This window comes from Pelobates fuscus, chromosome 8, assembly GCF_036172605.1.
Source record: "Pelobates fuscus isolate aPelFus1 chromosome 8, aPelFus1.pri, whole genome shotgun sequence".
In the NCBI taxonomy this organism is placed as follows: domain Eukaryota; kingdom Metazoa; phylum Chordata; class Amphibia; order Anura; family Pelobatidae; genus Pelobates; species Pelobates fuscus.
In genome coordinates, this window is record NC_086324.1 from 40,209,355 (window position 1) to 40,281,443 (window position 72,089).

Here is a 72,089-nt window from a genome sequence, read left to right on the forward strand (position 1 = left end):
CTTCATTGAGCGGAAGTGGTCTGGGTGACTATAGTGTCCCTTTATGGTTTGCTGGGAGGAGAGCAAGGCTAGATTCACCCCAACACTGCCATATACCCTGTAACGAATGCTGTGTGTGGTTGTTTGCACCATATGTCATATTAGATTATAAGAAGTATTACAATATTTTTTTTCATTACATATTTCTTTCACAGAGCTGACTCTGTAACCTGGAATCCTCACAAGATGATGGGAGTTTTGCTGCAATGTTCTGCGATCCTCTTAAGGGAAAAGGTAATTCCAGAGAATGTGTTCATTTAGAACAGTATTATCCTGGTATATATACCATACCAATGTACCCTGCTGTGGCAACAATTGATGATCTACATTGGTTGGAATCAAGAGAAATCAAGTCACGTCATTTCATGTTCGGCTATACCAGCTCATGTACAAAGTTAATATGTCTTCAGCTGCCATTCGATAAATTGATTCAGAGTAGCCTTTAATAAAATCAGGTGTTCGTGCTTTAGCACAAAATAGCATCAAATAAGGGAACTTACATTGGAAATATACAGATCAGGATCTGAATATAAAATACATCTGAAGGCATAATGTGTATCAAGGAACACTGCAAAGAATTAGGAAGTGGAAGAACGATGATTCAATAAGGACATTGCAAATACGGGGGCATTCCTCCAAAAATGGATGACTAGTCAAGGGAAAAGGTCATCGGTAATATATGGTCATCGGAAATAGGACAGTCCCAAAATACGGCTAATTTTCTACATCTGAGTTCACACATTGAGGTGGCGACAAAATGCTGGGGGCTACATTGGTTCTGTGGGGACAATTGCTAAAATAACATAATCAGATATGCCACTTATGGATCAAAACAATTCATTGGACAGATTTTGGGCTGAAACAAATCCTTAAAATATGCAGATTTATATATATTTAGCAATAATGGCATATGAGCATTGGGTGACCTAAGTAACACAGTGATGTATTTCTGACATATTAATTGCAGTCTGAAATAGGCCTTATAAAGGTCATTTAAGGCTCACAGCCACATTGCCATGGCCCTACTATGTAACAAAGAAATGCCAACACCAAACAGAAACTATCTGACAATTATTCATAGTGCTTCTGTGCTTTACTGCCTTATTTTCTTTGCAAGCAGTTCAGCTTCAGTTATCTGATAAGGTCAAACCTTATCAGTTGGAATTAACCTACATCATCTAAATGGCCCCTTACAGTCCAAGCAGTTTAGAACAACCACGTGTATATCCCAAAGTGACTTGTTTCTAAATCAGTTTTATTAAATGTTGAATGTAAAATGTGCCCAACTCCTACCTTTCAATAGATTTACTGTCAGGCTGATGCCTATTCATGTTATACAGCATGCAGAGAGGCACTCAGTATTATCCCGGTAAAAAGATCCACCTTAGATACCAAACATTTTTGACTCACTAAATTCTGGGACATAATTCTGGGAAGTGTTGGCAAAATTAGACCTGGAAAAAAGTGAATAAGACTAATTGCTTTTCAGATTATATTGACTCAATATGCCAATTCTCCTGACCACTTGGTGCCTCTATTTAATATTAGAGTATGCAATAGCTCAAAGACTCAAAATATATGTGACTATGGGAGAATAAAGAATTGGAAATGTCAATTCTCTGCCAATATTTTTGATCAGCTGTGCAGAAACTAGCAGAAAGTTACTAGTTATTGTTACTAGTTAACTTATAATATTTAAAACAAGGCGATGTACTTCCTGGTGTGATCTGAGTGGGGGAGTAACACACAGCTACAGATACTTTATTTTCAAATTGTAGAATCCGTCATCGTGCACAATGCTCAACACCAAGACAAAGAAAATAAACATTTATGAAATACTTGCACTTAAAGGACCACTCTAGGCACCCAGACCACTTCAGCTTAATGAAGTGGTCTGGGTGCCAGGTCCAGCTAGGGTTAACTAATTGTTTTATAAACATAGCAGTTTCAGAGAAACTGCTATGTTTATCAATTAGTTAAGCCTTCCCCTATTTCCTCTAGTGGCTGTCTCACTGACAGCCGCTAGAGGCGCTTGCGTGATTCTCACTGTGAAAATCACAGTGAGAGCACGCAAGCGTCCATAGGAAAGCATTATGAATGCTTTCCTATGTGACCGGTTGAATGCGCGCGCAGCTCTTGCCGCGCGTGCGCATTCAGCCGACGGGGAGGAACGGAGGCGGAGAGGAGGAGGAAAGCTCCCCGCCCAGCGCTGTAAAAAGGTAAGTTTTTACCCCTTTCCCCTTTCCAGAGCCGGGCGGGAGTGGGTCCCTGAGGGTGGGGGCACCCTCAGGGCACTCTAGTGCCAGGAAAACGAGTATGCTTTCCTGGCACTAGAGTGGTCCTTTAACCTAAACAAACTTACCGAGGACCTTTATTTCCATTAATATTATTATTATTTATAAAGCGCCAACAAGTTCCGTAGCGCTGTACAATGGGTGGACTAACGGACACGTATTTGTAACCAAACAAGTTGGATGCACAGGAAAAGAGGGCTTAAGGGCCCTGCTCAATAAGCTTACATGCTAGAGGGAGTGGGGTATAGTGACACAATAGGTAAGGGTAGGGTAGAAAGGTAGGTTGCTAGCATAGGATGATACCCAGATAGATGGAGTAACATCCATAGTTCATTTACTGTACTTGAATTCTTAAGTTATACTTCCGAGGTCTGACAAAGTTATTCACTAAAATGAGAATTAAAAGTTAAATCCAACTTTTAGTCCTAATTTGGAGTTTAGCTGACTTTTGTTCTCCAATTCAGCTATTTGTCCTTAAATTTGAAATCGGTTTGAGAGATTTCTCAATCACTTTGGTAAATATCCATGTAAAAGATCTTTATCAGTTTGCTATGGCTTTTATGTATTTTAAGAGCCTTACATGCATTTTATCTCTGTATAAATTTGTTTAGTATATTGTTTCTAATTAAAATGGTCAATAAACATTATTTGAATTAAAACCCAGCACATTTTATTACACATATTTATATATATATATATATTGATTTTTTTATATATATTTTTTGCCACCAGGGTATACTCCAAGGGTGTAACCAGATGTGTGCAGGGTACTTGTTTCAACCAGACAAGCAGTACGACATATCATATGACACGGGAGATAAGGCAATACAATGCGGACGGCATGTGGACATTTTCAAATTCTGGCTCATGTGGAAAGCTAAGGTAATAAAACTAACAAAAACTACAAACATTAAAGACGGTTTGCTTGTATCGTGAAATACACAGATCGTGGTGTGTAGTGTACTACAAAAATTTAACTTCTCATTATATACTAGATTAACTGTAATAACTGTTTAACTGTTGAAACCTCAGTGTTGCACGTTCTGTTATTGACAGCATCAAGTAGACGTTCACCCATCCAGATTGATAAAATGAGTAGCATGGGACTGGATAATGGTGACTTCTGCTAATCAGCTGTTTATATTGTTAGACTGTAAGAGCAATTTTTTTTAACTATATCTCAGGCCAGGCTTTAGATTGTCAAAGCAATATATAAATATATAACATTGAAGATAACTACATTTGATAAATTGTATTTTTGTACTGTTTGTGTTTTATATTGTCTTTGTGAATATTTGTGTAAAAACGAATAAAAGAATTGATATAAAAAAAAAAAGAAAGAATCTTCCCGGATTTTAAGGACAAAGATTATCTCTACCTTCCAACGATTACCATCTGCTTTTGAACAACCACCATAAAAAAAAAAAAAAGATTGTCAAAGCATCATGGAGACTGTAGAGACTGTAGTCCTAAAACATGTGGGCTCAACTGTTCTAAGTCCTTTGGACTAAACTATATACAAATATATATTGTTAACCCCATAAGGACACATGACATAAATTTTCCGTCATACTGGCTTTTTACTTCTGAAGTTGTGTCCTTAAGGGGGTTAATATTAGTGTAGCCAAATTCTAGGTGACATTAACACATTTTATGATCCATAATTTAATCGAACGTCTATTTCAATATACTTGTAATAGTCAAAACATATTTCTCGAACATTTTAGCTCTTCATAAATCTGAAATGTTTTCTTTATATTAAAACAATCTAACCAAGGTTTGTTTTAAAAAAAACAACAACTTAATTTTACACTAAGCAAAAGTGCTCATTTGTATTGTATGAAACAGGGCACAGAAGGATTTGAAATTCAGATCAACAAATGTTTGGAGCTTTCCGAGTATCTGTACTCCAAGATCTGCAACCGAGAGGAATTCGAAATGGTCTTCAAAGGAGAGGTGGGTTGAGCCAAACGTTCATGATATTCAATTGCACTAATTCTTCCAAACTGGAAACATTCGTATAATTGCCTGGCTCGTTCAAGCATACACATTATAACAGATGACACTAATGTAACATTAAATGCATTTTCCATTGTTATGTGATGTGTAATCATTTCATAATTCACAGTAGAGTTCATCTTAATCACTTGGCATAAAATGACCAGGTCTTTGTTAAAGTACACCAGTCACGTAGAAAACAAAGAAATACCGTACTTTGAAAAGCAATAATTTTAAACCAGTGTTCTTAAAGCCCATCCTCAGGAGCCATCAATTGGTCAGCAATATGACATTAACTCTCCCTCCTTGTTCTCATTGATAGAACTTGCTATCTGCCACTTACCTTATGTTGGCACACATTTATCCCTTGTCAGTTCCTATTTTCAAATTCTCATGCCAACATAACCGCCTCTCTTGATTGTTACGTTAGCATCTCTCTCCTGCTTCTCAGGCTGATAAACCGTCTACCCTTGGCTGTTGTATTGGTGCAACTGTGTTGCGCATGCACTGCACACTAGCCCCCAATGCTTCCCTATGTAATGTATTGGATAGACTGAGATGATCAGTATTTAAGATCTCAACCAAGGAATAGGTGACCTATGCAAGACCAGGACCAGAGGGTTTAATGTAAGTAAATCTTAATGTATTTGTTAAGGCAGTTTGATAATCTAAATTGCTAGGAAAACACTCTAGCATTAGACTGCTCTTTTAAAATTTTAAAGAGTTAGTTTACATGTTTTTATGCAGAATCTATAGTTTTAAGTTTCTACTTTGTTTAGGGTTGTATCATATTTTATACCTGTATACATTCCATCAGGCAGTAAAACACCATCTGCGAAAACTATCTTACAAAGTAGGAATTTATCAAATGTCATGGAAAAATAAATTTTTTTGATAAATGCTACTTTTCTTTTGGCTGAAATATATGAATTGAAAATTCTGAAATACATTCTTACCCACTTGTGCTACTAGAACATGCTTCAACTCCTTAATGCTAATATCCCAACAATCAATCATGTGGCTACACCTCAGTATGTAAATCAAGCCGACATGGTTAAGAGGTGTATGGTAAAATTTCATAATACAAGTGACTTTAGCTGTGGTATAATTGCTGGTGCCAGATGAGGTTAATTTCAGAACTTTTACAGTGATTATCATAAACATCAAACTACCAGTGAAAGATGGTTGTGTGGATGAGGACATTTTGTATCTGATGATGTCAGGGAAAGGTCAGACTCACACAAGATGGCGGAAATAATCCACCATCAGGGAAAGGTCAGACTCACACAAGATGGCAGAAATAATCCACCATCAGGGAAAGGTCAGACTCACACAAGATGGCGGAAATAATCCACCATCAGGGAAAGGTCAGACTCACACAAGATGGTGGAAATAATACAATTTAATAAGCCTTTGCAGCAGTGATGTAGTACACAGTTTGACTGCCAGTGTGCAGTGTGGGGTCACAAATTTTAGGACCGTGATGGCACATCCAGGTCTCAAATGCCCAGGAATAGGTCCCCAATGGTAACTGTACACAAATAATTTGGGTACCAAGCCAACTCGCACCCTGCCAAACGAAAACTCCTTGTAGGCTAGAAGTGATCATTTCTTTTATAAACATGTTACTGTGTCTTCCTTTTCAGCCCGAGCACACAAACGTTTGTTTCTGGTACATTCCCCCAAGTCTGCGAGGGATGCCAAACTCTGATGAGAGACAGCAAAAGCTCCATAGGGTGAGTCAATTTTTTTTCAAATAGATTTAATATAAAAGATAAAAACTGAAGAAATAAAGAGTTGTAAGAGACCAGGAAGAAAAAAACATTGATGATTATTATCAATATTACGGTTAATGCAGAATTATTACCTTTAGTGCTACTCTACTTGTCTCTGTATGAGCTTTGTTTGACGTATTTCAGTGTATTCCGTACTGCACATTTTGTTGGCGCTATATAAGTAAATTAGTGTAATAAAATAAAACTGCGTGAATAACAATAGTCAGGTCTATTAAGCAGCTTAGTTTATTGAGTTAAAGGCTGAAAACAGTACGTAAGTGGATCTTAATGAAAAGCACATTAAAAATCCCCAAGGATAATTTTGGGACCATTACTTGAAAGAAAAAAAGAGCCCTATGAAGATTAAGCAATACTGCCCTGCTGCCCCCCAGTGGATGAAATGTATTATGACATTAAAAAGAACATTACTTTCAGATTTTTGACAAAAAATATTATTTGGTTTCAAAACATAAAGATTGTGTAAACCTTTATTATGGTGATATTTAGAATAAATTATTTAGCCGCCGGGCATTTCATTCAAAGAAGGATAACTGTCAGGTATGTGTCCTTAATATTAAATGTGCTTACTTAGGACTCCTTAATGGGATGGTGAGTGCCCACAAGTGGTGACATGTGGGATGTTAAACCCAAGCAGAGTAGGAGATGAGCCCTTCTGAAAATGTAGGGTGGCTAGTGAGAGTGACTAAATGGGATCAAGTGCCTAAAGCACTAGACATGTGCAATTCGTTTCGGGACGTATTTAAATTCGGACGAATTTCGGCAATTCGGACATTCGGATGCTTCCAAATGTCTGAATTGCCGAATTTTTGAAGCGCCAAAGTGTTGAATTTCGAAAGTGCAAAACCAAACCAAATTGCCGAAGTGCCAAATTGCCGAAGTCCCAAAGTGCCGAATTTCGGAAGTGCCAAACCGAATTGACGAAGTGCCGAATTTCGGAAGTACCGAAGTGCTTCGGATTTCTGAAAAGTGGTAAAACAGGAGAGGGAGGGAAAATTAAGGGAATGATGACCAGAATCTAACCCTAACCCTACTCCTAACCCTACCTCTAACCCTAATCCTACCCCTAACCCTATCCTTAATAGGTAGTAGGGGTAGGGTTAGGCAATTGCCAAAGTCCTGAATTGCCAAAGTCCCGAATTGCCAAAGTCCCGTATTGCCAAAGTCCCGTATTGCCGAAGTTCCGTATTGCCGAAGTGCTTAACAGAACCTAATGTTTTGCTCATGCACATCCCTGTAAAGCACTTTTCTGCCAAAAGCAGTGTAAATGATTGCAGTAACAATAAAATGATCACATTCGGAAAAGTGGCTGCCTTGCAGATTTGGTCCACAGAAGGCTCATGGCAAAAGGCTCACAATGTACCCACACCAGGAGTGAGCAGTGACCCAGTCCAGGGGAGTCTTGTCAGCCAGGACATAAGCCTTGAGGATCATGGGTTTGGGCCAGTCGATGAGACGGAAGTAATACAAATTTGTCTTTCCTTCTGTAGGCACCCACAAGGCCTGGTCCATTATCATAAATACCAGTATTAGTAAAGGGGGCCAGGCACTCCAATATCAAGCTTGACAAAGATTCCATTGGGAGTCGAAACGTTGCAGTGTTCCACATGTTCTAATAAAGGTGCCTAAAGACATTAGAGTGCCTGGACCCTTTTTCTAATACTGGTATTTATTATCTTCTGGGCTTGTGCTGGCCCTTGGTTCAGTTGAGCACCTTGTCTCCAGTGAATTGAGTTCGGTTCCTTTTGTATTTTTATGCAATTGGTCCATTATCATAGGCCAGTGCCTTGCCTTGTGCTTAAAATGCCCTGCTCGCTTTGTCGTTTCTTCCTGCCTTCATTATTCCCCTGCTTGTCTGTACGTAGAGCTACATATTCTAGAGGAGGGGCTGAAAATCAAAAGAAAAAACTTGCATGAAAAGACAAAAACATATTTTTGTGTCCAACACCCATGTAATTCCTGAAGTGTGCCCAGAGTTCTCTAGAATGCAGCCACAAAGTTTGATCTGCAAAGGTAGCTGTAGACTGTGAAAGGAGACATAAATTGTAATTTGAATTGTTTTGTAATACAAAATGAAAGTCAATCCCTGCATATTTGTTGTTGTGTGGTAAGGTCCGGAACAAACGTACGATGGTTAAGACAAAGCTACGCAAGTTTTATCCATTCCAGTTCTCTTTCAGTGTTTTATTGTGTTTGTTTTTACATTTTAAAGGTTGCACCAAAAATCAAGGCTTTGATGATGGAATCAGGGACAACAATGGTGGGATACCAGCCCCAGGGAGATAAAGCTAACTTCTTCCGAATGATCATCTCAAACCCTGCAGCCACCAAGTCTGACATCGACTTCCTGATTGAAGAAATCGAGAGATTGGGACTGGAGTTGTAATAGTCGTGGCATGTTCTGTTAACCTCATCCTCACCCCCACCATGCTGATATGACATTTCCAGCACTTTAGGGGTTAACTGGCTTAAAACAAGGTTTTAGAACAATAGACATTCCCTCAATAAGTTATAAATGTGCAATTCTCTTCTGGCACCTCAACCAGCATAGGTTGCTGAAACATACACTAAATATTATAACAGAGATAAGCAATATTATCTAATAGGTGTACAGTAGAACCTTATTTTAGTGTGTTTGTTAAGGTAATCAGAAGCCTACATGGGACTTGAATGTTGTAATATATAGTACTCTTTAAGTGTGAGGTGGCATTTACTTAAAGCAGGAATTGTGGTGACCAAACAAGGGATGTTTTAGGTCAAAATCACTAAACTCAAAAGCTACTATTTTGACCTAAATGTGTAGTTCCCTTGTGACCTCTCCAGGACACCAAATTTACAGGTTATTTACTTACGTGACAAAACTTTGAAATTCAACTGAATTTTCACATTGGTAAATAATCCTGTTAGGAACAGGGTCAGCTCTGGGCATTGTTTGAGTCAGCAACTGCTTCATACAGGGTTATCCAATAAACTGTTAGCTGGCAGAAACATGACAAGTGAATCTCCAATTTTAGGACAAAAAAAAAGCTGAACTCTACAGTTCATCTATTTTAGCTTGAAATTTGTAATTTACTGGTCAATGCCTTACAAGGCACAGTATTCTGAGGAAACATGAAGTATTTGAGCGAACAAGGGACCTGGCCAGTGGCATTTCTTTTCCCTACAATTAAATGATTCTTTCATGGCCCTGTACTCTATAACTATACGTACAAACTTAGAAATACGCCACCCAAAAATCTCGTGAAAAACATGTAGGCTTCTGAAATATTAAATGTGCTCTAATGTGTTAATACAAATTGCTTCTATATATGCAAGCTAGAGTATTGAATCAATTTCTATTTTTTACCACGCGTTCTAATGTTCCACAGTACTAAAAACACCAATATTTTGCAAACTTATTCCAAATCTCCTGAATTGATGACAATTCAGTGTGTTAACTAGCAAGCTTTGGAAAATAAGCACATGATGTCATCAAGCTGTACTGCACCATTGTTATCTCTGTACAAAGAGATTAAGTGAATACAGCTGCAGATCATCATGCCTGTGAGGTTTAAACATGTTCAGACCTCTTTCGATACTGCAGTATCATTCAATACTCTGTGTATTGCAGTCTCCAAATCTTTCGTTCTGAATAACAGTGGCTTTAAAAAAACCTACATGAATGTCTCTTTAAAGGGACAATCCCACATGATAAAAAATTTATATAAGAACTAGGGTTTCTTTGCTAATGCGTAACAAAAGTCAGAACTAAGAATGTATAGAAAAGAGGATAATGTTTAAATATAATCGCAATAACTATTGAACTGTGAAGTATCGAAAGTGAGTTTACAAACCAGAAAAGAATTGCTTACAGCCCTTTGCATATATATATATATATATATATATATATTAACCTATTAGAGTCCATTTAAATAAATCCTGCCTAACAGTATTAAACCTTATTGTTGGTGCTTTAATACCTTTAGACAGCACCATCCAGTAAGTAGATTGCTCGTCCCCTTCGTAGTGTCTTGGGGGTAATAATAGCACAGTTGTCGTAACAGGTACTATATTGCTGTATTTTTAGGGATTAATTTATGTAGATTGTGTACATTATTGTTAAATGACTTTGTGCAATGGGAATAAATGTAATAGTTTTACAGTTATTTAACAGCTAAATGATAGTTATAAAAAAAAATAATAATTGCTTATTTATATGCAGAGATTTCCCATGTTAAAGAGGTGTCTTGTATTTTCTTCCATTTGTAATGTAATCTATTTATATTATATACATATAAATATATAAATATATATACAGTATATATTAATGAACTAAGTTCTAAATAACGTTTATTGTAATTCAGTGTCTTTGTGAGCCAAAGAAATCTGAGAAATATAGTGGAACCAGGAATTACGTTAAAATGCCCTCAAAAGGCATTTCAGAAAGAAAAATAAAATTAAATTTATACCCTTTGGGTGTGAGAGGTGCACCCTTGCAGTGTACAAAAAGTTAGGTAGGAACACAGGAGTCTAGTTTAGCACACTTATTGCTAACAACTAGCTGTCATCAGTCATTTGCATTGCATACCGATACATTTATCACGGCAAAATTGGAGCAATCTTGGGGCAAAACGCTAAATGTGGAGCAATCTCCAAACAAAGGATTTCTACTGATTCCTCTACTGTAGGAGAAGATAGAAGGTAGATATTCAACAGACAATCTAGCTTTTGGTCAACTTTGGTCAACTGATGATCTAGCTTTTTGGTCAACTTTGGTCAACTGATGATCTAGCTTTTAGTCAACTTTGGTCTAGACCAGATGTATGCAAGTTTTGGCAATCCTGATGTATTGGACTACATCTCCCATAATACTCTTACAGCCACAATGCTGGCAAAGAATCAGGGAAAAATGTAGTCCACAACATCTGGAGTGCCGAAGGTTGCCGACCGCTTGCTCTAGGACAAATGTTTAGCCTTCTGTGATCTACTGAAGGTCTAAAACCGCAGTAGAGCTACCCTATGGCGACCTCTAGTGCACTGATTTGGAATTAATTCAGAACATGTACACGATTGGCCATTGATTTCCAAAATAATTAGGTTCTATTTCATGTGTGAAAATTTTTAAGATAGAGATTAATTTGCCCGTTCTCTGCCCAGGATAAGTCTCGTGGAAAAATCGAAGCACCTTGTTTAAAAACTCACACAAAGACCAATTCTTGGGCAAGTTGCCAGCTGTGAAACAGTCAGTCTGAACATTCTGTAGTTTCCATGGTGATCAGAGCAGGATTAACCATACGGCGACTCTCAATGGCCGCCTAGCACCCAGGAATTAGACAGGTACCCCAGAACCATGAAATTGCTTGTCCATTAACCATCCCTGTGTAAAGAAGGCAGGGAGGGGGGGGAGGGGGGGCTAACTGGCAACCTGCCTAGGACCCCATGTTAAAAAAAATCTTTCTTTGATTGGTCATAGCTCCACTTCTAGAATTTATCCCCAGAATTTCTCTATAAGCACGTGGTCAATATAAGCCATTAGACATAATTGTTTTGCAGATCCTAGTACTATTAAACAGAGTATTTAAACTCAGTATTGATTTTGATAATCATGCGATTTTCAACGTGCTGAATCAGAACATGGTTAACTATTTATTTATTGTTGCTTGGTTTTGTGTGATTTTCACACTGCTTACACCATACCTCGTTCTCCCTAATGAAAACATTTTGCTGCAATGCCACTATTTCTCGAAGCATTACTGTATATAAGCAGTATGCACAGTATATGTGTAGTGTGTTTCTACATTATCGTATTAACCTTAACTAGTATAGAATCAACAGATATGCTGTAGTTATATTAGGAGTATCACCAGTACATTAAGTAACGTATATGCATTGACGTGCGTCACCTCCAATCTATTGCACCTTTCCCAAGGATGATATTATGTGAGCGCCAATGAGGTCGAGGTTTAACCTTTAACTTCCTGGCATAAAAAGAGTTAACAGGTACGATCCAGTATAAGGTTTTAAAACATGGTTGCTCACACACGATAGCATTGTTAGGTATAGCTAGTTGAGAATCATTAGAGGTTTAGTCCATGGGTCCTTGGGCTCCCATTTTATAGACAGAACAATTATAAGATATCTTAATAGAGATAAATGGATTAAAATGGCATTAATTGACTAACTACATAACATGTAATTGGTAAACATTAAATATTTCTCAAAAGAGAATTTGTTTGTACCCCGTCTCCATTCCATGTGTTAATTCATGTAATCTGTGTATGTATTATGTTTTAATAATATGCCTTAGCAAACCATTTAAACATGATCACCGCGGGTCACATATTGTCTCTGAAATGACTTTATGCCAGACATTCCACCAATTAAAATGGAAATAGTAGCATTTAAGTATTGGAAGCACAGCACTACAGCAAACAGATGGAAACGTTATAAAAAACACCGTCATTATACTTCAAACCTGGTAATCAGAAAGCTCAGTAATGATCTCTGACGGGACATGCCAGGTGCTATATTATTAACATGAACGCACATGTAACCTGTGATGTCACGAACTGACATAGTATCTTAATAAGCTTCTTTTCCCAGATTTTGTGGGACATCATTACGCCCGTGCCCCTCTCATTGCTCTTATCCACAATGAAACAAGAATATACCAGTCTCAGAATATTTCCACCCACAGGACCACTTACCTACTTAAACTTAAACAAGTATTCTTAAACACAAGAGGTCAAGGTTTTTCCAGATATCTCCATGGACAATCCCAAAGTCCAGATCTCATCAATCACACCCCCTTTCAACAAATCCCAAACTCTAGGTGTACAACGGAGTTCTATAACGTAATGTGCTTTTGTGCATTGAAAAAACAGTGCATTTCAATATATAAGGGTTAGTATAATCTACGGGTCCCTTTTGGGAATCAAAATAATTTTTCTCTGTTCTGTCTTGTGTTCAGGATGTGAAATTGAAATATAGAAAACCAACCAGGTTCTTTCACATTTACAGCATCTTCCTAAAGACAAACTAAAGATTTTGTTTGCAGGAGCAAATTGCAATGGTCTATTATGCTACCCAAAAGCCACAACAAATAGAGGACAGACTCTTATTTAAAGGATCCTAATGCAAATGATTAGGAACCTTTTTCAAAATTTCTACCATTTTTTTTCCCAAGAAATATGGTTCACAGTTTAATAAAAATAGATGACAGAGAACAGCCGTAATCAGTTGAAATGAATAAATACAGAACGCTAATTCGTCATAGTGTTCATTTTCATCCGCATCCCATTAAATCACAAATCCATGATCATATTCTAAGTAAAATGAAAATGTGCCAAAATGTCTTGTGAGGTTTCACTTGTTGTGAAAATCTTGTGACAATCGTATCTTGTCAAAATGTTTTGTAAAATTATCATAAAATGCTGTGTTTGTCTTCGTTCCTGCTATATGAAAGCACAAAGAGGCTTTATACTGAAACAGATTACAGATACAAATAATAAATGCAAATTTAGTGGAAAGCCGCATCTGACTAATTTTCTTGCTGTAAATCCAACAATTTAAAAAAATATCTTATCAGCCGTAAGATTCCATCGGAATTGAATGTATTTTCTTAAATAATGAATGGGGTGTTTTTTTAGAATTCCAAACATGTGATTGCATGATATGCTATTTAGACAAAGGGTCTTTTCACAAAACAGCAAGTTGTAAACCAGGTTTAGAGATGAAAAGCAAAGTTTAGTCTTAAATATCTGTGTTGGATATAATGTCTAATACAGGGTTGGAGATTTTTACAAGTTTTGACTTTTAGCTCAATCAAATAGCTAACTAAAAGTCAGATATTGGTTGTGCTAAATGTGTTTTTTTGTTTATTTTTTTAATCTTTATATTCCATTAGATATTAGCTTAGATATTTTCCTTGCCAGCATCAGGAAAGTATGTAAAGTAATTAAGTCTCAGTACCGTACGTAAAGCAAATATATGTGTGTATGACTCTGCTGGAGAAGATAGTAAGCTCGTCTGCGCATGTACAGAATTTCTCTATTAGATTCTCGAATGAAAATGTGAGTGCCTAAAGAATCATGGGGCGGCAAAACTGTGGGACAGCGGTGTAGGTAAGTACATATTTTGCTTATCTCCACTGCCCAATTAATCTCGGTAAATGCTATTTCAGCATTTACTGGGGTGAAGGAATTATACAAGTCAAAATGCAAATCTTTCTTAGTAAATAGCCTCCACGGAGGTAGATCTGTGCAAATGAATTATAGTAAGCCTTTGAAATAGTACTGTATGTATAAAGTTGTTTTCACTAAAATGAGAAATGGAAAGTGAGAATTGAATGGCGAATGTAGCTCAACTGGAAATATATCTCGAGGTCAACGGTTTCTAGTTCAGCGAAATGTGACATTTTCTTTTAATTCATTTTAGAGAATAATCCTGATGGTATATAGTCCCTGTATCCAAGATACTGCACATCCAAACAGACATAAGAACGAACAAAAATATTTCAAATATCTGTTCCATCATCATTATAAAAGTGACTGTAACGGACCGTTTCACTTACAAGAGGATAAAACCCAGTTAAGGCGATATCCCCCTTTTCCATAGACCAGCAGCTACTGCAATCACCAATTCTCCCGAACTCCAAACTGTACGAATCTTCCAACTCCCGAACTGGAAACACACGAACTCTGGAATCCGCTGAACAGGAAAAGCATACCATCCGCTTACACTCCTGGCAGTCAGCATACAATCCAATTCCCCCAAAGAACGAGACGACACATCGCTTTGAGGGTTAAGCAGGAACTCAGGTCTGGATCACCCAGCCTGCTTTTTATTACAGTTGTGCACATACAGGACACACCCAGGGGGAGGCATAAAACAACCAATCAAGTAACAGTACAACCCACACATCCCCTCCCCTCAGATAAGCAATTAACATAATTATTACATACAGTAAAAATACAGTTTCCACACATACTCTGTAACTTTAAAACCATACATCACATTCACATACAAATACATATCCACAATCAATCTATTCAGGGGAACAACATATTAAAAAATGGCATGAATCAGACCAGGGGTTCAAAAGTTAGTAAAAGTATCTTTTGTTCCCCCTGGCTGGTAGTATTTTAATTCTGCTCAAACAGTAAAAGTAAAAACATCCCCACAATGCATCCTGGTTTCCTCCCTTCTGCCCTGGAGATAATTGGAGAAGTAATCCAATTATCTCCCAGGTCAAAGACCAAACTCCATTACACATGTGGGGACCTAAATACAGGATTATGTTTTAAAATATATAAAGTTACTTTTTATACATTAAACACAGACATGTAACATATCCCCAGATAGCTCAGGTCTGCGTGCACATTATTAGGTGAATGGCACGCAGACCACACAAATACAGTTTAATTGCCATGGAGCCAAAGTCTTTCCCATAGTCTTTCATTATATGAATAGGCTCCATGGCATAGCTATCTGGGGGTATCACTGCTCACACAGGGCAAGTACCGAATGGCCCCACTGTGTTTATAGGGCCAGAATGAGTGACATGCACTCTGTTAGGGCCGAATAAGTTTTGTAAAAGGGCCCGATCTCCCAGGGCCATAGTCCAAAGGCAAAAGGCGGGCAAGCAGCCCCCTCCAAGGACACGTGGCGAGGTCGGTTTCGCCACAGTGACTCTTTAGGTGCATACTAGATCTTCATCATGCCAGACGAGATGTTGGCTATTCTTGTAATGATCGAATTAAACAAACCCGGAGAAATTCACTAAAGTACGGATTGTCTGAAATTCTAAATTAATTTAGAATGTAGGTAAAAACAGCAGAACGGAAAACATACCTAATTAGGAAGATGTTTTTGCGATTCGAAATTTGTGGCCTAAAATGTAAAATTCACTTTAAACTCCTGACAATTCACATTTTATTGAACCTTCCTGACAAAGATGAGGTGGCTAATCTGGCCTAAGAATGGCAAGTTGCTTAACAACTACTCATCACAATACACAGCTTAGTAAGTAGAGCCCAGTGTTTCTGGGGTATATCTCTACCTTAAGGAATTTAAGGGTCAATCATTCCTACAATACATATATGAGGGGATGATGAAGCACAGGAGCGGGTGAAATGTTGTCTCTTTTGGTTTAATACTACAACACACCTTATTACCTTACAGATGTAACTTATCAATCTTATTTTTGCAGTCAAACGACGGAACTGGGAGTTTATTATGTCCAACATTGCCACACAGGAAGTCAGTCAGAGCTGGATTAAGGTTGCTCAGGGCCCTTTGCAGAATTCCAGATTGGGGCCCCCTCCTAGATCTGTGGGCTCTTTTCTGTGAGTGTTCAATGTGTGTGTGTGTGTGAGTGTTGGTGAAGTATTCTACAGTATGTGCATGGGGGAGATTAAGGGTGGTGTGTGTAGTGATTGTAGTGATTGAGTGTTGTGTGTATGGAAGAAGCGGAAAGTAGAATATGCTGGTTGAGTATTGTGTGTGGAGTGTCTGACATTTTTATTGAAGGACTCTAACTGTTGTTGTGTGTAAGTCTGCGTGTGACTGGCTGTGTACTCTGTGTGTGTAGTGTCTGAGTGTGTGTATATTTTTTTGGGTTGTGATATCACTCGTTATTTCTTTAATATACATATTAAAAGGCTAAGGATGATCGCATGAAAAAAAGTTTAACACGTGCTACATGTTTTTCTCAATGTTTTCTTTAGTGGTGTAATATCCAGACAATGACAGTTTCACTTTTAGAGTTATGAAATGAGTTACTTATCTAATAGCTACTGCAAATTATATAAAGAGGTTCAGACAACAGAGTTAAGGGTTTATACCACTTATCTTTCCTTGGGACTTGAGCTAATAATATTATCTAAACTGCAGAGGTGTTTAGCTTGCAAGGCATATTATTATCACATAACCCAATTCAAAGTTAGAATCATCAAAATCAGGACCACACAACATTATACTGTATTGGAACCAAAACCTGTGATTATTCCTAGAACAAACATAGGTGTTTAAGTCACGGTCACATTAAAAGCTCCTGCAAATGTAACTCCAGATAATATAGGCACATTAGACGATAATCTATAATAAAAGAGTGTGTACTGTATAGTTTACTTTATTTGGATCCAAATGCGTTGTCCATATCCTTCAAGACATGGAGAACGCATCAAGTCTCCAATGCAGGTGAGGAGAGCCATATCTTGTGGCCAGTCAGTCAACCAGTTATTTGGCCAGGGGTCTATTGCCTATGGTAGGTGCTGAAAACAGGGCCGGCCTTAGGCCTTTGGGCGCCCTGTGCGAAAAATCTTCACAGCGCCCCCCCTTTCCGTCCCCCCCTCCCCCACTCCTTCCCCCTTCCCACACACCCTGTCACACACACAGGCAGACAGCCATACACACACACACACAAACATACGCAGGCAGTCACACACAGACAGCCACACACAAACACACACACACACAGACATAGAATGTGACGGCAGATAAGAACCATTCGGCCCATCTAGTCTGCCCAGACAGACACACACACACACAGGCAGACAGACACACAAACACACACAGGCAGACAGCCACACACACAGGCAGGCAGTCACACACAGACAGCCACACACAAACACACAGACAGACAGCCAAACACACAGAGGCAAACAGCCACACACACACACACACAGTCACACGCATACACAGGCAGACAGTCACACACACACAGACAGTGACACACACACAGACAGTGACACACACACTGGCAGACAGTCACACAGACAGTCACACACACAGGCAGAGAGCCACACAGACACACAGGCAGACAGTCACACACACACGCACACACACATAGGCAGACAGTCACACACACACACAGGCAGACAGCCACACACACACAGGCAGACAGTCACACACACATAGTCACACACAGACAGTCACACAGTCACACACACACACACACACACAGTCACACAGTCACACACACACACACACACACACACACACACAGACACACACACACACACAGGCAGACAGTCCCACACACACACACACAGGCAGACAGTCACACACACAGACAGTCACACACACAGACAGTCACACACACACACACACACACAGGCAGACAGTCACACACACACACACACAGAGTCAAACACACAGCCACACACACACACACACACACACACACACAGGCAGACAGCCACACACACAGGCAGACAAACACACAGACACACACACACAAGCAGACAATCACATAGTTACCTCTGTTCCTTGTGGAGGCAGACAGGCAGTGCAGCTCCTGGATTCTGGTTGTTGGGGGAAGCAGAGACTCCCGCCCCCGCCGCACGGTAAGCCACGCCCCCGCCGCAAATTATTATTATTATTATTCTTTATCTGGCCGGCCATGTGTGAGCTGAAAATCGGCTGATATTCCTGAATGGAATATACAGAAAAAATAGGGAGTCGGACTAACACAAAGCAGCTCAAACTGGGGAATATAGGGATTCACCAAAACCTATATAGACAATAGTGGAGATAGCACCATAGACTATAGTGCATAGAATCCAGGAGCTAGCTGATGATAATGGCTCAAATATATACTGTATCTTTAAAACAATAAATTAAAGGATCACTATAGGGTCAGGAACACAAACATGTATTCCTGGCCCTATAGTGTTAACACCACCATATAGCCCCCTGGGCCCCTCATGCCTCCATAAATATAGTAAAAAATCTCACTGTGTTCAAGCCTGAAGCTGTAAATCTGCATGCTGTTAGACTGAGAAAAACAAGCAGTCTGCTGACGTGGTAGCCTGATCCAATCACAGTGCTTCCCCATAGGATTGGCTGGGACTGACAAAGAGGCAGATCAGGGGCAGAGCCAGCATAATTCAAACACAGCCCTGACCAATCAGCATCTCCACATAGAGATGAATTGAATCTCTATGAGGAAAGTTCAGTGTCTGCATGCAAAGGGAGGAGATACTGAATCACAGGATGCTGTGCACAGTGCTGCCCTGTGCTCTGCTGACAGCAGATCTGAGTGGATGAAGGTACATTATGCCTCCATCAACTCCGAAGTCCCTCTGGTTCACTCTGAGTGACTGCAACTGGAGGTGTTCCTAGCTTTCAATGTAAACACTGTATTTACTCGAAAATACAGTGTTTACATGAGAAAGGCTGCAGGGAGCTATAGTTCTCACCTGAACATCCTCATTAAGCTGAAGTTGTTCAGGTGACTATAGTGTCCCTTTAAATATGATAAAATAAAATAAAATAGAATAGAATTAATATGCAGCAAATATGTCCAGATCGAGTTGTATGGTACAGTTATCCTTATCCCTGGTAGGAACGCAACCCAGGGTAAATGATACTATCACCAAAATCTATATTATACTTTGTCACGAACGCACCCTACTCCAAGAGTGTGCGTGACGTAGTTGTGGTGGTGAAAGGGTTAAAGTACACTATTTGTCTGCACTAGACCGGAAATAATGACAAAATCCCCCTTTTAACACCACCCACACTTAAACATAATAATATAACTATTACTATCTTAACGCTGCCACCACCAAGACAATTTATAAATGGGGTGCCTTGGTCCCCCAGGTAAATCAACAATAAAACCCACCAAATATTACTTAGCACAATATCTATGTAATTACAAAAATACTAACTAGTCTCTTCAGGTAACGTGATTCTTAACCAGACAAAGGTAGAACTTAATAAATGAATGTTTATTATGAGCAAAAATAGTCACAGTGCATATAACAATATATAATAAACAAATTATTTACACCAACAACAGATAAAAACAAAAAGGATAAAATAACAGAAGTCCTAATTACTCACTTAGGTTTTTCAAAGTACAACTTCTGTCACGGGGGGTCTCTGGCAAGGAAGGATGATGGTGACTCACTCAAAATTAGATCTTGGCCCCAAGCAAGTACACACCACCCTTCAGGATCACAGGAGATATACCCTGTGGAATTATCACACCCCACCCAGGGGCGTACCTATAGTGATTCCAAGTGACCACCTCCTTTGTTCCAGAAACAGCAAGCCAAATATAAACTTTTTGGTTTTATCTCCTCTACTGTACCTGCCACAGAAATAATAATTGCCTCTATGAATTTGTTATTGTTTTCCCATTCCATAGACATGTTGCACGCCCCACCTGCGATCCAATAGGACAGACATCACAATTCCTGCCACACGGTTTAAGTTGTGCAACTCATGTTTAGGCTTAATTAAAAGATTGGGCTTGTCCCATTCCAAATATAATAAAAATTAGGCTTTTTTATTATTATTCTGTGGGGTAAATATGAATGTCTTTGTCCTTCCTTTGGGTATGATACTGGAGCAAAGCTAAAATGGCATTTACATTTCAAAGAGTTTTACTCAGCACTTAATGGTACAGGCCAAATGGATGAAGAGACATTCAGACTTTTCCCAAGTGTAGAACCTCACACCTTGCAGAGCCTTGATTACTTCACATCCATATTAGTAAAACCCTTTCAACCTTGCTATGCCATCCACACTTCCCCTCCTGTCATCTGACCTCTGTGGGGGTCCCAGCTTCAAAAGATGTAACCCCTGTTGACCTCAGCAATAGCATCCTTTTGTGCCATTTACTACACAAATGGCATTAAAGGATAATATTTCATAATGTAATACTAAATTATGCACCCTTGCCGTGACATACTTTTCTTAGGATATGAAAAAAATCCATTAATAGTGAAGCACACCAGTATGTGGAACTGGTTGCTGCAAAGCAATACAAGCAATATAAACCACTATAAGCAGTGAGAAACTGGAGTTATAATAAAAACCAACGAATCAAACAGGACACAGATCCAGTACAGCAACTGCCAGCACAAGGTCTATGTTAGTTAAATAAACTGAGTGATATACAAAACCAATCCCAGTGTAAGGTGGAGCGCTTAAAACAATAAATAACTTACCCCCCTTGGAACTTTGAGTAACCTAAGGGGGGAATAGAAAGCAAATAGTGTAGGATGTTTTATAAAGAATAGAGTGAAATAGCTTGATAAGGATTCACTCACGTGGTTCTGAGCCTAAAGGGACAGGCTCAGATCACTCTGGTAGACGTGTATATAAGGAAACACGGATCCTTTAGATGTTGGTAACTTTGATTCACTCTCTGGAAAAATGACAAATGCCAACTTCTAGTGTAGTAAGTTAAGGTACCAATGTGTCAGGATCGGGACAGGGATCCAACACGCAGAATACAAACAGGAGCTAGGTACGTATACTGGACCTTAGAATGGCCGGACTAATGTAAGGAGAAAGGAAAGAATGGTCAGAGACAAGCCGAGGTCGAGGGAACGAGAGAACAGGTAAGCGAGAGACGAGCCGAGGTCAAAGGACACGAGAGATAAGCAGGAACGAAAGTACAAGCCGAGTCAGAACCAAAGAGACAATAGTAATAAGAGCACTGAGTGACCAGACAAGCTAGAACCACGACAGGGCAATGAACCATTACACACATCCCTATTTTATACCTAGCTCTTTGATTGATGACTCTGCCCCTGCCGAGCCCTGATTCATTGTTCGGAACTAGATTGACAGGTCGGGACGTGATTGCCATCATGACGTCGGCTCCTGAGCGCCTCGTCATAAAAGGAAGCAGGGCTATCGCGGCCGGCGTGTAAACGGTTATGAGAGCTGTGAGGATTGGGTGAATCAGTCCTCCTGAGAGGACGGCCGTTAGAAAGTCTAACCTCCTCCGAGGTAGAGACTTCAGGTACCCTGACAGTACCCCCCCTCTCAGAAACGCCCACCGGGCGGAAGGAACCGGGGCGAGACGGAAAACGAGCATGAAATGCCCTGAGGAGACGAGGGGCATGCACATCTTCCCGGACCACCCAAGACCTTTCCTCAGGAGCATAACCTTTCCAGTCAACAAGATATTGCACCCTCCCCCGAGAAACCCGAGAATCGAGAATGGAGTTGACTTCATACTCCTCCTGACCCTCAACCTGGACAGAACGAGGGGAGGACACAGCGGAGGAAAATCTGTTACAAACCAAAGGTTTCAATAAGGAAACATGAAAGGAATTCGGGATGCACAGGGCAGGCGGAAGAGCCAGACGATACGCAACCGGGTTAATACGAGACAGAACCCTGTAAGGACCTATGTAACGAGGAGCAAATTTCATGGAGGGAACCTTCAAGCGGATGTTTCTGGAACTCAGCCATACCCTATCACCTGGGGAAAAAAACGGAGCCACCCGTCTGCGTTTGTCAGCGTGTCGTTTGGACACCGTGGAATTATGAAGAAGAATACGTCGAGTCTGATCCCACAACTTCCTCAGATTGGCAACATGAACATCAACCGACGGTATCCCTTGGGAAGGGGAAACCGACGGAAGAACGGAAGGATGAAAGCCATAATTCATGAAGAAGGGGCTAGAACGAGTAGAATCGCAAACGAGATTGTTGTGCGCAAACTCCGCCCAAGGAATCAGACCGACCCAATCGTCCTGGTGTTCAGAAACAAAACAACGCAAAAATTGCTCAACCTTTTGGTTGGTGCGTTCGGCAGCTCCGTTGGACTGGGGATGATAGGCAGAAGAAAAATTCAATTTGATGCCCAATTGAGAACAGAAGGACCTCCAAAACCGGGAAACAAATTGGGACCCTCTATCAGAAACAATTTCAGAAGGAATACCATGTAAACGAAAAATCTCCCTCGCGAAAATCTCGGGAGAAGAGGGCAATTTAGGCAGGGGTACAAAATGAGCCATTTTAGTAAACCTGTCAATCACCGTGAGGATAACAGTATGTTTTTTAGAAACAGGCAAATCGACAATGAAGTCCATAGCCAAACAAGACCACGGTTTCTCGGTAATTTCTAGGGGGTGCAAAAGCCCACATGGAAGCGTATGAGGTTGTTTAGTCCTCATACAGACCTCACATGCCCCGACGAAGTCCTTAACATCCTTACGCAACGAAGGCCACCAGAAATCTTTAGAAATCAGAGAACACGACTTGCGTATGCCAGGGTGTCTGGCAAATTTACTGTTATGAAAACACTGCAACAGTTCCAGTTGGAGTTCAGGAGGAACGAAGTACCGATCCCCAGGAACAAGTCTGGAAACCAGATGCTGTACTTTCTTGATCTCAGCAAGCAACGGGGAGTGAATCTTGATGCTTGTGTTGGCAACAATATTACACTTGGGAACTACAGAAGAAAAAACCATAGCAGACATAGTAGAAGGTTCATGTTGGCGGGACAATGCATCAGCCTTAGAGTTCTTAGAACCAGGTCTATAAGTGAGCACGTAGTTGAAATGAGTAAGGAACAAAGACCAACGAGCCTGCCTGGCGGACAAGCGCTTGGCCTCCCCTATATAGGACAAATTCTTGTGATCCGTCAAAATAGTAACCGGGTGTAAAGTCCCTTCCAACAAATGTCTCCATTCCTTTAAAGCCATAATGACCGCTAATAGTTCCCTGTCACCAATATCATATCTGCTTTCAGGCCCAGACAATTTCTTGGAAAAAAAAACACATGTGTGCAGCGGTTTATTCAAACCTAGCCTTTGGGACAAGATAGCGCCTATACCCGTCTCTGAGGCGTCTACCTCGAGTAAAAAAGGCAAGGAGGTGTCAGGATGAACTAATATTGGTGCTGAGGCAAACTGTTCCTTGAGTGTACTGAAAGCAACAAGCGCCTCAGAAGACCAGGTCTTGGTATCAGCACCCTGTCTAGTCATATTGGTAATAGGAGCAATAATAGAAGAGTACCCCTTAATGAAGCGCCTATAATAATTGAAGAATCCGATAAACCTCTGAATGGCCTTGAGTCCCTTGGGCAATGGCCAATCCAAAATTGATTGGAGTTTAACCGGGTCCATCCTAAACCCGTCTCCAGAAATAACGTAACCAAGAAAGTTTATCTGAGATTGGTCAAAGCTACACTTCTCCAATTTGCAATACAAACCATGTTGTAGAAGCTTACGCAATACCCTTCTGACTTGTTTGTGGTGAGTCTCAGGCTCTCTAGAGTGTATTAGTATATCATCCAAATAGACTATAACACATTCATGTTGAAATTCCCTAAGAACCTCATTAATTAGGTCCTGGAATACAGCAGGAGCATTGCAAAGGCCGAAGGGCATCACCGTATACTCATAGTGACCATAGCGGGTATTGAAAGCCGTCTTCCATTCGTCACCCTGCTGGATTCTCACTAAGTTATAAGCTCCCCTCAGATCTAACTTAGTAAAATTCTTGGAGCCTTTCAGGCGATCAAATAGCTCAGTAATCAAGGGAATAGGATAAGCATTTCTGATCGTTATCTTATTCAAGCCCCGATAATCAATGCAAGGCCGTAGAGTGCCGTCTTTCTTATCTACAAAAAAGTAACCGGCCCCGGCTGGAGAAGAGGATCTCCTAATAAATCCCTTGTCTAGGTTCTCCCGTATGTATTCCTCTAAGACTAAGTTCTCCTTAGTGGATAGAGGATATACAGTACCCCTCGGAGGCATAGTACCATGCAGGAGTCTAATCTTACAGTCAAAGGACCTGTGTGGGGGTAAAGTATCAGCCCTCTTTTTATCAAAGACTGCCTTTAAATCCAGGTACTGAGATGGTATCCGTAAATCTGTGGGCTGGTTAGAGTTACTTGGTGTGTCAACTACGCAAACCGGTGAGATTTTCTGTAAACAACCTCTCTGGCAACCCTGACCCCAGGAGACTATCTCACCTTGTTCCCAATCAATAATAGGGTTATGCTTCTTAAGCCAGGGGTACCCCAAGACTATTGGAACTGAAGGAGATGAGATAAGCATGAGAGATATACCCTCCTCGTGTAAAATACCAATGGTTAACTTAACTGGTATAGTCTCACGAAAAATAACAGGGTCTGATAATGGTCTACCATCTATGGCCTCAACGGCCAAGGGTGTATCCCTTAGCTGAGATGGGATAGAGTGGTTCGTGACAAAGGCTTGGTCAATAAAGCTTTCAGCTGCTCCGGAATCTATTAATGCCATAGCATTAAGTACTCCCTTTTCCCAAGCTAAAGAAACAGGTAACAGAAGCCTATGATCCTTGTAATCATATGTAGAGGACAAGATAGAAACACCCAAGGCCTGTCCTCTTGAGAAACTTAGGTGCGAGCGTTTCCCGGACGGTTAGGGCAATTTAGGCGTAGGTGACCTCTTACTCCACAATACATACACAGACCCTCCCTTCTCCTGTATTGTCTTTCACTTTCTGAGAGACGAGTGTTACCTATTTGCATAGGTTCTGGGAGAGCTAGAGTTGTAGATTCAGAATTCTGAAATGCGGGAGCTAGTCTTAAGGAAGGTCTATGAGTTCTATCTCGAGTGTTCTGCCTCTGTCTCATGCGTTCATCTATTCGAGAAATAAATTAAATTAATTCTTCCAAATTTTCAGGAAGATCTCTTGTGGCAACCTCGTCTAAGATCTCATCTGATAATCCGTTCAGAAATACGTCCATATAGGCCTGTTCATCCACTTGACCTCTGCCGCCAAGGATCTGAACTCTAACGCATAATCCACAAGGGTTAGGCTATGCTGTCTAAGACGTAATAGTAGTCTAGCTGCACTGGCCTTTCTTCCTGGAGGGTCAAAAGTCCTCCTAAAAGTAGTGACAAATGCATTATAATTATAGACTACTGGATTATCATTTTCCCACAGAGGGTTAGCCCATCTAAGAGCTTTGTCAATGAGTAACGAGATTATGAATCCAACCTTCGCCCTGTCTGTAGGGTAGGCGTGGGGTTGTAATTCAAAATGAATCCCTATCTGGTTTAGGAAACCTGGACAGGTATCCGGAGAACCGCCATAGCGTAACGGGAAAGTAACACGGGAAGAGGCTCCCACTGTGGCTACCTCTAGGCCTGTATTAACAAGAGAGATGGGTGGTGTACGCATCTCTTCTGATTGATTACTAGGATGGGATAGTAATGCTTGCAGCGCCAGAGCCATCTGGTCCATTCTATGGTCCATGGCTTCAAATCTCGAGTCAGGAGAACCAATCTGAGCGTTTGTACCTGCAGGATCCATTGGCCCTGTCGTAATGTCAGGATCGGGACAGGGATCCAACACGCAGAATACAAACAGGAGCTAGGTACGTATACCGGACCTTAGAATGGCCGGACTAACGTAAGGAGAAAGCAAAGAATGGTCAGAGACAAGCCGAGGTCGAGGGAACGAGAGAACAGGTAAGCGAGAGACGAGCCGAGGTCAAAGGACACGAGAGATAAGCAGGAACGAAAGTACAAGCCGAGTCAGAACCAAAGAGACAATAGTAATAAGAGCACTGAGTGACCAGACAAGCTAGAACCACGACAGGGCAATGAACCATTACACACATCCCTATTTTATACCTAGCTCTTTGATTGATGACTCTGCCCCTGCCGAGCCCTGATTCGTTGTTCGGAACTAGATTGACAGGTCGGGACGTGATTGCCGTCATGACGCCGGCTCCTGAGCGCCGCGTCATAAAAGGAAGCAAGGCTATCGCGGCCGGCGTGTAAACGGTTATGAGAGCTGTGAGGATTGGGTGAATCAGTACCCCTGAGAGGACGGCCGTTAGAAAGTCTAACCTCCTCCGAGGTAGAGACTTCAGGTACCCTGACACAATGTATATAGGTGAATGAATGGAACTGCTCACCTTGTCTAGAGCCTAGGACTTGGCTCTAAGTTTACACAGCACATGTATCTTTAAGAGGACACATACCCTTCTTTAGATGGAGCAGGAACTTGGAATGTCGAATGCAGGATTCCACAGGTAAAGTTGAAGTTAAAAAAAGGATTTATTAAATAAAATACACAATAAAAACAATAAATAGTGATAAATAATAAAAGTCCAATCCTGTGGGTAGTTCCGAGACGCGTTTCGCCTTGATGGCTTTTTCAATCGGTGTCTGCATTCAAGTTCCCGGTCTTCTTTTAAATGATGTCTGTGTGTTTCATTGGTGGGCAGATTCCCGCCCTCTTGATTGATGACCGCTGTGATCGGAGTCTTTTTACTTCCGGTTTCGTCAACCGGAAGTAACGTGACGCGTGTATGCCGTTTTTCCTTTCAAATTAATCCACTGACGCCATTTTACTCAGTGGCAAAAGAGTCTAATATATAGAAAGTGAGGCTCCCATAAAAATATGGAGCAGATAAGTAAGGGCATTGGTAGAGACAAGAAAAAAGTATACATTTTCAAATTAGAATGAATATATAATAACACAATTACATAGATACAGCACTATAATGTTGTTATTTAAAAAAAAAAAAAACAGCTTCATGTGTTCCCTTACATGGGTAAATTCATTACATATATATGTATGATAAAGTGCAAGAAGTGCCAATAGTTATACAAAGAAAGGTGAATATAGGTCTTTATATTTACAACAGTGACAAAAGTGGAGCATCTGACAAACTCACTCAAGTATCATGAAAGGGGAGGGGGAAAAAATATTAACAATCATAATAGGCAAACTATCATAAAAAAGGAATTTAAAAAAGGGAGATTATAAAAAATGGCAAAATCCGAAATCATTATTAAGGCCATGAGGGGTCAGTGTATTCAAATTAAAAATCCACCTCATTTCCATCTGTCCCAAGCGTTTTGTCAGCTCTTCCCCTCTCCAATTTGGTGTTAATTTATATATACCCATAAATTGTAAATTATTGGGATCTTTATTGTGTTTTTTCAGGAAATGGGATGATAAACTATGTTTTTCGAACCCATTTTTTATGTTTCTAATGTGTTCTTGTATGCGTACATTAAGGGGACGAATGGTACGTCCCACATATAGTAAACCACAAGGGAATGTGATTACGTATACAACTTTTTTCGAATAGCATGTAATTAGTTATTTTATTTTAAATATTTGTTCAAGGTTTTTTGGATGTTTAAAAGTAGATATATGTCTTTTTTTATTTTGTGTGTTTCTACATGCTCCACAAGTGCCGCAACCAAAGAAGCCTCTTGTTTTATTCAAAAAATGATTGTTTTCTTTGGCTCTTATGTGGTTATGTACTAGGGTCCGATTAAGGCTTGGGACCCCTCTATATACTATAATGGGTTTAGTAGGAAGAATAGAGTTCAATGTATCATCATTCCTTAAAATGGGCCAGTGTTTATTTAAAATCTTTTTGAATTGCTTGCTTTTGCAATTAAAGTCGCATACAAAAACTGTCTCGTTCCTAGTATCTTTTTTAGCCTTATAGCGTATAAGAGAGGATCTGTCCTCTATTTTGACCTTTTCATATGCTGCATTAAGCAGTTCATCTTTACATCCTTTTTCTTTAAAATTATCTATGATAGTTTGTGCCTGTTCGTGAAACATAGATTCCTCCGTACAGTTACGCTATATTCTGAGTAGTTGTGCTCTTGGGGCGTTTAGAAGTCACGGCGAGAAGTGGCAACTGTTGTCCTGTATATAACTGTTCACGTCTACTATTTAAAAAAAGGTTTTAGTCTTGAGTGTCTGGTTTTCTACATAAATATTTAGATCTAGAAAGTCAACATGTGACTTACTATAGTGTGTAGTAAGTTTAATACCCCAGTCATTGAGATTGAGGTGAGTGAGAAATACCTGTAGGAATTCTTCATCTCCCTTCCATATAAAGAATAGGTCATCAATATACCTGCGATAGGTCACAATGTTCGACTCCCATCTGCCATCCTCATAAATGTACTTCTGTTCCCAATGGGACATAAAGAGGCTGGCATAGCTGGGAGCGAACCTCGTGCCCATCGCTGTTCCACATGTTTGGAGGTAGAAGTTGTTGCCAAACCAGAAATAGTTGTGTTGCAGTATCCACTCAATCCCTTCAACTATGAAATTAACCTGGTCAGGATGTAGGAACCTTCTTGTATTTGGAATCAAGACCGTCTACAGTGTCCGTCCCTCGGAGTGAGGTCCGTGCTGGAACGCACACTGAGACGCACATCGTCCTCACCGGCGGTCGGAATACAGAAGGCAAGTCTACACACAGCATCTGCATCCATCCTAACCCGATCCCAAGGTTCTCTTAAACTTTTGATCTTTATTAGACTGGTGTTGTTACTGTGAACTGATCCTGATCTCTATTTTTAAGTTTTTGGCAAATAAATTTTATTTTACCTCCAGTTTCTCACTGCTTATAGTGGTTTATATTGCTTGTATTGCTTTGCAGCAACCAGTTCCACATACTGGTGTGCTTCACAATTAATGGATTTTTTTCATATCTCTTTATCCTAAGAAAAGTATAATATAGATTTTGGTGATAGTATCATTTACCCTGGGTTGCTTTCCTACCAGGGATAAGGATATCTGCACCATACAACTCTATCTGGACATATTTGCTTCATATTAATTCTATTTTATTTTATTTTATTTTATCCTATTTATTTTATCCTATTATTTTAAAGATACAGTATATATTTGAGCCATTATCATCAGCTAGCTCATGGATTCTATGGTATATATCTATATATATATATATATATATATATATATATATATATATATATATATAATCTATTTTATTTTTTTTTACATTTTGCTTTCGGTTTAATAGCTCTTTTCATTCATGTGTTTTAGTTTTTTTGTTTTTTTTATATACTTTTTTTTATTGGGAATGTCAAGTAATCAGAAGTACCCTCCCCCCCCCCCCCCCCCCTTCCCACTTAGCACACACACGTTGCTATCCACATACACACACTCAGTACATACACTGCTACCAACATACACACACTGATGATCCCATTCCTGCAGTTCAGCGAGGCCCCGCCAGAGGCCGCTGTCGCGAAATGACGTCGTGTCCCGGGAACTCCCAGCATGCTCCTGGAATGTCAGTTTGCCACGTAACGAGCTGCGCTTGGTTGCCTTGTCACAGGTAGCTGACACCGGGAGCGGCCCGAGCTGTCTGTCCTCACCGCCGACACCCCGGGCGAGACATGGGGGGCTCGCAGAGCGTGGAGATTCCGGGAGGAGGCACGGAGGGATATCATGTGCTGCGGGTATGTGTGTGCAAGGCCCGAACCGGGTAACAAAGCCAGCCAGGGGCTCCCCCTCAATCCAGCCAGCCAGCGGCTCCCCCTCAAGCCAGCCAGCCAGCCAGCCAGCGGCTCCCCCCTCAATCCAGCCAGCCAGGGGCTCCCCCTCAATCCAGCCAGCCAGGGGCTCCCCCTCAATCCAGCCAGCCAGGGGCTCCCCCTCAATCCAGCCAGCCAGGGGCTCCCCCTCAATCCAGCCAGCCAGGGGCTCCCCCTCAATCCAGCCAGCCAGGGGCTCCCCCTCAATCCAGCCAGCCAGGGGCTCCCCCTCAATCCAGCCAGCCAGGGGCTCCCCCTCAAGCCAGCCAGCCAGCCAGGGGCTCCCCCTCAATCCAGCCAGCCAGGGGCTCCCCCTCAATCCAGCCAGCCAGGGGCTCCCCCTCAATCCAGCCAGCCAGGGGCTCCCCCTCAATCCATCCAGCCAGGGGCTCCCCCTCAATCCATCCAGCCAGGGGCTCCCCCTCAATCCAGCCAGCCAGGGGCTCCCCCTCAATCCAGCCAGCCAGGGGCTCCCCCTCAATCCAGCCAGCCAGGGGCTCCCCCTCAGTCCATCCAGCCAGGGGCTCCCCCTCAATCCAGCCAGCCAGGGGCTCCCCCTCAATCCAGCCAGCCAGGGGCTCCCCCTCAATCCAGCCAGCCAGGGGCTCCCCCTCAATCCAGCCAGCCAGCCAGGGGCTCCCCCTCAATCCAGCCAGCCAGCCAGGGGCTCCCCCTCAATCCAGCCAGCCAGCCAGGGGCTCCCCCTCAATCCAGCCAGCCAGCCAGGGGCTCCCCCTCAATCCAGCCAGCCAGCCAGGGGCTCCCCCTCAAGCCAGCCAGCCAGCCAGGGGCTCCCCCTCAATCCAGCCAGCCAGCCAGGGGCTCCCCCTCCAGCCAGCCAGCCAGGGGCTCCCCCTCAATCCAGCCAGCCAGCCAGGGGCTCCCCCTCAATCCAGCCAGCCAGCCAGGGGCTCCCCCTCAATCCAGCCAGCCAGCCAGGGGCTCCCCCTCAATCCAGCCAGCCAGGGGCTCCCCCTCAAACCAGCCAGCCAGCCAGGGGCTCCCCCTCAAACCAGCCAGCCAGCCAGGGGCTCCCCCTCAAACCAGCCAGCCAGCCAGGGGCTCCCCCTCAAACCAGCCAGCCAGCCAGGGGCTCCCCCTCAAACCAGCCAGCCAGCCAGGGGCTCCCCCTCAAACCAGCCAGCCAGCCAGGGGCTCCCCCTCAAACCAGCCAGCCAGCCAGGGGCTCCCCCTCAAACCAGCCAGCCAGCCAGGGGCTCCCCCTCAAACCAGCCAGCCAGCCAGGGGCTCCCCCTCAAACCAGCCAGCCAGCCAGGGGCTCCCCCTCAAACCAGCCAGCCAGCCAGGGGCTCCCCCTCAAACCAGCCAGCCAGCCAGGGGCTCCCCCTCAAACCAGCCAGCCAGCCAGGGGCTCCCCCTCAAACCAGCCAGCCAGCCAGGGGCTCCCCCTCAAACCAGCCAGCCAGCCAGGGGCTCCCCCTCAAACCAGCCAGCCAGCCAGCCAGGGGCTCCCCCTCAAACCAGCCAGCCAGCCAGCCAGGGGCTCCCCCTCAAACCAGCCAGCCAGCCAGGGGCTCCCCCTCAAACCAGCCAGCCAGCCAGCCAGGGGCTCCCCCTCAAACCAGCCAGCCAGCCAGGGGCTCCCCCTCAAACCAGCCAGCCAGCCAGGGGCTCCCCCTCAAACCAGCCAGCCAGCCAGGGGCTCCCCCTCAAACCAGCCAGCCAGCCAGGGGCTCCCCCTCAAACCAGCCAGCCAGCCAGGGGCTCCCCCTCAAACCAGCCAGCCAGCCAGGGGCTCCCCCTCAAACCAGCCAGCCAGCCAGGGGCTCCCCCTCAAACCAGCCAGCCAGCCAGGGGCTCCCCCTCAAACCAGCCAGCCAGGGGCTCCCCCTCAAACCAGCCAGCCAGCCAGGGGCTCCCCCTCAAACCAGCCAGCCAGCCAGGGGCTCCCCCTCAAACCAGCCAGCCAGCCAGGGGCTCCCCCTCAAACCAGCCAGCCAGCCAGGGGCTCCCCCTCAAACCAGCCAGCCAGCCAGGGGCTCCCCCTCAAACCAGCCAGCCAGCCAGGGGCTCCCCCTCAAACCAGCCAGCCAGCCAGGGGCTCCCCCTCAAACCAGCCAGCCAGCCAGGGGCTCCCCCTCAAACCAGCCAGCCAGCCAGCCAGGGGCTCCCCCTCAAACCAGCCAGCCAGCCAGCCAGGGGCTCCCCCTCAAGCCAGCCAGCCAGCCAGCCAGGGGCTCCCCCTCAAACCAGCCAGCCAGCCAGCCAGGGGCTCCCCCTCAAACCAGCCAGCCAGCCAGCCAGGGGCTCCCCCTCAAACCAGCCAGCCAGCCAGCCAGGGGCTCCCCCTCAAACCAGCCAGCCAGCCAGCCAGGGGCTCCCCCTCAAACCAGCCAGCCAGCCAGCCAGGGGCTCCCCCTCAAACCAGCCAGCCAGCCAGCCAGGGGCTCCCCCTCAAACCAGCCAGCCAGCCAGCCAGGGGCTCCCCCTCAAACCAGCCAGCCAGCCAGCCAGGGGCTCCCCCTCAAACCAGCCAGCCAGCCAGCCAGGGGCTCCCCCTCAAACCAGCCAGCCAGCCAGCCAGGGGCTCCCCCTCAAACCAGCCAGCCAGCCAGCCAGGGGCTCCCCCTCAAACCAGCCAGCCAGCCAGCCAGGGGCTCCCCCTCAAACCAGCCAGCCAGCCAGCCAGGGGCTCCCCCTCAAACCAGCCAGCCAGCCAGCCAGGGGCTCCCCCTCAAACCAGCCAGCCAGCCAGCCAGGGGCTCCCCCTCAAACCAGCCAGCCAGCCAGCCAGGGGCTCCCCCTCAAACCAGCCAGCCAGCCAGCCAGGGGCTCCCCCTCAAACCAGCCAGCCAGCCAGCCAGGGGCTCCCCCTCAAACCAGCCAGCCAGCCAGCCAGGGGCTCCCCCTCAAACCAGCCAGCCAGCCAGCCAGGGGCTCCCCCTCAAACCAGCCAGCCAGCCAGCCAGGGGCTCCCCCTCAAACCAGCCAGCCAGCCAGCCAGGGGCTCCCCCTCAAACCAGCCAGCCAGCCAGCCAGGGGCTCCCCCTCAAACCAGCCAGCCAGCCAGCCAGGGGCTCCCCCTCAAACCAGCCAGCCAGCCAGCCAGGGGCTCCCCCTCAAACCAGCCAGCCAGCCAGCCAGGGGCTCCCCCTCAAACCAGCCAGCCAGCCAGCCAGGGGCTCCCCCTCAAACCAGCCAGCCAGCCAGGGGCTCCCCCTCAAACCAGCCAGCCAGCCAGCCAGGGGCTCCCCCTCAAACCAGCCAGCCAGCCAGCCAGGGGCTCCCCCTCAAACCAGCCAGCCAGCCAGCCAGGGGCTCCCCCTCAAACCAGCCAGCCAGCCAGGGGCTCCCCCTCAAACCAGCCAGCCAGCCAGGGGCTCCCCCTCAAACCAGCCAGCCAGCCAGGGGCTCCCCCTCAAACCAGCCAGCCAGCCAGGGGCTCCCCCTCAAACCAGCCAGCCAGCCAGGGGCTCCCCCTCAAACCAGCCAGCCAGCCAGGGGCTCCCTGCGGTAGGACCTCTGGCTGACCCGCCATTACAAATCCAGGGATACCCAGCTACATCCCAGGCTGTCTGAGCATTATGGGGACTGCAGTCCATCTACACCAGCAGCAGTCCAGCAGGTCTCTAAAAATTCCCTGTTACACTATAGTTTGCTATGGATGTCTTCCAGTATTAAAGCCATAAAATTAGAAGTATTTAATGTTTTTAATTTTTATTCTACAGCTATTAAAGGCCTGTTATTATAGCTTTACACCATTTATAAAATATGTATCCAGTGCCCTCAACAGTGCTGTTTTAACCAGACATTGTCATGCACCCAAATTATGCTCTTGTGATTAGTGTGACATCCCATTCTTCAGTAAAATCAGCAAAATGAGACATTCATCAATTAAAATAGACAGACAAGTCTGCATTGGACTTTTTACATTCTAAATGGGCCTCTCCTTTTCATTGGGAAAGGTTTTGCTGCTATAAGGAATAATATATCGTGAACAATATGTATGGTGCCAGGATGATAATATGCCTGTTCTTAACATTGGAAATGGCTTGGGGATCAAATTTCTTATACCGGACAGGATTTTACAGGTTTAAACAATACATTTGTACTTTAGGGTTAAGTCAACCTGTACATTTGATAAAGTAATGGAGATATAGGGATTATCTCAAAAAAGATTAACAAAGTATGTATAAAGCACACAGACTGTGTCACTGTCTCTGTAGAAACATTTGTATCATGTAGAGCAGTGGTAGTCAACCTTTTACTACCTACCGTCCACTAATGCATCTTTTTGGTTGAAAACATTTCCTTACCGCCCACCAGTTTTCGCGCAAGTGCAGAATATTTTTTTAGAAAGGAGGGTGTTTATAAAAATAAATGTACGTATATTTATCTTTATTTCTACTTAATACATGTTTATAATGTTTTTAACTTTATAAAGTTTAATGAGAAAACAATAAAGTAAATCGAAATTACCTTTAATGAGATATTTGAGGTTGATGCTGCAAGACTAAATATTTGATATCTGGTTCGATTTCCGTAAGGAACAAACTAAGGTCTCCTCTTTCGGTGATATTCAGACGACTTCTCTGTTTGTGCATAATATGATTTCTCATCTGTGCCTCAATTCCCCTCCCCACCTTTTTTCCCCCCCTTTTAAATTTTTTTTTTTTAACCTTCCTTATAGCAATGCCCAGTAGGAAGGCTGAGCTAGGTCTCCCACTTACTATTACTTACCACTATAACAGACAGACAGACACACACACACACAAGATACATACAAAAAGACACACACATAAGACACATACACACATACATACGACACACATACATACAAAGATACATACACACATACTAAGACACACACACACACATACATAATAAGACACACATACACATACAAACACAAAATATTTTAGTCACCCTCCTGTTTCCTACCTTTTAGGTGCAGGAGGGTGATTTTCCCTGGGGTCCAGTGGTGACTCAGGTGGATGGGAGTCAGAGTTCCAACTCTGACTCCCTCCTCCTTCCTCCCGCGTGTTCTGTGTGTTAGCTGGGAGGAGTGACGTGCAGTCACTTCCTCCCAGCTCTGTGATGTAATCAAAGGGGGCCCGGTCGCGCTGTTAAAGCGCCCAGTGCTGACCGGGCCCCCTTACAATCCACATCCATCGGGTGGCCCTGACAGCATGGGCCACCCGATGGACCCCTCCATAAGCGGCCCCGGCGGTTTGCCGCGTGGGCCGGAGCCGCAAGTGGTGATGGCGGTACCCAGTCGCAGGGGTACCGCCGGCTCGCGCCTGCCTGCCCAAGCTCTCAAAATTAGAAAATCTCCACCGCCCACCTGGAATCCTGAAATGCCCACTAGTGGGCAGTAGGGACCAGGTTGACGACCCATGATGTAGAGTAAGAATTACGATGATGTACATATGTAGCATCCCCCACCCCACCCTCCCAAAGCATGCTCTATAAAATGACCATGGTGTGTATGTTGTCCTATTTGGTTTTTAATACCTTTAGGTTTAAGAGTTGGGAAAATCCTAATCAGTCTTGACACATTATTCCAGAAACCATAACAAATTACACAAGATGAGTAAATATGTATGAATGAAAATATTTGTAAGATTTAGGAAGGATATTTTTGTGATTGGATTCAGCATAGTACCAAACATTAGTCTGTATCTTAAGCACAGTAACAAACAGTAGCGTGTTCATTGTATAACAGGATGTATTTTAATCATGCCAGCTTGGTTTTTGAAATCTTACCGACCCTGGAAAAAATAAATATATTATTATTTAGAAGATGTGAGGCATGCATGATTAACTCTCAAGTCAATGCTGAGTTGTCCTAGAGAGCTGAATATTTATGTGGTCTTGGCTTCAAACATGCGGTAAAAACAGCAGTGGATTTTGTAGATTTGGGGTTTAGTAAGAAATCTGGGTGAATTATGCACAAATCTCTGAATGAAACAGTTTAAAGGAACACGGCAAGCATGTGGTGGTTTTGGTCCTGAGAGTGTCCCCTTAAAATAAACATGTCACGTAGTAAAACTTTAAGGAACACTTTGAGCACCAGAGTTACTACAGCCCACTGTAATTGTTATGGTACTAGAAATGTTCTGGCTTCCTTTAAGTAGGCACACTATTTGAGACAAATTTGACAATTTACCTAGGAACATCCAATCACAGCTTTTCCTGGAGCTAAAAGCTCCTGCCAGGAGTTTCTGTTCGCTCACCTGATTTATACCGTTTGACAGGAGGGCACCAGGGCACTCCTAGCACCATAATTACTACATTGGGTTGGAGTGTTCCTTTAAGTTCTTTAGATTACATTTTGGCTTTAAAGGAACATTCTAATGCTTGGCAAATCTACATACATTGCACTTGAGGTGCCTTTGCATAGCACACAAGTTTTCCAGAGCCAAACAGGCTAGGAAATCTATGGGTCTCCCTGGAGCTGGACTATCATGGATTCCAGTGAGACTTTTTCAGATATTTGTTAGTGCCAGCCGAGCGGTGATTGCAGTAGTTGGTAATGGACAATCCTCAATTTACTCATTGCAGCACTTGGAGAACGTGATTTCAGATCACTGTCTCCAAGCGCATGTGGAGGGGAAACCGCACGAGAATTGATTCCACTCAATGTCCACTGTTTCTGTTTGCACTTGTGTGGGCTAGTTATATTCGTGATACATGTGATTTTGGTTGCCTGGAACTCGTTGTTTTCCCTAGCCACAACTCTCCTGGCTGTGACTGACACAGCCTCCTTGAAAGAAAGGTTTACTTCAGAAGTTCTTACATCAGGTTTAGTTGAAGTTTAATCACACATAGGAAGCCACTTTTAGCTGTAGCAGGTGATTATCAGAGCAGGAGTTCTAAATTGAATACACTGTACAATAAAGGAAGCTTTAAAAAAAAAAAAAAGTACACTTTTTTCAGGAAGTGTGTAGGGAGACTGAGAGTCACAGCCATTGGAGGTGTGACTAGGGCTGCATAAACAAAGATATTTAGCTTCTAAATGGTAGAGAATTAAGCAGTGAGACTGCAGCAACATTATCTATACACCTAGGCTGCTCAAGCTAAACTTGTTTGTGTGTAAGTGTTATCTAAAGCTATTGGCACTCTTATGCTGTTGAATAGGATATTTTAATTTCATTACTGTATTAAGTACATTTGATCAATAATGGCGAACTTCTTGTCCGTGCCACCATGCACATAATTAAATGAAAGCTATTAGACCATTCCCTAACTGAGACACATCACAAGAGGAAGCTTATACTTCATCCTACCTCACCAAGAAACTTTATCATGCATTTATAAATCCCCACTTAGGCTTAAAGACTCCTTCACAGTATCCAGAAGGTCAAATGAAATAGTTACACCTAGAATACTGTTAATTGAGCTGCAGATAAGACAGCAGCCACAGTGCAACTGCTATCAACCTTTGCATCTGTTTCTGATCTGATGAATTGTGTTGCTGGCAAGTGCACTATAAAGGAACACAATAGGGTCAGGAACACAAACTTGTATTCCTGACTCTATAGTGTTAAAACCACTCTGGCTTTCCCTCCCCCCCCCCTGCCCAATATAGTAAAATGTTACTTTTATTCAAGTATGCTGGTTCTTGCTCTGTCCCTGATCTGCCTCCTTGGCTGACATTATTAGAAGTGATAAACTCAGCCAATCACAATGCTTTCCCATATGAAAGCATTGAATTTGGTCTGGGTGCCAGGTCCAGCTAGGATTAACCCTTTCTTCTATAAACATGGCAGTTTCAGAGAAACTGCCATGTTTCTTAATAGGGTTAATCCAGCCTCTAGTGCTAGAGGCGCTTCTCACTGTGATTTTCACAGTGAGAAGACGCCAGCGTCCATAGGAAAGCATTGAGAATGCTTTCCTATGGACTGGCCACGCATGCGCATTCAGCCGATGACGAGGAGGAGGAGAGTCCCCCGCCCGGCGCTGGAAAAAGAGGTAAATTTAACCCCTTCCACTCCCTAGAGCCTGGCGGGAGGGGGACCATGAAGGGGGGGGGCACCCTCAGGGCACTATAGTGCCAGGAAAACGAGTGTGTTTTCCCGGCACTATAGTGGTCCTTTAAGCTGTAGTTGTTCTGGTGACTATAGTGTCCCTTTAACCCCTGGAGGGTAGGAGACTGGAGGAGATATCATTATGCTCCGCTCCCTTGGGAACATTGGGATTGGTTCAGCTACTTTCCTGGCTTGGTGAGAGCTTGCTGAAGAAGCTGCAAACCCAGACTTCTTTGAAAATTTGATTTAATTGTTTTGTTTATATATTTATTTGTATATTTCTTTATATATTATCTATACAGTGAATTAAAAATGGGGGGTCAAATGCATCTTTGAATGTCTCTTTAACATCTGGTGCGTCAAGGGTTTGTCATCTCAGATCTAGATCATTATTGTCTCATTCAAGATCTGCAGATTTGACATGGCCCTCAAAAGTTTTTTGTATATCTTTATTACTAACCTTGTGTATTCCGTTTAATACGAATTGAACTTCACCTGAATTTTGGTCATCAGAAGGTGGTCCAAATTCTGTAAAGCATAAGTGCCATATGATGGAAAAAAAACATCACAAACAATGGCTGAATAGGTTTCTTTGCTTTGTAATTCAGTATTTTGTCAGCAATGAAATAAAAGATGTAAAAATAAGAAAGAAATAAGCCATAAATCTGCAATACTGAACACTTAAAATATGCAACCAAATGCTAAAAAGTAACCACACTAGCAAAATTGCGAATATTGACTGAATTTGAATGGTAAAAGATCATTCTATTTAGATTACCCAGTTCTGGCTAGAATTAATTTTATTAAAAGGCTGCGAGAATTAGCCTATATTTGTACTGCAATATATAAATACTATGTATATATTTTGCAATACAATGATATGCTCATATTTGGAATCAAAATGTTTCCGTTAAGTACAAGCCTAGAGGTTCTGTATTATAATGTTATTAGTAAACAGCTGTCCTATCATCCACATCTCCTCTCTGACAGTCCTGAGTGATATGCTACCCTGTGCTTTAAAATGTTGAAAAACTACAATTTAACAACCATTACCTTCCTACTACACCTTTAACAGTGTTATCTCGGCATATTTATAGTGTGGTAGGCTTCAGTCTTTGTTTCTATGTTTCACACGCTATACTGGCTGGTTTAACAACATCCCGTGAGAAAAGGAGTGGTTTAACATAACTTGCCATCCTAGTAATAAACCTATCAATAACAGGTCAATCCGTATGTGTCTTGCAATTTAACTAATATAATGTGTCATACTGATACATACCAATATCCAGGTACATTGAGAATGGTGTATAAAAGAATTGCTTTATCTAGGCTTATTATGTCATTAAAGTAACACAGCCACATAAGCAATTTGTTGGAAATGTGGTTTTAAATGGATTTAAGTATTTTATCAAAGCAAGCTAGAACATGTTTTGGTAAATTTAGTGAATTTTAAAGGGACATGGTAATAAGATATGACCCCCCAAAATTAAAACAAAAAAAGGAAAATAATTACCTTTACAATTCCAGAAGGTGCAGTGCTTGCACAGCAAGTGTCAGTAGCTGATAAGACCCCACTTTCTGATCTACAGATTATTTTAGTTCCTTATGCTCTGCATAGGTTTATGGATAAGTAGTTTTTTTTCCCCCCAGTAGCAGATCCACACATCACATATGGATGTTATTAACCTATTCAAAGTCCAGTTCATTGCTTTGTGCAAGTATCTTCCAAGTAGCCGAACGCACACGCACACAGCCACTCCACACCATAATCTTTGCAATAATGCAAAGTTCTGTTGGTGTTTTAGAGTGACCCTTTCACTGTATATAAGAATTATTGAAAGCGTGCATTTTATACACCAGGCATAGACAACCTTCGGCACTCCAGATGTTTTAGGACTACACTTCCCATGATGCTTTGCCAGCAATTATGGGTGTAAGAGCATTATGGGGGATGACGTTTACAACATCTGGAGTGCCGATGGTTGCTTTTCCCTGTTATAGACCATGGGAAACTATATAACATTATTCCTGTGTGCCTCTTGTGGTCCCTTGCCATGATTTTGATTTCAATCAGAATCCACTTTAATTTCAGCTGTCAGTTTTATATTTTCTATATATATCATTCTCTAATTGCCTGTTGTGTTTGAAAACTAAAATCCAGAATTTTATTGAAAACTCACTTCCCAAGATGTGTACAGGCATCTGAAATTCTCAGTGTGTTTGTCCAAATAAAAGCCATCTTAAGTGATTTGTCTATTTTAAAGGGACACTAAAGTCACCCAGACCACTTTATGTCAATACATTTTCATTCTCCAACAGCTAGTGGAGAGTGGAAAATTAAACCATGCTGTACACTATATTGTTTTCTGTAAGAAGTGTAATCAGATGGATTCCAAGAATACATTTTAAACCCTTAATGCCGTTAGGGTGTACTATCCCGCCCCGCATTTAGTGAGCCTAAACGCCGTTAGGGCGGCATAGTACGCCCTACCGATCTTGCGCTCCCCAGCCTCAATTTACTTACCTGTGCCGGCTTCCTTCTCGGCCCTCCAAGGCTATGTGATCGCGACGGACGGCGCAAATCACATGACCGCAAAGCAGTTATGAGATTGCCTGCAGGGGGAAGTCCCCCCGGTGTCTGAAATTAAAACTAAAGTTAAACTCACACATTCAGACAATATATTATACATGTATAATAAGTTAATTAAAACACCTGATTAACATATTATACATATAATATATTTCTTACTGTATTTTGGTATTAATACTAAAATACACTTAGAATTAAATTATATATGTATAATATGCTAATCAGGTGTTTTAATTAACTTATATTATACATATATTACAAAATATACATTAAAAAAGTATTTATAATTTATCTTCTATATTTAATTAATTAATTTTTATTAATATTATTCAAGGGACCTGCCTGACAACCCAGGCAGAAAGTCCATTTAATTTACAAGCCCTATAACTTTCTTAGTAACTTTGTGACTAAGTGGCTACTACAAAAGACTGGACTAACCTAATTTTGAAAACCCTGGGTTGTCTACTTTTGTGAATGGTATGCCATGATGGGGGTAATTCATATTCCTTGGCTGCCATATGGTCTCAAAGGCAACATAGGCTCGGCAAACTGAAATGGGATAGCCCTATATTTGTCCCTGTAGCCTTCCAAAACCTCTATATAGGGGGTACAGTTGTACTCGTAAAAAATCGCTGAACACAAATACGAGTAAAACTTAAAATGACAATGATATCATCAGTGAAAGGGCATTTTTGTTTGTGAAAAATGCAAACAAACAAACAGATCTGAACGCTAATTTTGGCCTGGGTTTGTGACTGAGTGGATACTAAAAAAAGACTGGACATATCCCATTTTGAATACCCTGGGTTGTCTACTTAGGTTATGGTGCCATGGCATACCATTTGCCAATCTGGCAAATTTGAATGTGTAAAACATTAAATGGGCAAGCCCTATATTTGATCCTGTAACTTTCCAAATCTCCATAAAACCTTTACCTGCAGGGTACTTTTTTAGACCTCACTGAACACAAATAGGAGTGAGTGTTTTATAGCAGTAAAATGTATAACGACGATGATATAATCAATGAAAGTGCAGTCTTTGTGTGGGAAAAAATGCAAAAAAATAATATGAACGCTAACTTTGGCCAGCTTTGAATGCGCATGCGCGGCAAGAGCCGCGCGCGCATTTAAACAGGCCATTGGAAAGCATTTCTCAATGCTTTCCTATGGACATCAGCATCTTCTCACTGTGATTTTCACAGTGAGAAGCGTCGAAGCGCCTCTAGAGGCTGGATTAACCCTATTGTAATAATAGCAATTTCTCTGAAACTGATATGTTTAAAGCGGCAGGGTTAACACTAGGTGGACCTGGCACCCACACCACCTCATTGAGCTGAAGTGGTCTGGGTGCCTATAGTGGTCCTTTAAGTTATGTTTTATATATAAATATTTAATATGAAATGAAAGCCCTGTTTCTCCTGAACAAAATTATATATAATATGTGTGGGTGTATTTAATATCAGAGTTGAATTATGGTTGAACAGACATATAGCGCAAATTCCAGGCTTTGTTTACGTTTTGTTTTGATCACAACTTGTACAACTGATTCCGTCCTTAAGGGGTTAAATGTAGCGGAAAGCTATAGAAAAAGACAAAAGAAAACTGCAGCTGTGTTTATTAAAATCATTATGTGGCATGTCAATTGTCATACAGGCCTTGAATCATGCTTTGTGCTGTTATTCAAATGTAATTTACATGGATATTGTGTAAAAAATGTAATATTGTAATCAGCTGCTGCTTTATTTTTCAGTCAGAGTTATTGTGAATAGATCTTTGTACACATTCAGTCTGTGAGCTGATTGGGGAAAATTCATGGATGCCCACCATTCTGTTAAAACAAGCTATGAACGGATTGGATTGCAATGCCTTTCTAACATGTATTTTCTGATTATTTTTACAAGGTGCAAGAAAATTCTCCTGGACACAAGGCTGGGCTGGAACAGTTCTTTGACTTTATTGTTTCAATCAATGGGTTAAGATTGGTATGTAATCAGAAAATTATATTTATTGTATTTATGTTAGACTGATATGCAGAGCAGGTCTCTTTGGGGCTATTTTGTCTTCAAAAATGAATTTTGTTATATACTAGGATTTGATTTTTTTTATATTAAAGGAACACTATAGGGTCAGGCACACAAATGTGTATACCTGACCCTATAGTGTTAAACTAACCATTTAGTGCCCCTGGCAAACCTTATTTTCCTTAAAGCTAGTAAAAACTCTCATTATTTCCAGCCCCGTGCGGGTCTGCTGGTGCTGGCTCCGCCACCCGGTCCGCCTCCTTGGCTAACATCATCAGAATTGATGATCACAGCCAATCCAATGTTTTCCTGTAGGAAAGCATTGGGTTAGCTGAGATGGTTAATTCTGATAATCTTCTCCAAGGAGGCGGGCCGGGGCAGAGCCAAATGCTGTCGTGGCCTATCTACTCATATCAATGCATCTCTATGGGGAAAAGTTTAGCGTCTCAATGCAGAGCTTGGAGACGCTGAACGTCAGTGCTGTACACTTTGAGTGGCCACTGGAAGTGTCCCTCGCTTTTACTATTATGTAAACACTCACTTTTCCCTTAGGCTTAGAAATGGGTTTTAAAAGTTGTGTGTAACTTTGTTATATCATCCCAACCATACATATCCCTTCAAATATGTTTTCCCCCAGCTGTCCATATCATCTACAGTCATGTTGTGTCTTCCCATGTATTGCTATTTCCTTCCCTCTTTCTATACATGCCATTTTAAAAATGTTCTGACGTCCAATGTACTCACCTCTACATTCCTTGATTAATGTAGTGTGGTTCTGGTGTCTATAGCCTGTCCTTTCAGGCTTTTTAGTGTAAATCAGAAAGCGACTAGAGGTGCTTCCTATCTCAGTGCTGCACATTGTACAGCAACTAAGTTCAAAGTCTCCACGCTTTGCATGGAGACCCTGAATGCTCTCCATAGAGATGCATTGATTCTATTAGGAGATGCAGATTGGGGCAGTGTGGGATTTTGCTGCATGTGCACAATAGCCCTTCATTTCTATGGGAAAGCATTGAATTGGCTGATCTCAAAATTTATTTAAGCCATAGAGGCAGGGACAGCCACAGTGAGAATGGAGAAAAGGCAAGTCTAAGCTGGTACTCCAGCACTATAATTTTAGGAATACATGTTTGTAGTCCTAACACTATAATGTTCCTATATTCCTAAATTGCAAGCTAATCTAATGACTTTGGTCCAAATTTTACTTATACTTTTTATGACTTTGCTTCATCCCGATTCTAAAATGTTAGGCTGTCTGTTTTTGTATGCATTTTGTTCTTTTATTTATTTTATATATATACACTATGCCTATTGCCTTGAATAGTATCTTGTAGTATAGATAAAAAAAATAATTCCCCTCTTATTCATAGAATAAAGACAATGATACCCTGAAGGATCTACTTAAAGCCAGTGTCGAGAAGCCAGTTAAAATGGTGGTCTACAGCAGCAAGACTCTGGAACTTAGGGAGACCACAGTGACACCAAGCAACATGTGGGGAGGACAAGGCTTGCTGGGAGTTAGCATACGTTTCTGCAGCTTTGATGGAGCAAATGAGAACGTATGGCATGTCTTGGTAAGTAAATGTTCATATTGTGGAGTGCCTTTCTTCATGGATATACCACCACTAAGAGGAACTGCAGTGCTCCATAGTTTAGATTTTGTAGATTGTTTTGGTTAGGGTTTGCGAAAACTGAGATGCAGCTGCATGCTAAATGATTTACAGCCATAACACAATCACTAAATCCCTGTTTCTATATAGCATTAAATCGACATATAGCTTGTTTTGTATGGTGCGTTTCAACAACACCTTACTTCTAGATTCTCCTGTATCTAAACAGTAATAATACAAATAAAAACAATATTCCTAGGTTTCAGATACTAATGTACATTTGCTGTGGATCGATATATAATACAATATTTACGTGTGTTATACACAAATCCAATTCATTTTACTGTGAGTGTCCATTTTGCCCCCATACATTCCACAGTATCCACTCCCAACTCCTTGTTCGAGATCAGCATATTTGCGTTTAGGTACCAGTTCCACTTTCATTGGTTATGGTCTGTGCTTCCTTTTGGTTGTTTGACATCACAGCCGAGCTGCTGTCTGCATCGCATGTATTGTAAATATTAGGGTTAGCATGCCGTAACTAATTGGTGCTTTTATTTCTTCTGTCATTCCAGGAGGTGGAACCAAATTCCCCCGCAGCACTGGCTGGTTTGAGAACCAACACTGACTACATTATAGGAGCAGACACTGTAATGAATGAGGTTGTTACCATTTTTGTTTTTAATACGCTGTATTGTATTTTGTGCCATTAATTCCTTTCAGTATTTGTACATGTATATTTTAGGATTTAGCATGGTTACAATAAATGAACACATTTTTGTATAAGGAAAAGAAGAGGGGGGATAAACAAGAAATGCCAAGCACCGTGTATATTCAGTACGTTACACTATGCTTATTCTGATATAAGGGTTAAATTAGCAGGTGTCATCACTTTTAATTGGGCCACCTCTCAGTGTCAGAAGTGACACCTATGCAGTACATTTGCCATCATTGGTCTACATCATGGTCCCTTTACTTACTGTTTTTAGGGGTATATCAGGTATATCTTCTCAATGAGACCTGTGAGAGGATAACACACATGGTTCCTTTATTTGCTTTCTTGAAGGAATGTTGGGGCTTTTGAATCAAATGTGGAGAAGACTTAACCTGGCATTTTGCATCTGGTCTGAATACTGTACCAGACGTAGTCTGTATGCTATCTCTTAGAGCCTCGCAGATTGCAATTGATGGGACAATAAGCTGAAAATTATTCACAAACCATGATCTGTATGCAATGATGATTAACCATGATATGGCAGCTTTTCCAAATAAAGTGCAGTGTTTATCCATCACTGATCTAAAGATGCTTATTTTCTTTTCTTTTTAAATATCCTTTTCTGTTTAATTTTCAGCTCCTCGCCTCAAGGTTAAATTTTGGTTACATACTTTCTAATGTTTCTTTATGTTTAACCTTGAGGCAAGGAGCTGAAGGTTAATTTTTGGTTACATACTTTCTAATGTTGGATTATTTTTGTCTTGCAGTCAGAAGACCTTTTCTCACTCATCGAGACCCATGAAGGAAAACCATTAAAATTGTATGTGTACAACACAGATACAGACAACTGTAGGGAGGTTGTCATAACGCCGAATTCTGCTTGGGGAGGAGAGGGCAGGTAAGGTAATCTACCCTTCTTGAGGTGGGGAGGTACAGTTAAAGGAACACTATAGTCACCTAAATAACTTTAGCTAAATAAAGCAGTTTTAGTGTATTCCCCTGCAATTTCACTGCTCAATTCACTGTAATTTAGGAGTTAAATCACTTTGTTTCTGTTTATGCAGCCCTAGCCACACCTCCCCTGGCTATGATTGACAGAGCCTGCATGAAAAAAACACTGGTTTAACTTTCAAACAGATGTAATTTACCTTAAATAATTGTATCTCAATCTCTAAATTGAACTTTAATCACATACAGGAGGCTCTTGCAGGGTCTAGCAAGCTATTAACATAGCAGGGGATAAGAAAATCTTAATTAAACAGAACTTGCAATAAAGAGAGCCTAAATAGGGCTCTCTTTACAGGAAGTGTTTATGGAAGGCTGTGCAAGTCACATGCAGGGAGGTGTGACTAGGGTCCATAAACAAAGGGATTTAACTCCTAAATGGCAGAGGATTGAGCAGTGAAGCTGCAGGGGCATGTTCTATACACCAAAACTGCTTCATTAAGCTAAAGTTGTTCAGGTGACTATAGTGTCCCTTTAATATCTATCCAAAAACCAGAGTGGAACTCCTTACAGAGGCAGCATTATACCAGCTTAGAATATTGTTGCTTTGCTTCTAAGAAGAATTACATTTCAAAATGGCAACCAATATCTCCATCCTAGAGGATCTCACAAGTCCCTCCTTAGACTGTCACAGGATCGTTTAAAAACAGCCTGAATCACACAGCCGTCATTAGCAGTGATCGGGGAAACTGACACAATAGGACGGTGGAAGTTTTGCCTTTTGTCAACCTCAGTACTTGCCATACGGCTTATCCACTGTAGGCATCAGTGTTGTATTCTCGCACCCTAACGTTTACAGAGCGACTTTAACATGTTTTAAAAGTTGCAAATTCCACCCTAAAATATCTCTTTAAATAGCAAGACAATCCGTGTTTAATCGATACTGTGATATCATTCCCTTATGCCATTTTGATCTATTTGCACTTGGACAAAACAACATGGTATGTTTGTCAGAATTTTTATTCTTTTTTTGAGGGAATACATCAATGTTTCAACTGCTGTACCAGTTACGTAGTTTCACTGTTATACTAACATTGCTATCCAGGACTATGGGCAGTGGACTTTCCACCAACATCACACTACCTTCTTTCATTTCTACAGCTTGGGGTGTGGTATTGGATATGGATACCTACATCGGATACCAACGCGGCCTTTCGAGGAGGGAAAGAACATTTCTTTGCCTGGCCAAGTTCCCGGGGCACCATTGAGTCCTCTGAAAGATGGTTTTACAGAGGTGTGTATTTCATAAACCATAATTCCTTCTTGTTCCAAATATTTCATCTATTACATCATGGCTCCTAGGTCATTAAATTCCACAATAAAATAAAGCTGGGGCTGTTTCCTGCTGGTTCTGTGGAAACCACAGTATCTCTTAGTAAATGTGGGGCCAACCATTTTTGCAGAGAGGTGTTCCAAGAACCGACTATCGATGTAGATCACTTAAAGTAAGTACTGCTCACAGCCCTTTAAATTACTATGTTTAGCCATGGGCAGATTAAATTGATGGAGTCACATGTCTCCCTGCATACCCCATTCGCCCCTGATTACATGACACAGGTAATGATCAGTGCTGGGTTACGCATGCTGCCTTGTGCCAGTCACTGCTTGTAATCAGGCAGGAAGAAAAAAAATATGACATTGTAATGATTGAGCACCTAAGAGGGAGCTATTCCCTCTCACTCTGTACATTATTGTAACGGCTACCCAGATAGAGAGAGGGTTTCTGCCGTTGGAGACGTCCTTTTTCCCTGCAAGCTGCTGTGGAGAAGTAGGCTGATATAATCCCATCCACGATATCCAGAGCGAAAATCAGGTTCAGCTGCAACAGGAACAGAATAACCTTCCCAAACAATCCCCTTTCAAGAACGAGACGAGGCTACGTTATGAAGGGTCAAGATGAACTGAGGACTGGGACACCCAGCCTGCTTTTTATTAGAAAAGGGTACACACAGGACACTCCCAGGGGGAGGATGAAAACAACCAATTATGCACAGGGTAACACCCCCACGTCTCCTCCCCTCAGATAACCACATAATACAATTAGAACATACAATATTTTGCCCCAGTTCTGGATGTACCCCAAAAACAGGGGGTACACCTTTAAATCCGGCACCGCTTGAGAGATCTTCGTTCGGGGAACACTCTGTCCAAAAATCAGCCCGATTGGGTGAACGGTTCGGGAGTTACAGAGTTTCAAAGTTTTGACCGACCGCACAGACCAACTAGCCGAAAATAGTTCCATGAGTTTTGGCCTTGCGGTCGGTCTCTGTTCGCACGGTAAAACGGTATGAAAATCTTGTCATCCATCCGAATCGCGGGGTTCGCTGAAATCCCCATAGGTGACTGAGTGTAACTACCGAATGGTGGGGTGTTCGGTAGTTTCTGTGCGAACTTGTGGAGGTCTGGAGGACTCAGCGGTGTTCGCCTGTTTGCGTATCCGTTTTTAGTTCCATGCGGTTACAGGCAAACACCGCTGTTCGCACACAAGATGGCCGCGACCACGTGTAAAGTCCTGAAATGGCGGCCACCTATATTTCACATACGGACTTCGCACGAAATCAGGCGAACAGAGGCATGAACCGAACAAAAGAAAAGACTAAGTTGGAAGGATCTGTTACACTGCTCCCCTTTTGTGGAACACTCCGGCAGACCCGGATTGATCCTTTTCGGGTCAACTTGGGGCTGTCCGGTTCCTTGTTAGGGTAATAGTTCTGTTTGTCTGGACAGACCATCGGCATTCCCGTTGAACCTGCCCGGGCGGTATTGAATGGAAAAGTTGTAGGGTTGCAGTGCTAGGCTCCATCTCAACAAGCGTCCATTATCTCCAGCTACTCTGTTTAACCACACCAGGGGGTTATGGTCGGTGATTAATGTAAATTCCTGTCCGTACAAATATGGGGTGAGTTTCTTTAATGCCCAGACCAGGGCTAAGCATTCCTTTTCCACTGCCGCGTAGCTCACTTCTCTAGGTAACAGTTTCCTACTGAGATACGCGACAGGGTGCTCGCCTCCATCTTCTCCGACCTGGCTTAGAACTGCCCCCAGTCCATACATGGATGCATCTGTATGAACGACAAATCTTTTGTTAGGGACGGGGGCAGACAGGACAGGTGCATGAATCAGAGCATTCTTTAGGGCCTGAAAGGCTGTTTCACAGGCGGGAGACCACAGGACTATCCTAGGCAAGTTCTTTTTGGTTAGGTCTGTTAATGGTTTTGCGATGGTACTATAGTCAGGGACAAACCTCCTATAATATCCTGCGGTTCCCAAAAATGCTAATACTTGAGTTTTGGTGTGGGGTGTGGGCCAGTTAGCTACAGCTTCAATTTTAGCGGGTTCTGGGCGCTGCTTCCCACATCCCACTCGATGTCCCAGGTACTGGACTTCTGCCATGCCGAAGTTACACTTTTCTGGTTTCAGAGTCAACCCTGCGGCCCGAATCTGATCCAGTACGGCCTCTACATGCCTTAAGTGCTCTCCCCAGGTTTCGCTATAAATCGCAATGTCATCCAGGTACGCGCAGGCGAAATCCTGGAAGCCATCAAGGAGGCGGTCCACTAAGCGCTGAAATGTAGCCGGGGCGTTTTTCATCCCAAATGGCATGACCTTAAATTGGTACAAGCCAAATGGGGTGACAAAGGCCGACTTAGGGATAGCCTCCTTGGCCAGGGGAATCTGCCAATACCCTTTACACAAGTCGATGGTGGTCAGATAACGTCCCCTGGCAATACGATCTAATAGCTCGTCTACTCGGGGCATGGGATATGCGTCTGTCAGGGTTTTGTCATTGAGACGTCGATAATCGACACAGAACCGGGTAGTCCCATCCTTTTTGGGGACTAGGACCACCGGTGAGGCCCACGGGCTGTCAGATGGCTCTATCACTCCTAGTCTTAGCATCTCCTGGATTTCCTTCCTCATCTCATCTTTTACTGCCTCAGGGATCCTATAGGGAGTTTGCCGGAGAGGGGGTTGACCTGGGGTCTCTACATAGTGAGTTGCTAAGGGGGTGTATCCGGGCTCTTGGGAAAATGTCAACCTCTTTTCAGTCAGCAGTTGTCGGATCTGTCCCTTTTCAGCGGGGGTTAGTCGCTCCCCTAGCTGTATGGTATTGAGCAGGGTCTTAGGTTCCGAGTTAGCTAAAAGGTCGGGTATGGGTAAGCTGTCAGGGTCTTCAGTGGCTGGTATACATATGGCTGCTATATCCTCGGGCCTTTCTTGATATTCTTTTAATAAATTTACGTGAAAGGACTTCTGGATCCTTTCATCTTTGCTGCTGGCAATTACATAGGTGGTGTCACATACCTGTGCTACCACTTTGTAAGGGCCCTGCCAGGAGGTCTGGAGCTTATTCCCTTTGACAGGTCTAAGCACCAGCACCTTCTGGCCTACTTGGAACGTTCGCTGGCGGGCGCCCTGATCGTACCAACGTTTCTGCCGGCCCTGGGCCGCATGGAGGTGGTCCCGTGCCATCCGGGCTAACTGTTCCATGCGGTCCCGCATTTCTAGTACATATGGTACGATGGGGACACCCTCATGTTCTGTCTCTCCCTCCCAGTGCTCTCGGATGAGGTCGAGAGGGCCTCGTACTCTCCGGCCATAGAGCAGTTCAAAGGGAGAGAACCCTGTGGATTCCTGTGGCACCTCCCGATAAGCGAACAGGAGGTGCGGCAAGAATCGTTCCCAATCTTTGTATTCCGCTGTAAAGGTCCGTAGCAATTGCTTTAGGGTACCGTTAAAACGTTCACAGAGACCGTTAGTCTGAGGGTGGTACGGGGAACTAAGTAGGGGTTTAATACTACAAACCTTCCATAGCTGCTGGGTTAGGTCTGCGGTAAACTGGGTCCCTCTATCGGACAAGATTTCCTGAGGAAATCCCACTCGGGTGAATATCCCGACTAGAGCACTGGCGACAGTGTCAGCCTGGATATTCGTCAGAGCGACAGCTTCCGGGTAGCGAGTAGCATAGTCCACTACGGTAAGTATGTATTTCTTACCAGAGGGACTGGGGTTAGGTAGGGGTCCCACTAGGTCGACTGCCACCCTGCTAAATGGTTCCTCGATCACAGGCATAGGTAACAGTCGAGCTTTAGGGTGATCTCCTCTCTTCCCTACCCGTTGGCATACGTCACAAGTGCTGCAGTAACGTCGTGCATCCTTTGAGATCCCCGGCCAAAAGAAGGTCTGGGTGATCCGGAAGGTGGTACGGTTACCCCCTAGATGCCCTGCCAACGGAATGTCGTGGCCGATTCGGAGAAGCTCCAACCGGTACTTTCTGGGTACCACTAGTTGGCGCTTCTGTGAAGGGGGACAGCCTCTCTTTTTCCCTTCCGTCAGTCTGTACAACCTGTCCCCATCCCATAGGAAACGTTCCTGTTTGCCCTCCCTACTGTCTGCTAATTCTCGATACTTTTGGAGGGTGGGGTCCTCTCTAGTTTCCCTCCCAAACTCCTCTGGGGTGTCCCAAGCTATGGGCCTGCTTGTTGTAGTGGGGTTACATGTGGGTGCTTGGCTTACCTGGGTCTCCCGGCCTGTATTAGGGTCATCTGTGACACGGGCCTGTGAGCGGGTGGTTACGGGACAAGCGGCAGCAGGTGTGGGCAAATATGCTGAGGTCAAGGGGCCAATGTCATTTCCCAAGACGACCTCGGCAGGCAAGTTGTCCATGATGCCAACTGTAGTTTTCCCCGATCCGACTCCCCAGTCTAAGTGTACTCGGGCAGTGGGCAAGCGAAAAACAGCGCCCCCTGCGACCCGAACAGCAACAGTGCGGGTAGACACATTCTCTGGCTTTACTAGGTGCTTTTGGATCAACGTGATGGTAGCCCCGGTGTCTCTTAGGCCTTGTGCTGTTTGTCCATTCACCCGAACTTCCTGCCGATGATGCTGTCGGTTATCTGGCGAAGCAGCTTGTATGGGATCTGCTTCATACAAAATCCCCAGGCATTCCTCAGGGCCCATTTCAGCTTCCACACAGTGAGCTGCAGAGGGTCGTGATGCAGGGGCCTCTGCGTTGGGAGTTGTGCGTCTCCAATTGTTACTAGTGGATCTTAGGGGACAATATCGAGCAATATGTCCGAGGTTGCCGCAGTGATGGCACGTCACTCTCGACAAATCTCGGGGGTAGTTGGTAGGTCCCTGAGGACGGGGTGGTCCTGGTGGGACTGGAGCTCGAAACTCTGGGCGTGAGACAGTGGCTGGGGTACGTGGCTCTATCTTATGAGCTGGTCGTGGAGTACCCTGGCTTACTCTCCTTGTCTCGGCGTATTCATCGGCCAGCCGAGCCGCCTCATTTAAATTAGCGGGGCGCCGGTCTCGTACCCAGTCTTGTAGGTCCGCAGCCAAATTTTGAAAGAAATGTTCCATTAAGAATAATTGTAATATCTCCTCTCCGGTGTTGGCCTTACATCCTTGGACCCAATGTGATGCCACTCTTTGTAGTCGGTTGGCCCATTCCATGTGGGAGTCCACAGCTTTCTTTTTGGACTCCCGGAAGCGGCGACGGTAGGCTTCTGGGGTTACCGCATACCTGGTGAGCAGTGCCTCTTTTACTGTTTGGTACTGCGTGATCTCCTCTGTAGTGAGCGCTCGAAAAGCCTCACTAGCTTTTCCTGATAGTTTTCCCGCCAGGATAGTGACCCATTGCCCTGGCGGTATTTGATGTAGCGAGCACTGTCTTTCAAAGTCCGCCAAATACCCATCAATTTCCTCTTCATTTTCTGCAAAGGTTTTAAATGCATTGAAGGGAATTTTCGTTACTGTAGTAGTGGGTAGCGGGGTAGGAACTGTCTGTGTAGTGAGCTGTCTGGCTCTTACCAGTTCCATTTCTTGATCCCTCTTGGTTTGGATCTCTTCCCTTGTTTCCCGGAGTAGTTGGGTTATTAGCTCTGTAGACGTGACTGGATACAACGCTAATCTCCGCTGCACAATTGCCGTAATCACATCGTCCTCACTGATGGGTGCCCTGGGTTCCGTTACCTCCATGGACCTATCCATCTCGTCCAGCTCCAGCAGGTCAGCTATCAGCTCCCTCCGTGGTCTGTTGCTGGCACTTCTACCACGATTCTCCAATAAATCCTTTAGTGTGGGTCTTTTCAGCTTAGCATACTGAGACTCCATTCAGCACTTGCTCCTTGGATAAAAGGACCATCCCACCGCTGCCACCAATGTAACGGCTACCCAGATAGAGAGAGGGTTTCTGCCGTTGGAGACGTCCTTTTTCCCTGCAAGCTGCTGTGGAGAAGTAGGCTGATATAATCCCATCCACGATATCCAGAGCGAAAATCAGGTTCAGCTGCAACAGGAACAGAATAACCTTCCCAAACAATCCCCTTTCAAGAACGAGACGAGGCTACGTTATGAAGGGTCAAGATGAACTGAGGACTGGGACACCCAGCCTGCTTTTTATTAGAAAAGGGTACACACAGGACACTCCCAGGGGGAGGATGAAAACAACCAATTATGCACAGGGTAACACCCCCACGTCTCCTCCCCTCAGATAACCACATAATACAATTAGAACATACAATATTTTGCCCCAGTTCTGGATGTACCCCAAAAACAGGGGGTACACCTTTAAATCCGGCACCGCTTGAGAGATCTTCGTTCGGGGAACACTCTGTCCAAAAATCAGCCCGATTGGGTGAACGGTTCGGGAGTTACAGAGTTTCAAAGTTTTGACCGACCGCACAGACCAACTAGCCGAAAATAGTTCCATGAGTTTTGGCCTTGCGGTCGGTCTCTGTTCGCACGGTAAAACGGTATGAAAATCTTGTCATCCATCCGAATCGCGGGGTTCGCTGAAATCCCCATAGGTGACTGAGTGTAACTACCGAATGGTGGGGTGTTCGGTAGTTTCTGTGCGAACTTGTGGAGGTCTGGAGGACTCAGCGGTGTTCGCCTGTTTGCGTATCCGTTTTTAGTTCCATGCGGTTACAGGCAAACACCGCTGTTCGCACACAAGATGGCCGCGACCACGTGTAAAGTCCTGAAATGGCGGCCACCTATATTTCACATACGGACTTCGCACGAAATCAGGCGAACAGAGGCATGAACCGAACAAAAGAAAAGACTAAGTTGGAAGGATCTGTTACAATTATATTCTAGGGAAACTCTCAGCAGTGACATCTGCTGGGGGAATTCCTCTGCCAACAGTAGGAACCAAGATTTAGGGGTTGGATGAGGGTTGACATTTTAAGGGTTATTTACAGATACAGCATTTAGGATTAGTTGTAAGTTGTTTAGAGTTACAGGTAATTTGGGATCTAGGGATAAGGAATGTCACAGATAAGTGCTTTTCTCAGCCAGGCACAGGTTGGAGAGTGATGAGGGGTCACAGTTGATGGCATTTGTAAGGTTGGGTACCCTCCAACACTTTAACTATAACCTTTCTCCAATCCAAAGACTTCAATATACCACAATGCTGGGACACAGAAAAATATCCTCAAAATAAATGATGTAAAATGTTCTTGGTGCCTTCTTTTGAAGACTGTGCACATTTGTGCAGTGAGGTGGCTGCATTAACATGCTCCACCAAAAACGTGGGAAAGTTCTAAATGTGGGTGGTACTAAAAGATCTAAAGTTAAGCAAGCTTTTTTCTTTTTTTTTTCTCCAAATGCATTACAACTTTTTTTTATGTAACCAATTATCACATTAATGTGCTGTGTATTAAAAATGTGAAAACACCCATACATTAAAAGTTTAAAATCTTTAATCCTTTTTTGGTCTGAAGCACCACTTATCTGCTAAGACCATACACCATTTAAAGGTGTAAAACCCTCAGAATGTGCATTATTGAGTCAATGTGCTTGCTCATGGTTTCAACATCTGTGAACACACACTAACTCTTAACAGCACGAGTGTGTTTTGGTCAGATAAGCTGTGATTCTGACCAGAGGCACAAAGATGGCTGTTCCTTCCAGGGGTTACAATACATATGTAGTCTTTTATTCTAATTAAAAATGATGATCGTATTCTTTAGAAGAGAATGAACATATCTGTACACTTCAATAGCATAATCTGGTAATTAACTTATGTCTTTCAAAGTGCCACCATGTTGTATTTTCATGACAGAAGAATTTTATGACATTGTGGATTTTGAAATGAGCAGAGTATTTGATTTGTTTTATTTTAGGTGCAGTTATCCTCTGTAAACTCTCCCTCCCCTTTACCGCTTGGAACCTCAGGAATTGAAGTAAACCTTTCTGGACTCTCCATTGGCTCAAATACACCTGCAGCCACTAGTGCTCTTAATTCAGGTAGTGATTACATTTTTGATACTTGTAGACTCTAATTGTTTGGATAATACATCATCAATTGTTACTTTCCTAGTTTTCACCTAGTGTATAATTATTTACTAATCACTTGCATTCAAGAATTTATTTTCCCTAAAAGAAACCAATCCACCTTGCAAGTGTTTGGGATTGATTAATCTGCACGGGGAGTTCACAATGTGTAATGCTGTGAGTGCCTTATGGATCTACCCTGGGAGTCTCTGGGTTATAATATTAATAAAACCCTAATTAAATGGTCCGGGCTACTTTAACGACATGCTAATTTGTGTAATAAGCATGCCAGCCTTGTAGATGTTTAGGCTTTCTAATTATTCACTTATGCCAGTTTATAGAAAATAATTGTGTGTATTATGGGACTATGAAATATCCATTTTATCTTAGCTGTAGCAGAGAAGCCGGGCCATTTATTTTCCAATTAATCTAAATGCTAGTAAATGGTGAGGCAAACTCCTATTTTTCTTTTAAACACCCTTAAACAATTTCTCAAAAGTGAATTTACACTTTAGTAAATAATCCTTATTAGATTAATGAAGATGGCAAAGGTAGGAAGACACATCTAACAGCTCCGCCCCTCACCACCACCACTTGTGCTTCTCTGCCCCTGCCCCATTTGTGTTTCTGTGCCTATACACCACAGTTTCCCATATCTATTTGTCTGCCCCATACACTCAACTTCTGTCCATCAGTCCCATACACCCAATAAGTCCAGAAATATATATATATTAAAAAAAAATAAAACAACAGGTACCCTATGTTGGTACATGTCTGGCAACTTAGGAGTAACCCTGGTGCACCCTGTCTGGATCTGCAGCTGATTCCTTGGAGTTCTCTCCCCATGTCCCCAGCACTGAAACCTTTGTTTCAGGGAAGAATTTTGTGGAGCGAGACATGAGACTGAGACCAAACAGCCCTGGGTGTGTTCTGTATCACACATTGTATAAGATGAGTGTCTCTATGAGATTTATTGACATAACATTTCAGAATGGTTATTAATTTTATCCATTAGTTGTTGCAGCTATGTTATTATTTATAAAGATACTTTGTACGGATGGTGGACTAACAAACAAGTAATTGCAGTAAGGCAAGATGGACATACAGGAACAGAAGATGCTGAGGGCCCAGTTCAGAAGAGCTCACATTCTAATTTGAGTGAATGTTTGTTATTATATGCTGCCTTATTTAGATTTAGTGATCTGTGCTTCCCTTTGTTAGTCACCAATATCCTTTACAAATACCTAAAAGGTTTGACAGTTTAAAGGTAATGGTTTTTATTTTATTTTTTATTTGTTTTTTTTAGGTTTGCCAACAGTTCCTGTATTAACCCCCCAAATGAATCATTCCCTTGCCTCTGTTCCGCTAAATCCAGCAGTTTCACTCCCAGGTAATTATTGTATTTCTTATTGTGTGAGCACACTTTATTTTAATGAAATGCAGAAAGTTTCCACTGTAAACAGTATATATGTTTGTGAATATCAGACCAAAGGCAGAATGTGTGGCACAAAGCTAAAGCACTAGAAATTGATCACATCAATCCGTGTTCCCTATGTCAAACATTAAGTCAACATTATTGCACTCTTGTACGCTGGCCATGAATACTACAGAGATCTCCTCACAGATTGCTGAAAGGTTTGCGTATCAGAGTGCCCTGAAAGACTGATCGGTGACCCGATAAACATTGACATTTTCAATTAAATTGGCCAGAAACACTGCAATACTGCAAATGTATTTATTTTTACTTTATATAGCGTGAATTTTACGCATCCTTGGTAATAATTTCCTCTGTAACTACACTAAAGTGCTGCACTAAGTGGGGTTTGTTCACAGAGTTAGTGGTGCCAGATCCAGCATATTTCCCTGGACCATTTCTGTAGGCTGATGTGCAGCACATGAATAGGGATCCCCCTGTAGCATGCTGTAAAATCGTGAAGTGAGGATTGCTCCTTGATTTAATTAAATACAAATTCTCCTGAATTATTCCGATAGTGCACACTGCAGAACAGTATTTTTCTTTGTCTGCCCATCAGGAAGTAGTAATTAAAGAATTAACGTGGAGACGGAAAAATTTGTTGAATCTTGCAATCCTATCCATAGGCTGGTAGTGTATAGTATAGTTGGTTGTTGCTTAGGAGAACAAATATAACTACTTAACTGGCAGGTTTCTATAATTTCAAGTCAGTGGATAATATGATCTCTCCTAATATTTAAAAGTAAACGGTGGAAGAGTTCAACCTGTAATAGAAAAAGAATTGTGGATATATTGCCCTCGTCCATGTATTATACTCGTGTTTAAGTTACAGTAAGTATTTGAACTTCTGATTTCATTTTTTTTTTTTTTTTTCTCAAGGTCTCATGCCATTATCTACTGGACTCCCTACACTAACAAACCTTCCAAACCTCCACAATCTGCCAGCTCCACACATAATTCCAAGGCCAGGATTGCCAGACCCTACACTTACACGTATGTATCCGTGCTGGGAACATGATCTTTTACTTATTCTCAACTCCACTAAATGTTGGAAACAGTAGTTTACTCCTTGGCACCAAATGAGTCATTGATCTCATCAGTCCGACACTCTCACGATATTTGTAAAGTGTATATATGTCTGAATATGGTGGCTAACCTTCCCACCTCACATGTGAAATATATTTCCTATGATCCCTGTGACAGGCTAGGTATTGTTGGCAATGCACCTCACATGTGAACTATATTTCCCATGATCCTTGTGACTGGCTAGGCATTGTTGGCAATGCAGTTCGCTTGCAAATCTACTTGAGCATTACTCCAGGTTACATAAAATCATAATTCTTCAATTTGGCTTTCCCAGATACAAAATAGCACATTAAGACATCTTCCAATGTATAAGTAACAGTTAAAAGTAGCTTTTAATAGTCTCTCTTGCTTCAGAGATCTGCACTTTGTAATAGGCAAATAATGAATATGAATTGAGTTTTAGCTGTATATCTGCATTGTGATTGGCTGCTGGTGTTTTAGGCCACAATAAGGAGGCAGTGAAAGTTGCAGTGGGTGACTGGATTAAAAGAAAACATAACTTCAGTTTTAAATAGCCCACTTAACTATCTGCTTCATGTTTCCAGCCAAGTTCATAAAAGGTTAGTTTAGATTTTGAATTTTTCTCTTTTGTCTCTTGGTATCTTTGAAACAAAGAGCTTTTTAAAACCGTTGCATACCAGGCAAGGCCTATAGCTTGCTTTCAGACTATTTTAAAACATTTCTGACACTTGATCTATATGTATGAAATGTATGCTAGATTTTGCTCGCTCTCTCTTCCTCTTTCAAGCAGCTTTTTAATAGTTTTGGTTGTAATTCTGCTTTTTTTTTCTTCCCTTGCAGTTTCAAATTTGCCCCCCATTAATTCATTACAAGCTTTGAACCTATCTGGACTTCCACCCCTGTCGATAAATCCTCATCTCTCTGCCTTTCCCATGGCACCACTTCCCAGTGACCTAATTCCATCACTGCTGGATCACACTCACCCAGCACACCAGACAGAAAACGTCACTGCAACCAGTGAAGACTGCTGCCATGCGTCCCATATGGCCACAGAGAAAGTTTCCATCAGTAGTACAGAAGCAAGCACCCCTGAATCATCTTAAGATCGAGACCTTCTGTGCGGATTGGCTTAATGTATTTATTTAGCCACAGAATGCAAGCAATCGTTAACTCCGTACTAGTTTGTACTTATATGTAGGAGACCTGTAAATAAAATAAAGGCTAGCTATGAAGAGTTTAAGGTCAAAGAAAATGGAAACAACAGATGGAGAAAATGCCAAACTATGAAGTGATTGTAAATTATTTTAACATAAGTTTTCCCATCTGAAAATATCCTTAATAAAGTTATAGAACGTGCACTCTTAATGCGTGTATGGTTTATCCAAATCATTTGAACTTTTGCGTTACCAGAAACTGTCATTCAATAGATTTCAGGTCTCTAGCAATGAAAAGGTCAGCAACTTGTAATGTCTACTACACTGCTTAAAAGACAATACCAGGGATGGCATTTAAAAGGAAAGATTGTTAAGGAATATATATATAGGTTTTAGTTTAACCTGGGATGTATATGCACACAGCAATAAATGACTGTAATTTTAAATTTTAATGTGTAGCCCCTTTTTTAATTTAATAAACTAGTTTTTAAAATACATTCCATACCGGGACACATCCTTAACAACGTGAGTTTATTAAGGATTAATATATCATAGTTATGCAGGATAATCACAGACTGCCCACTTTAATATGTATCTTACCCAGAACCACTGACTAATGCATTTTGTTTTTATAAGTATTCATTAAAATTGGATTTGTGCCAATGTAATTTTACTAATGCCAGACAAGTAGTTTTTTTTTTTTTTTTTTTTCAAACATTCAAGATTATTTGGGTTTCAAACTTTGGATATGAAAGATATTTTAACCTTGGATCATATTTTATTTAATATAAGTGAAATGTGATTTAGGTTTCAATGCAACCAAGACTGGTGGTTTTTAAAACTGGTCACATTGTCTGCTTTTTAACAACTATTTGTGAGTGGTACAAAAATGGCACAAACTATCACACAATACAGCATGGTTACATAGTATCTGTGTGTATTGTTCTATTAAATGACACCATGAGATAATATTTTGTTTACTGTCTGGAAGGCCGACTGTGTATTTCTTAATCCTTGGTGTGTGTTCCTCTCGATACCTTCATTAAAAAAAAAAAAAAAAAAAAATTTTTAAAAGGAAATGTTAATACTAAGGAAAAACATTAGAAGGTGACCGTGATTTTTTTTTTTTTTTCTTTTTTCATGAAGTAGTCTGAAGTAGTCTGGGTGTTGTGTTCAAGGTCCCTTAATCCTGCAATGGTCATTATTGCAGGGTTAACTCCACCTCGAGTGGCTGTCTACCAGATAGGGTGCTTTGTTTTCCTGACACTATAGTTTCACTTTAAGAGACAGTAATTTGCATTTCTAGGTGTAAATTACTGGTTTGAGAAGAAAAAAACTGACTAACCCTGAGCGGTGTGAATTAATTTGAGATCTTCGTTTATTCTAGTCACTAGATTTACTAGTTGTAAAAAGACACTTTCACCTCTTCAGAAAGACAAAATAAATTCATCAGAGGGGGTGTGGTTTGGCCATCAACCCTAATGGCCGCTTAAACTGAGTGCTTCCGTCCACCCGCACTATAATAAGCACATACCAGCAGCAACACAACCCTAAACCACCAGAGTCACCTCACCATGTCCGGTACCGGCTCTGGAGCTAAACCGCCACGCAAGAAGAAGGGAGAGTGAGGAGAATCCTGCAATGCCGTGAGGGGTCTGTTCGCGGCCTCCTGCGCACTTCAGACCTCGCAAGATGGCCGGGCCCGCGTGGCTCGCGGTCTCCTGCATCCGCAGCGGAAAGTGAAGCACAGGACAGCACGGGCGAAACCTCCCAGATCCTCTAGAAACTCTTGGAGGTGAAAAACTATCTTGCAGGGGAAATTGCCTGCAGTTCCAGGGAAGTAAAAGCTGAAATCCAAGCTTTGGGTGCATGCACCTCTGACCTGGAACACCGCATGGAAACTGGTGAGAGCACAGAACACAGCAGTGACACATGCTGACTACATGGCCCAGCAACTGAATAATTTAGAGATGCAGGTGGAGGTTGAAGATTTCTTCAAACATCTACTATCCGACATAGCAGAGGAGAAATGGCAGATTGATCGAGCCCATAGAGCTCTGCGTGCCAGAAGAATGGAAGGAGCAGTACCCCACTACTTTCACTACTATTCCACTAAGGAGTATGCTCCCTACGAACCTGATCCCCAATACTGGAATTCACGACACTGGCTGGGACAGAGGAGGGAGGTGTACTTGTAATGGGAGGGGATTTCAATGCAGTGTCATGTCCAGCAATTATTAGGAGCACAAAACCTGGAATGGTTCGGTCCCATGGGAGGGGGTCACAGGACAAACAATTTCACAAGTTTCTTGCCAACACCAACCTTATAGACACGTGGCGAATACAGCACCTGGGATTTCACATTCTATTCCACACTGCACAGTACATACTCCAGGATTGACCATATCGTTCTTAATAGGGCGGGTGTGGCAAAACTCGCGCACTCCGCCATAAATAGCATAACCTGGTCTGACCACTCAGACATAGATATACTTTGACAGGCTCAAGTACTCCTCTAACTGGATGTGGAAACTAAACACAGGACGTATGTAAGGCCACCAGCACAATATCAGAATACTTTACTCACAACATCTCTACAGACATAGACCCCGTAGCCATTTGGGCCACCCATAAGTCAGTCCTGAAGGGCCACTTCATCAAGGTAGCTACACACAAAAAGCGACGCACAACCAACCTCCTATTGGAGCTGCAAGCAGCTCTGAGAAAAGCAGAACAGCAACACAAAGCAATCCCCACAGCAAGCAAACTGATTGAGGTGAAGGCGCTGCGACACTCTCTTAGGGAACTTTTCCTGGAGGGGGTGACTCGTTCCATTCTGTGGTCTCGGCAATTGTATTATGAAAAATCCAACAAAATGGATACAATGTTATCCCTAGCGCTGCGTCTTCGGAGTGGATTTTGACCCATCACTAAAATCCGAACATTGGCAGGGATCCCAGCAGACACTCCAAATGCCATTAACAAAGTCTTTACAGAATATTATTCGACATTATACAACCATTGCCCACAATCAGAAGGGTCTGCCCCTGATGGCTGTGCAGACCTACACTCATTCCTGTCGGAACTAGATTTGCCAAAACTCACAGGGCCAGAGGTGGGGGACCTTGGGTGAACCCATCTCACCGCTAGAAGTTGATGCAGCTATCACGGCCCTAAAAGGTAATAAAGCCCCGGGACCGGGTTGATAAGACATGGGGTATTATAAGAAATTCATGGAAGTACTGGCCCCCCAACTGACTACACTTTTCAACCACTTTCTGGATGGAGGTGCACCAGACTTGGACATGGCGCTTGCAAACATCACATTATTACCAAAACCAGATAGAGATGAGGAGCTAGCATCCAACTACAGGCTTATCTCCCTGATCAATTCAGATCTAAAAATCTATGCCAAAAGTTTGGCTACCAAACTAAATCCGCTGTTGACACGCTTGGTCCACCCTGACCAGTTGGGGTTTGTGCCAGGCAGACAGCTCTACGAAAATACTCGACAAGGGAGCTGTACTGACATGGTGCATGTCAAGCTCGGAGGGCCTTCTCTGGCACTGTCCTTGGACGCCGAGAAGGCCTTTGACAGGGTGAAGTGGCCGTACCTCTGGCCTACTCCGGGCGTGGGGCTTTCCGGAACCCTACGTGGTGGTGATCCGTGCCGTATACACAAACCTCAAAGCCCAAACACTGATAACTGGGGCCCGTCATACCCCCTTCCCCTTAAATAACGGCACAAGGCAGGGTTGCCCCATGACCCAATTGCTCTTCACGCTCTCGCTGGAGCCGCTATTGCAGGCCATCCGACAGCATCCACACATACGGGGGGTGGGTGTAGCTGGACGACAGTTTAAAACATCAGCATATACCAGGTGTGGGGAACCTTCGGCTCTCCAGATGTTTTGGACTACACCTCCCATGATGCTTTGCCAGCATTATGTGTGTAAGAGCATTATGGGGGATGTAGTCCACAACATCTGGAGAGCCAAAGGTTGTCTATCCCTGGCATATACTGATGACATCCTTCTTACACTCACAGACCCACTCAGCTCCATGGAGCACCTGATTAAACTACTTGATCACTACGGAGACCTGTCTGGGAATAAAGTCAACCTGGTTAAATCCATGGCAATGCCCTTCCACCTTTCAGGACATGGCACAGATCAGAGACACATATAAGTTACGCCGCGCTGACAGCACCCTCCCCTACCTAGGCATTAAACTTACAGCTGACCACACACAAATTTACCACCATAAATACCCACCAACGCTCCGCAGCCTGATACAGAACCTGGAGAAATGGACAGAGAAGCCTACCTCGTGGCTAGGCAGACTTCACTCAGTGAAGATGAATATCCTCCCCAGGCTGTTGTTTCTCTTTCAAGCCCTACCAGTGCAGGTCACGAGAGGGGACTTGTCAGGGTTACAAAAGGCCATAGACACATTCATCTGGCAGAGGAAGCGACCCAGAATTCCACGTAAATTGCTATACCGACCCAAAAATAGAGGTGGGCTGGGGTTACCGAACATGTACCTCTACTACTTAGCCTCACAATTAGCCCAAATTGTGCACTGGCACTCTCCCCCAGATCACAGGAGCTGGGTAGATATTGAATCACTCCTGATGGGAGCTGACCCCAGTTTTTTGTATGGTTACCCAAAAAGAATAGGGCCTTTATACGCCCTACTTGCCCAGCGATACTAAATTCGATCAGATTATAGAACCAGGTAGCACAAAAGTACTCACTCAGTAAACTCCCATCTCCAATGACACCTGTACTCCGTGGATACTTTAGGGATTGAACACACAGGACTAGAGTTGAGCGGACACCTGGATGTTCAGGTCCGGCGGGTTTGGCCAAACTTTGAAAAAAAGTCCTGGTTCGGGCTCGAACTTGACCCTGAACCCGAACCCGAACCCCATTGAAGTCAATGGGGACCCGAACCCCATTGAAGTCAATGGGGACCCGAACTTTTGGCCACTAAAAAATTCCTGGAAAGAGCTAGAGAGCTGCAAAAGCAAGTAAAATGGGGATAAGAGTAGGACTAACGTGGATAGGGAAATCACTTAAATTAACATAAAAATTAAAAATACAGCTGAGCCATAAAATAGCACTAGATGGAATCTTCGATTTTAGCTTTGGAAGAACATAAATCAAAATCTAAAGCATGGCTGTCAGAAGGATCACCAGAATTAGCCATTGGAGAGAGGGTTGGAATGCAGGGTATTCTCTTTCATTGTTCAAACTGAGCTCAACTCCTGATGCATGGAGAAAAGGCCTTCACAAGCCTCTGCTATTGTGTACATCGTTTCTACTAAGTGACCCATAGGTTGAGGAGGCGGTGACCGTGGAGGTGGAAGAGGAGGATGAGGTAGCCAACACTGTTTTTATATATATATATATATATATATTTTATTTTTATTGTGGTAGCCCACTAAATATTGGGACATACAAAAACATACATTGGGACATACAAAAAAAGAAACATTTGCGGCCTGCGGTGAATTTCTTGCAGTCCTGATGCATGGAGAAATGCTCAACTCCTGATGCATGGAGAAAAGGCCTTCACAAGCCTCTGCTATTGTGTACATAGTTTATCCTCATAGGTTGAGGAGGCGGTGGCGGTGGAGGATGAGGTAACCAACACTGTTTATATATATATATATATATATATTTTAATTGGGGTAGCCCACAAAATATTGGGACATATACAAAAAGACAACGCTGTTCCACAGAGTAGCTGTTGACATTATAGTTGCGTAGGCACTTTGTTGACTCTAGAGAACCTCGGGCAAATCGCACATCCCTGTGGCGGTGACTTTGCATGCGGATGTCATCCATATCAACTTTCGATGCCAGTTTCTGCGCCTACCATGGTGACCACGGGTAATGGGGAATCAGTGTTCCATTCCGTACAGGGACCCTGAGAAACGGAAGGCAGGCAAGGAAGGCAGCAGGCGCGCAAATGACCCACCCGACAAATAACAATACAGGACTCTTTAGAGGCCCTGTAATTGTAATGAGTCCACTTGAAATCCTTTAACTCTGATCAATTGGAGGGAAGTCTGGTGCAGAGCCACTGACCCGTGCGTGCTGCAGCTGAAACTCCACTATCGCCTGCTGCTGCTTGCACGGTCTCATGAGGCGGTGAGCGGGAAGGCCGAAGTTACGCTGCAGCGCAGACAGGCGAGCAGCAGCAGGGTGACAACGCCAAAAGCGCGCACAGCCGCTACAGTGAATTTCACATCCTGTTCCAAGTTGTGGATCAGTCTGGTGATGGCTTCTGGTATCCAGTATTTTTTTTACTGAAGCTGCATCAGGGTCCTGGTATGTGGCTGCACAAACGCTGGTGCTCAACACCAGGAGGCATGCGGTTACCCTGCACCAGACCCTGCTAATCCATTCCACACTGTGACTCCTAACTTCAACATTAGACATACTGGGTCCCGGTCGTCCGACCGCCGCCCTCACTGTGAAACTACGAATGGATCGTTAAATCTGGTTCGGGTTCACTCAACTCTATTATGGATACTTTGATCACTACATGTATTACTTGGATAACTGTTATTTCTTGAGCTAATACATGCCGACGGGCGCTAGAGGACGGCCGCTCCGCTTTTGCACCCTGCTCCCTGTTATGCTGTGCTGGTGCCTCTGTGCGACCAGTGCCTCTTCCTCAAAACTGCACACGTCACTCGCATGACCTTGATTCCATGTGGGGTGTAGGACCTCATCATCCTCCACATCATCTTCCACCCACTCCTCAACCCTGCCCTCCTTTCCGGTATGCACACTGCAGAAAACCACATCAGTTGGCACCTGTGTTTTTCCAGCATGTAAAGTCTGAAAAGGACATATGGAAATTTTTTTAGAATTGTATCCAGGCAACAGTATTCCCTATAAACTGACCTCTCAGTTTGACTTGTGAGGGTATTGCCCCAGAATTACAATATTGTTGAAGTACCTCTTAGCTATTGATCACTGGTTTAAATATAGCAGCTTGTTATCGGGTAGTTTCTAGTGTAGAAAATATCAATCTGTTTTCTATCACTTAGATCTGTGTAACAAGTGTTGTAGGTGTGAAACAATATTACAAGTGACCGATGTAGTAAATTCGAATCAAAGTTATGCTTCGATTTGACTCTCAGATATGAAGTGAACACCCCAAATATACTATTGAGCACCAAAAAAAACCCAACTATTTGACTCAGTGGACTCAGATATGAAGTGCACCGCAGGCCGCAAATGTACTATTTAGCAGATAAGCAGCAAAACAATTAGAATGTTTACAACTGCGCAGTAAGCACACTATTAGGCGCTTCTATTTGACTCTCAGATATGAAGTGCAGTCCGCAAATGAACTATTTAGCAGTTTAGCACCCCAAAAATTTTAAGTTTTAAAACTGCAATGTGACAGCAGTATTTGACGATTCTATTTGACTCTCAGATATGAAGTGCACCCCACTAATGTACTATTTAGCACCCAAAAAAAAAATTGACTTTTTAAAACTCCGATGGAACCTGCGGTATTTGAAGCTTTTATTTGACTCTCAGATATGAAGTGCACCCAACTAATGTACTAGTTTGCAGAATTCTTTCCTAAGCTGTCCCTATCAGCGGCAGCATCTTCTCCCTACACTAATAAGACCTCATGTGCATGCGGCACAACGCGACTCTAGCCTATATATAGAGGCTGGGTCACATGCTGCACTGCCCAATCACAGCCATTCCATTAGTAGGCATGGCTGTGATGGCTTCTAAGGGCACACAAGTCAAACGCTTGTTGATTGGCTGCCCTGCAGCCTTTCGAAATGCGCCATTAAATCGCCGAACTCCATCCCGAACGTACAGTGATATGTCTGTGTTCGGGTCCGGGGTTCAAAAAACCTAATGTTCGGTACGAACCCGAACTTTGCGGTTTGGGTTTGCTCAACTCTACACAGGACTCCAAAGATATATACACACGTGTACGTCAAAGAAGCCCCGGTCACGTTCGATAGGCTCAGGGAGGGCGCCCCACTCTCCAACAGGGACTATTTTAGGTACCTACAAATATGTGACTTAGCATCCAAACCAGAGGTGCGAGCAGCAGCTGTCTGCCCACTTACATTTTTTGAGCAAATGTGCTTCCAAGAAAAGCAGCCAAAAAGCCTCATATCCTTCCTGTACAGCCACCTCAGTGTGGAGGCTAACGAATTAGGAAACATCAGATATACCGATCTGTGGCAGGCCGACCTTGCCGAGGTGCTGGAGGGCACGGATTGGCAAGACATAAGGGAGGCATGCGCACAGTCCTCCATCTGCGTAACCCTCCAAGAGCAATCGATCAAAACACTATTTCGGTGGTACACCACCCCACTCAAACAACACCACATGAAACTTAGCCCCACTGACACCTGCTGGTGATCCTGTGGTGAAAAAGGAACATACCTACATATGTGGTGGAAATGCCCCACAGTCAGTCTTTTCTGGAAGGGAGTGGTAGAACTAGGTTCTAAAATATTATAAAGGACATTAGATTTAAACCCATGGGCATGCTTAGTATCCAAGCCTACTGATGGACTCCCCCGCCATGAACAGAAACTACTCAACATGATGGTGGTTGAACACTGAGCTCCCCTCCCTCTCATTGGTAGTGGCCAAAATAAAAGACAACTATCTTATGGACAAGCTGACATCACAGGTCCGCAACACCACTGCCACCTTTCAGAGAGTATGGGACCTATGGGAACAATACACAGAGGAAATGGGATTGTAGGTCATGAGAACAATTACATATAACGACATACAACACCACCCCAGTGCCGTGGGATTCTGAGATTCTACTAACCTATCCCTTCTGCTAATGTCATTACTTTTCTTACCTTTTGACAATAAGGGTATGGTAAGACTTGAGTATGCATCCTGCTTCTACGCCATCTGCACATACACCTCATGGACAGGGGAGCTCACTCTATTGCTACTCCATGCCTCGCTGACTTTGGGGTTTTGCCACACCACAGCCATTCATGGCTATTGACATCGGCTCTGAGTGATTCCAAATGTCCCACACCACTTAATACCTACACACAAATACAGTTGGACTGAATTAACCGCACCACACTGCCACGTTATCCTACAATCTTAATATTTCATCAGAAAACACGAACAAAAAAACAAAAAGAAAACTTGAATGAGCAGAAACTGTGTCACCGGGAGCAGTGGTGCGAATGAACTATAGCTGCCACCTACATTCCCCGCATAGAGAAGTGCACACACCCCTAATGGCCATACTGCAGGAACTTGTCATACTTTTATTTTTCCTATAAACAAAATACTTTAACAGTTGGGCACTGCTTTTCTCACGAAGGGATAGATGATCTGGAATACTGTAACAAATTATTTATGAACATTTAGGAATCTATATTCCAAATGTGTGTCATGGGCTCCTCAAGATTTAAAACAAAAATCTTCTTTTTATCCGATAAATAAGAAATCTGAAGCAATGAAAGTGTTTGAAAAACTATGTATGAAAGAACTGAAAAAATTAAAACCTCTAAACAAATATCAAAGGAATTTAACAAAAAAAGAAAAATTAATGTTAAAAGATTTAAAAGAAGACAAATCGGTGATAATAAAACCGGCCGATAAAGGTGGAGGTGTGGTGATCTGGCAGAAAAGCAGTTATCTAAAGGAGATTCAGAAACAATTAGATGATGATACCACTTACTTAAAATTAGAAAATAATCCTCTTGTTAAGATTAAAGAAGAATATGAACTTTTTATTAAAGAAGGGTTAGAAACAGGAATTTTAAATACAAAAGAGTATAAATTTTTAAGAGTGGAACACCCAAGAATCCCAGTGATCTATGTATTGCCCAAAATACATAAAGATGTAGTAAATCCACCGGGCCGGCCAATAGTATCTGGCATAGGATCACTTTTATCTACCGTAATTTATCATTATATATTGACCAATTTTTACAGGACCTAGTTAAAAAATGCCCTACTTATTTAAAAGATACGATGAGTTTGCTAAATATTTTAAAAGATTTTAAATGGGAAAAAGGATATTTTATGGCAACTTGTGATGTAAGCAGTTTGTATACAAATATAGCCCATGAGAGAGGATGTCAAGCTGCTAGGCATTTTTTATTAAAATTTGGAGATTTTAATGAATTACAGATTGATTTTATCCTTAGAGCAATAGAAATCATTTAAAAAAACAAACTTTTTTTGGTACGAAGATAATTTTTACTTACAGATCCAGGGTACTGCTATGGGGACCAGGTTTGCCCCCAGTTATGCTAATTTATTTATGTCCCACTGGGAGGAAACTTTTGTCCTTCCCAGTGTGGACCTGGGGACAAACCTGGTCCTCTATAAACGTTACATAGATGACATTTTTATTATCTGGAAAGGAGATAGGGAGTCCTTGGTGACGTTTTTAGACTTTTTAAATCTTAATGATTGGAATATTAAACTTACATCTACTATTAGTAGTGAAGATATAACTTTTTTAGATTTAGAGATTTTTATAGAATCCGACCAAATTAAAAGTAGAACACATTTTAAAAAAGTAGATGTAAATAGTTTTATCAATTTGCAAAGCTGTCATTTTAAACCCTGGCTCAGTAACGTACCGAAAGGTCAGTTCCTCCGTTTAAGAAGGAACTGTACGGATTTTAAGGATTATCAAAATCAATCATGTAATTTAGCTCAACAATTTATTGATAAGGGTTATGACCCTACCTCTATTAAAAAAGATAAGGAGGAAATAGGTCAAATGGATAGGAGCTCACTTTTACAATATAAACATAAAAAAGAAAAAAGAACAGAAGAGCAGATCCCCCTTATCTTAGATTTTAGTACTAACCATAGATCTTTATGTAACATTTTTAAAAAAAAATTGGCACATATTGAAAGAAGACAAAGATTTGCTACCCTTTTTAGGAGATAAACCTCAATTCATTTTTAGAGGAGCGAGGAATTTTAGGCAAATTTTAACGAACAGTTTTTTAGAAAAAGAAAAAAAGGAAAATAATAATTTTTTAGGAGGTCAACTAGGTTTTTATTACTGTGGAAACTGCACTGGGTGTAGATTAAAGAGGACTACAAATAGATATATAAAAGATTTTTCCGCAAAAAATTCGGAAGTAAAACATAAAGTGAACTCATTTATCTCGTGCAATACTAACAATGTAATATACCTTTTAACTTGTCCTTGCGGTTACCAATATGTGGGTAAAACTATAAGGAAATTAAAAATCAGAATAGGTGAACACATTAACAATATAAAGAAAAAGTTTATCAATCATAGTGTCTCAAAACACTTTTTGGATCACCACGATGGTAAACCAGAAGGCCTCCAATTCATGGGTATAGAAAGGATTCAAGCACATTGGAGAGGGGGGTGTAAAGAAAATATTTTAAGCAAAGCGTAGATGAGGTGGATGTTTAACCTCAACACCCTGACCCCAGAAGGCCTTAACGTCGATTTTGAAATTACCTCCTTTTTATAGCAATTTTTAAATTTATATATATTTTTTTATATATATATTTTTATATATTTTTATATATTTATATATACATTTTTATATACCTTTTCTCGGAAACATGTGTGTGTCTGTGATTATTTATATTAAGTTATTAGAATATTCACATCGGTGTTATAAATAAGCACTAATAATTGTTCACAATTATTTCATGAGGATGTATATTCATTATGACTAATATGCACATCATTTTATATACATATGTATTAATTAGCAGTTTTTCCTTTAATGATGTGTGTTTTTTACTATGTATTGTATTATTAATACATTTCTCTTCTTTCTTTTTTCTTATTTGTATACAATATATTTTTTGTCCGTTTTTATATACCCACGATATGAGATATTATCATGTAAAGAACTAGTTTTCTACGAAGTATAGACATTTTTCCTTTAATAGACATGCGCAAAGCTGTCTCTATCATCTGCCCGAAACCGGAAGTAAACAAAGATGCAGGGATGCCTTTTGCCGCTGACCCGGAAATGGACCCTGACACGTAACGTGACCGGAAACAGGAAGTCAGTAAGACCCGAAAACCGGAACCGGAAATGAAACGGACCATGAACTTTGGCGCCAAAATGTAGCATATTTAAATGTAAAGTTTGATGAAGCATGTAGCACTTTGAAAAAGACCATTATCGGTCGAAACGCGTTAGTGCAATTGGAGGACGAGTTTTTGATGCTGTGTTTTTAGCAATAAAAGTTTTTTTCATTTACCTGCTTTTCCAGTCTGATGATTTCACAAGACGGAATTTATGCATTGAAAAACCTGCTTCCGGCATTACAGTCTCCAATATAATTTTACAAGGCGCTGATAGTCTGAGCCACTTTCAAACGGCTCAGCACCACGTGAGTGGGCATTTTTATATTTATTATTTATATGTTCTGTTTTACAGGCTATACTATGTCCTTTATTCTATTGTTTTAGGACAAGCCCAACAGACAGTTATATATGGTAATATTGCCTCTCATTTATTGTTATCTAGTATTTTATTTGCTCTCACCATTACTCTCACGTTATGGGCTCCTCATACCCATTCCCTATCACTAGCTGAAACTTAACCTTTTTAAGGAGTGCTGGGGAAGTGTTCTACCTGAGATGCTGACAGGTACCCACTAATTACATGTTCCGCTCGCTCCAGGCCTTTGGCTGAATACCCTTGCTGGGGAAGTCTGTTTGCTATAAAAAGAAGCCAAGCAGTGGTCTTATGGTCCCTTTAGATAACAGACCCAAACCTGAAGCAAGAAGCGAAGCCATAGGTAGCTGTGCTTCTTAACTAAATAACAGCTGCCATCTTGCTTGCTTTACGGTGTGTGATATCACATGCACAGTGCAAACACCAAGGGAGCTGTGTTTAGACCTTAACCATGCTCATTTGCACTCTACACTAGACACCAGAGAGGAGACCTGGGCATGAAGAGAAAAGGTGAAATGAGTAAAGAGGGCATAAAAGGACAGCGATAGTAAGTGGCAT

The 72,089-nt window shown here is 42.6% G+C and overlaps 2 protein-coding genes across 2 annotated transcripts in view; both read left to right on the forward strand.

The window, feature by feature from the left end:
• Positions 1–10,355, forward strand: part of GAD1 (glutamate decarboxylase 1) — an 86,831-nt gene extending 76,476 nt beyond the window's left edge. Inside the window, exons 13-17 of the mRNA XM_063429716.1 lie at positions 195–273; positions 3,066–3,215; positions 4,182–4,289; positions 5,978–6,067; positions 8,337–10,355. Coding sequence (XP_063285786.1) covers positions 195–273; positions 3,066–3,215; positions 4,182–4,289; positions 5,978–6,067; positions 8,337–8,510 — 601 coding nt within the window. The 3' untranslated portion in view covers positions 8,511–10,355. The remainder of the gene's footprint in view (positions 1–194; positions 274–3,065; positions 3,216–4,181; positions 4,290–5,977; positions 6,068–8,336) is intronic.
• A 19,550-nt stretch (positions 10,356–29,905) lies between these two features.
• On the forward strand, positions 29,906–59,739 carry GORASP2 (golgi reassembly stacking protein 2). Its single transcript, XM_063429717.1, has 10 exons — positions 29,906–30,105; positions 42,662–42,742; positions 44,152–44,355; positions 44,967–45,053; positions 45,874–46,004; positions 47,213–47,345; positions 55,246–55,369; positions 56,703–56,786; positions 57,750–57,863; positions 58,758–59,739. Exons 1-10 carry the CDS (start codon positions 30,043–30,045, stop codon positions 59,018–59,020), a joined length of 1,284 nt encoding a protein of 427 aa, XP_063285787.1. The 5' UTR covers positions 29,906–30,042; the 3' UTR covers positions 59,021–59,739.
• The last annotated feature ends 12,350 nt before the right edge of the window (positions 59,740–72,089 follow it).

Excerpts from the sequence above, each read along its gene's own strand:
- GORASP2 (XM_063429717.1), top strand. The coding sequence starts at position 30,043 with ATGGGGGGCTCGCAGAGCGTGGAGATTCCGGGAGGAGGCACGGAGGGA. Across the intron at positions 44,356-44,966 it reads AGAACGTATGGCATGTCTTG|GAGGTGGAACCAAATTCCCC; the intron begins GTAAGTAAATGT and ends CTGTCATTCCAG. Across the intron at positions 55,370-56,702 it reads CACTAGTGCTCTTAATTCAG|GTTTGCCAACAGTTCCTGTA; the intron begins GTAGTGATTACA and ends TGTTTTTTTTAG.